The 72,089-nt window shown below is 42.2% G+C and overlaps 1 protein-coding gene and 2 non-coding genes across 4 annotated transcripts in view; all 3 read left to right on the top strand.

The window, feature by feature from the left end:
- Nucleotides 1-9,654, top strand: part of LOC104590518 (eukaryotic translation initiation factor 3 subunit C-like) — an 18,174-nt gene extending 8,520 nt beyond the window's left edge. For both annotated transcript variants that reach the window (XM_010249214.3, XM_010249215.3), the window contains one exon: nt 8,231-9,654. In XM_010249214.3, coding sequence (XP_010247516.1) covers nt 8,231-9,223 — 993 coding nt within the window. In that variant the 3' untranslated portion in view covers nt 9,224-9,654. The remainder of the gene's footprint in view (nt 1-8,230) is intronic.
- Nucleotides 9,655-55,412: 45,758 nt separating this feature from the next.
- LOC148800541 (small nucleolar RNA R71) lies at nt 55,413-55,519 on the top strand. The gene has a single exon (XR_016071029.1). It is a non-coding gene; the product is annotated as a small nucleolar RNA R71 (small nucleolar RNA).
- A 16,126-nt stretch (nt 55,520-71,645) lies between these two features.
- LOC148800540 (small nucleolar RNA R71) lies at nt 71,646-71,752 on the top strand. Its single transcript, XR_016071023.1, has one exon. It is a non-coding gene; the product is annotated as a small nucleolar RNA R71 (small nucleolar RNA).
- Nucleotides 71,753-72,089: the final 337 nt, after the last annotated feature.

Here is a 72,089-nt window from a genome sequence, read left to right as displayed (position 1 = left end):
AAGTAGTTTGAAGGAACCGTTCATACTCATCACGCGGTACACTCACCATCTCCCTCCTAGAAGTAGATGTAGATGGGAGAGGAGTGCGGTCTGCCTGTTTACTGTCACTGATGTCAACCTCACCTGCTACAACATGATTAGCCCATTTGGAGGGAAGGCCATGTAGGTCATAACAGAAATTCACTGTCCTTCCCTACCACAATGAGTACACTTCCTTGCAGAGTTATTCTTCCCTCTGCCACGGCCTCCCCCCGAGTCTCGACCACCCCGACCAATCATGGAACTGCCACGGCCACCTCGGGAGGTATGTCCTCCCCCCTTTGTACTGTGTCCACCTCCTCTAGCTGTCACAAGTGTTAATCTATCAGACTGTGTGGGATTCTCTGTTTGTCCCAAAGAAATTCTGCGAAGCCGTGAGAATACTTCCTCAAGTGTAGGAAGGGTGGAACTCCCTGATATTTGGGCTCTAACTGGTTCATACTCCGATTTCAGCCCCACCAAGAATCTTGTAGCATCTAGTTGTTCCCTTTGCTGTTGCTGAACTTTAATATCTGGATTGAGGGGATGATAGACATTGAGTTCATTCCTTATATTCTTCATGCTGGCATAGTACTCTTCTAGTGTTTTGTTTCCTTGTTGAAAATCAAAGTACTCCTGATAAAGTTGATATACTCTTGTTGTATTATCTTGTCCAGAATACAACTTCTTAGCATGTTCCCATATATCCTTAGCCGTATCAAGAAACATGAAGTTGGCACTAATTTTTGGTTCCATACTGTTCCATAGCCAAGTCATGATTTGAGCATCTTCTTGTTCCCAATCATCAAATCCTGGGGAGTCAGCTGATGGTTTCTCATCTTTTATGTGCTTCACCTTCCTCTTTGCCTTGAGGAAAACTTCCACAGATTTAGCCCATGGAACATAGTTCTCCCCATTCAGTTTAATTGAGGTCATCTGTACACCTAAGTAGTCAGGGGAAACCACCACACTAGGTTTCTGATCATTACACCCATCTCCTATTGCTGCCATGGTATCTTTCACAGTTGCCTCTAACCTGAATTCTCAGCAACAAGCCGACTGCTATTATCCAAAAATTGATGTTCTAGCACTTATAGCAACCCCTAAACACAACAGTGGATACACACACCTTATTCTTTTTCACACTACTGCTGATTTCACAACACCACGAACCACATAAGAATCAATTTAACACTCACTAATCACATTTTAGCCCTCTTACAACCACTCAACAAGGATTGTGCAACACAAGCACCACAACATAGTCAAACCTGTTACACCCAGTTCAGACTAGTTTAACACTTTTAAGAGGGCACTATACAACCACAAAAGTTTGGCTAGGTCACAGCATTACACCTTACACCACTCGGCCACTTACAGCAGCCCTAACACTACTCAACAACTTACAGCAGCCCCTATACCATTCGGCTACTGTACACACAGCCCATTCTAGGGCAACAATGAACCTAGTTCTCTAGGTTCTGAACAGTACTAACAACCTCTTGAAGGGTTTCTACCCAGAAATATCAGCAATACAAGAAGAAGAGATAACCGACCTTCCTTTGAGAGTCTCAGCCAACCATTCACTGCTGAAGTCACTTTTCTTGATGATGAAGAATATGCGCAACAGAGAGAGACAAGCTGTGAGGTTCCAGACCTAGGGCGAACCAGTTCTCTCCATTGACTGACCAGAAACGCAGGAAGAAGAGTCACGAACACTGCTGAGGTGCTTTACCAACTGAAGTAGGTCAGGAACATGGCTCTGATACCATGTTTCGAATGCTGCTACAGTAACTCGAACCAGGAAGAGAAGAAAGAAGAAGAGAAGAAGAAGAAGAGAAGAAGAAGAAAGAAAATAAGGGTTTGCCCAAATCTGATGGACCTCCCATTACAGTCGACCCCCTTAATCTTAATTAGATTCTAATAACCTTTACAAAGACTAAATTGCCCATACTTAAGTGTGGGGCAGAGTACTCTAATAAAACTGCCACATAAGCAAACTACTTAACACACATAAGATGAGTAAACTACCCCTATTCGGCTCACTTTAACAATAGTAGTATTATTTTTGAAAATAATGAAATCAATATATGTAAAAGATTTTTATCTTTTAGATGTGATAATTTTCCACATTTTTAGAGGAAGTTTAATGTTCTTAATAAAGAGAATTGCTAGTTTTTCAATTAATATTCATGCTGAATGGTATATAAAACCAGGGGACTAGACGAAAGCTCATTCTTTATGTTATAAAAATTTTATCGCCTAGGCAACTAAGCGCCCTAATGTCGCCCAGAATTTCCTATACACCTTGAAAACTATAGATTGTATATTTTTGGTTGACAACTATGTAACTTTATTGGTCAATAGAAAATAGTGTTATTTCATAGAGTTACCCTTTGTTAGGCTAGTAGCCACTACCTTACCCCTCTTTTTTACATATTTAATTACATGGAATCCACATTAATTACCCCCTAAAACATCTGTCCACGGTTGGCTCCCTATCATACAAGTGAATCAACAAAGGAGTTGGCTGGTCTTGATACCAACATTGCAGTCACTCCCAATTCTCTTATTAGGCTAATTACCTCCCTCAAGGTGTGTCTATAATGCCTAGTTTTTTTTTTTTTTTTTTTTTTTTAATAAATAATAAAGCATTTTATTAAAATTAATCAAGATGAACTAACAAAAGATACAGCAAAGAGTTCCCCAATTAGGCATGAGATGCTCCTCGATTGGACCAGAGAATAAGGCAACAATCTGAACCTCTGCATTCCTGAATACACCTCCAATACCAGAACGCCCAGGATTACCAAGGCTACTGCCGTCAAAGTTTAGCTTTATAAACCTTCTTCCTGGGGAAGGTATTGGAGGTGTAGCTAGAAATGGCCAAGATGCAGTGATGGCCTTGTATTCTGGTCCTATAGGCTTTGGAGACTCCAAAAAGCTGAATTGATGGCTGCCCTACTCCTACAAGGTCTTTAGACTGAGCAAAAGGCTAGCATGAGAAACATAGTAATAGAAGGAGATTCTAGAATTATGGTGGGCTGGTTAAAGGAAATGGTTGAGGAACAAGGCATTATAGACAAAAAGCGTTCCTTTACCTTGGTTGGAGATACTTAATGATGGAGGAAGGTTAAGTGCAGACTGCAAAGTGGAGAAGACATGTGAAGATTGAAAGCTAACAGCTCCTGTTCAATAGTTGCAAGGTGAAAAGGATTAAAAGAAACCAGCACTGAAGATTAGGGAGATGAAAAGGGTGTGGTGGTTCTGGTTGAGGAAGAGGTTATTGAGTGGTTCAAGGCCTTTGTTGAGGAAGCAACTCAGGTTAGTTGGAAGCAGGATTGCAAGGGGTTATGACAGGAAGTATGTGGCAGAGAGAAGACAGAATGCTAAGGGTATTTCTGGTGCTTGTGGAATTTTTTGGAGATGGAAAAAACAAATAGTCTGTATCCCAGAAGCAAAGGAAGCCGATTGGAAAGGAGTCTCAGGTATTATGGAGGACTTCTCTGTCTTGCTGAAAAGATTGCAAAAGACTTGGAAAGTTACAGAGATGACACAGGAGAGAGGTAAAGCTCTGCTAGAAATGGAGCAGAGACATTCCGAACAGCTTGGTGACAATTGGTCAGACTGCAATTGATGGTAAAATAATCATTTATGCTTCAAAGAAAGAATGGGAAAAGAAATCAATAGTGACTGCTAATGTGCCACCAAGAGATTGGAGAGCAGTTGCTAAGGAGGTATTAAAGGGAGCTTAAGCTGAACCATACTATTATTCTAACCCCCTTTGAGGACTGTAAGGCCCTTTTGGAGCTGGTAGGGGTGAAGGTTGGGATCGATGTTGTCTGCTTGAAGTTGGATTCAGGTACAGTTACTATCTCCAGATGGTCTTCTGAGTCTAATTCCAAGAGCTTCAGTGTGGAGGACAGAGTTCTGGTTCGGCTGCTAGGCTTGCCCTTTTATTCATGGAGGACAGAAGTGTTTTGTTCCATTGCCTCCCTTCGCAAGGCCCAATTGATTGGAGTTTTTGTGAGACTTGTGTTCAGCAGTTGTCTGTTAGAGTAGTGTTTGTCCTTAAGATGTCCCTAGAATGGTGAAGGAGTGAACACATGGCATTGATAAAAAAAAGGTGTGGACCATGTGGTCACATGGAGTTTTCTGCCCCATCTGGTTGGTGGCTGCCATTGAGGTCTCCCTGTGGCATGAATGAAGAAATGTTGAAGAAGAATGCTTACGTGGACTTCAGGGAGTGGTTAGTTCAAATTGGTTTGAAAATTTCACGAATATGGAAAGTTTAGGGGAGGGGATATTAAAAGGGAAGAAAATTGATACTGAGCTAGAAAGATTAACATCAAGGGAACACTAATAGTCTTACAAGGGTAGGCAGGTCATCTGTACAGGATAGCTTTGGGCAAACAAGTGGTAGGCAGGTTAGACTAGAAGGGAACACTAATAGTCTTACAAGGGGATGCGAACTGACTCAAAGCTCCTTTGACCAATCTGATCAGCAAGGCAAGGTATCAACTAATGCTAATTTAGTCCTGAGCCACGTAGGCACCAGCAGAGAAGGTTCTCTCTTAAACTCCTATTGTTAGTGGTGGTAGGGCAAGTAGTGGTGAGTGGAAAGCCCATTTGTTTGACATTGGGCTAGGCCTTGGTGCAAAAAAGATGGACCCAGTTGAGTTATGTAATAGGGTGGACCAGGTTGAGTTTTGTAAAAAGGATTTAAGTGGGCTGGACCCACTAAATTTAAAAGTACCTGGAATGTGTCCAAAGGAAATAAACAAAGGGGTATTGAATGGGCCAAGCCTGTTATTAATTAAGAAGGAGGAGGCATGTGACTTTTTAAGAGATCAAGTAGGTGGTATTAATGGGTCAACGGTAGATGCAATGTTGGGTCTATCGTTGTCCCTTTGTCGACTGTTGCCTTTAGTCGAGGGACTAGGGGCAGGAAAGCTCCATTCGATGGGTGCCAAAAGCAGCTAATAGGGAGCTATCATCACCCAAACGCTTCTCATCCATCTTTCCATTTCTGCAAATTGGGAGGGAGGGGGTTTTTTTGACCCTACAACCTTCAGGTGGCCTAAGAGAAGAGGGAGAGTATTGTGGAGATGTGTTAGGGTCGCCTTAGTATTGATAGTATGGGAGGAAAAAAATAACAGGATATCTGATGATAAAGAAACGGATGAGGCTACTGTGTGGGATTGTTTGATGATTAGGACTATTTATTGAGTTAAAGCGTTGGATCTTTTTTTTCACATTTCTCTTTTGTTGACATGTGGAGAAAATGGGAATTAGTTGCAAAATCTTCTTTGGTTAAGGATAAACCTGTTGTAGCCTGGAAACACCCTAAAGAAGGTTTATAAAGCTAAACTTTGATGGCAATAGCCTTGGTAATCCTAGGTGTTCTGGTATTGGAGGTGTATTCAGGAATGCAGAGGTTCAGATTGTTGCCCTATTCTCTGGTCCAATCGGGGAGCATCTCATGCCTCTTTGGGGAACTCTTTGCTGTATCTTTTGTTAGTTCATCTTGATTAATTTTAATAAAATGCTTTATTATTTATCAAAAAAAACTAGGCATTATAGACACACCTTGAGAGAGGTAATTAGCCTAATAAAAAAAAAACTAGGCCTCTGTTTCAGCTTGACATAAAAAATGCCTTCCTCCATGGTGATCTGGTGGAGGAGGTATATATGGAGCAACCACCTGGGTTTGTTGCTCAGGGGGAGGATGGCAAGGTGTGCAGACTGAAAAAGACAATTTATAGGTTGAAGCAATCACCACGTTCTTGGTTCGGGAAGTTTAGCGAAGTGGTGAAGAGTTTTGTAATGAAGCAATGCCAGGTTGATCACTCAGTGTTCAGCTATGACTCAGAAGCTAGGAAGATCTAATTAGTGGTCTATGTGGATGATATTGTCATTACTGGCAGTGATAAATTGGGGATTGGCAAACTAAAAGTATTTCTGCAAAATCATTTCCAAACAAAAGACCTTAGAACATTAAAGTATTTCTTGGGAATAGAAGTTACCAGGTCAAAACAAGGTGTAAATCTGTGCCAAAGGAAATATGTTCTTGATCTATTGGAAGAAACAGGACTGTTAGGTGCAAAACCGGCTGAGACCCTTATGGAACCAAATGTTAAGTTGAGCAGTGATACAGGAGAAGTATTTGAAGATCCTGGAAGGTATAGACGACTAGTGGGAAAGCTGAACTATCTGACTATTACGAGACCCGACATCTCCTTTGTAGTCAGTGTGGTGAGCCAATTCATGCAGAACCCTCGTATACCTCACTGGGATGCAGTTCTTAGAATTGTAACGTATCTAAAAGGAGCTCCAGGCCGTGGGCTATTGTATAAACTAGGAGGAAAACTTGAAGTAGTTGGGTATACAGATGCAGACTGGGCAGGCTCAGTGAATGACAAAAGATCTACTACAGGCTATTGCACATTTCTTGGAGGAAATCTTGTGACATGGAAGAGTAAAAAGCAGATGGTTGTGGCTAGAACCTGTTGAAGCCGAGTATAGGGCCATGGCACACACTACCTGTGAATTAGTGTGGTTGAGGAATCTCCTAAAAGAAATTGGGTTTCACATGGATAAACCTATGAGATTGTACTGTGACAATCAAGCTGCACTCCATATCTCATCCAACCCTGTCTTTCATGAGAGAACAAAGAACATAGAGGCTGATTGCCACTTTGTGAGGGAGAAGGTTCTTGCTGGAGAGATAGATACAGAACATGTGGGTTCGAATGATCAGTGGGTAGATTTGTTTACAAAAGCTCTAAGCTCAGGGAAGGTGAACTACTTATGTAACAAGCTGGGATTATATGACATATATTCTCCAGCTTGAGGGGGAGTGTTAAAGTGAGCCGAATAGGGGTAGTTTAGTCATCTTATGTGTGTTAAGTAGTTTGCTTATGTGGCAGTTTTATTAGAGTACTCTGCCCCACACTTAAGTATGGGCAATTTAGTCTTTGTAAAGGTTATTAGAATCTAATTAAGATTAAGGGGGTCAACTGTATGGGAGGTCCATCAGATTTGGACAGACCCTTATTTTCTTTCTTCTTCTTCTCTTCTTCCTCTTCTTCTTTCTTCTCTTCCTGGTTCGAGTTACTGTAGCAGCATTGAAACAACTATAATAACAATTTAATTTCATATCAATTAGAAGCTAAAGAAGGTTATTAACTTTATATGATAAATTTGCAAGATGGAAAGTAAAATAAAAAACAAGGATGGAATTTCTGTTTTATTTAATTAGAGAGGGAGAGAATATAAAGAAAAGAACCTCTTTATACTTCTATTTTTTCTTTCCTCTTTCTTTTTCTTTCTTTCTTTCTTTTTCTCTCCTCAAAACCCTTTGATCTTTTTAATTTGAATGGTAAAATATTAAAACAAAGTATAAATGATATATATAGCATATAATAAAATGTATTAACACATACATTAATAAGATACAACAATATAGCAATATAAATGATATTATACAAGGCACCTGCGTTGTCATTTTTGTCGCCTAGGTGGGCACTTAGTTGCCTAGTTGCTATAATTCAAGGCATTTGGGCAAGGTGCCAAGCAAAGGGTGCCTAGTCGCCTAGGTGATGCCTTAACAGCTATTATACAATCCTATCCAACATGACCACATGAAACATATAAAAGTAGATTGTGACTTCATGAAAGAGAAAGTTGAAGCTCATGAGATGTTTTTACACTCTAGTAACCACAAATAATTAATTAGTCATGAGGGTGTTTTTGTAATTTTCTTTTTTCATTTGTATTAGGAAGATAAATGGGATGAGTGGGTAAAACTCTATTTTCAAATTCTTTTATTCTCTTCTCTTTTTCTTTCTGGTAATTATCATTGTCACTGTCATCATTATTATCATCATCATTTTCCTCTAGCCTCAAATACTGATAAGGGATGGGTGGCTGAAAAGTGTCATTTACTGTAAACAAGGAGATACGCTACATCTGTTGCTTGTAGTTTGTTGGATTTGTTTTCTAAATGTAACTATAGTATGACTGGAATCACATAATTCGTTAACAATGTAATTATTGTATTGGAATCTTGTTAAGTGGCACATGCAAAGAAAATTAAGTAGGTGGTTTTCTCTGTATCTGCAGGTATGTTATACCATTTTGTAGTCGCTTTCTTACTCAATGATGTATGTTTGCAATTCTGAAATCTCAACCTTGTAATTTGCATTTACAGGAAAAGCTTGAAAGGAGGCGGCAAATGCCATACCACATGCATATAAATCTTGAGCTCCTAGAGGCTGTCCATTTGATAAGTGCCATGCTTTTGGAGGTCCCTAATATGGCTGCTAATACCCATGATGCCAAACGCAAGGTCATAAGTAAGGCATTTCGTAGATTGCTTGAGGTGAGTGAGAGACAGACGTTCACAGGCCCCCCTGAAAATGTTCGAGACCATGTCATGGCTGCTACCAGGGCCCTGGGCAAAGGAGACTTCCAAAAGGCATTTGATGTCGTTAGATCCCTTGATGTCTGGAAGCTCCTGAGGAACCGTGAAAATGTTTTGGAGATGCTTATGTCCAAGATAAAGGAAGAGGCCTTGAGGACCTACCTATTCACTTACGCTTCATCCTATGATTCCCTGAGCTTAGATCAGCTTACAACAATCTTTGACCTCTCGGACCACCTTGTCCACAGCATTGTGAGCAAGATGATGATCATGGAGGAGCTTCATGCAAGCTGGGACCAGCCAACTCGGTGCATTGTTTTCCACAATGTTGAGCACACAGGACTGCAGAGCCTTGTATTCCAGTTGACAGAGAAGCTTTCTGTTCTTGCTGAGAGCAATGAGAGGGCTTTGGAAGCAAGGACAGGTGGAGGGCTGGATGGGTTGCCCCCAAGGCGTAGAGAGGGCCAGGATTATGCTGGGGCTGCAGCCAGTAAGTGGCAAGAGAACTTTTCTCAGGGAAGGCAAAGTAGTGGGCGCTTAGGCTACCGACTTGGCGGGAGACCATCTACTTCCACTCAGGCTTCTGGTGGAGTGTTTTTGAAGGATAGATCAGGTCAGTCACGAGGAACAGGGGGCTATTCTGTTGGCTTCCAGAGCACACGATATCAAGATGCATATGGAGGGGTTGGTAGATCTTACCAGACAGGTGCTGCAGGAAGAGGATTGCAAATGGACACATCAGCCCGCATGGTCAGTCTCAACAGGGTCGCTCGTGCATAGTGAGAAATAAAGAAGAGAAGAAAATGATCCAAAAATTAAGAAAAGTTGAATGCAATTTTAGTTTGTAGCTTTTTGTTTCTGGAGAAGAACTTACGGGCATTTTACATATATAAAAGAACTATGTGTATTAGATATGTAGTACTTTGTTTCCTTTCTTATCCTTCTGATAGTATCTTGCTAGTAGTGAACCAAGTGTTCATGTCACCTTAGTGCCTACCTCATTCATGTTAGATTGTGTCTTTTCTTTTTTTTTCCTTACAAATGCCAAAGAAACTTATATCATCTACTTGAAAGATGTTACAGGAATTCCATTGAGGGGTATTCTGATATAGTAGCTCTAGTGCTCTACTGCCTATTTAAAATGTTCTACCGCTATCAAAATACTTTTGAGTATTGAATTAATAAAAAAAAAAGAAACTTTTGAATAGCCACTACAGTGTCTCTGTGCATCTTTTGTTACCAGTTGTATGTAATTCATGATATTCACAATAGACAAACATCAGAAAAAACAAGCTCTTTAACACTTCTCCCTGCTTTCTTGAAGACCCAAAATGACTGCCTCCCATTCGGTATCCTATGGTTGTTTGACATTAACCCTATGACCTGCTGCTGCAATTACGTTGAATCAGTACATATGAACTAGCAGCCCAATTCAGAGAGTATGTATAAGCCATCAATATACAAGCAATATTCTTCCTCTATTGCTAGCATACCCTGCACCTTCATTTGGGACAAGTGAGGTGGACATAGATAAATGCTTACTGATAACTCGGATGGGATCTGATGGGATATTCTCATGCATCTCATATTGGTCTACCAGCAATGTCAACTCTCGCATGTATGCATTATTTTCATGTTTTGATAAAAACACAGGGAAAATGAGTTGAGATCTGCCAACAAAACACGTTCCAACCCTACACAGCACATCTTATCATGAGACTGGGACTCATCATAAAAGTGGGACCTGCTATGAATGAGATGTGCAATGTAAGATTATGTTGGTAGAGGATTGGAACATGTTTGGTTGGCAGGTGATCCGGACCTAGGGAAAATTAGTATACCATTGCTGAAGCCTGAATGTACACCATGTGTTGAGGCAAGGTGTCGACCAGCTGGTTGGTAAGGTCTCCTGCAGGTCGGAGACTTGGGATTGAATCCCACCGGCACCTGGGTTGGGGGATGGGCTACTTCCTGTTGTGTAGCCCTTCAAAAGATATTAAAAAAAAAAGAATGTACACCATGCCCACCTGTAATCATTCATGAATCTCTATAATGGCTTAGTAAATGGATGATTTCATTTTAATGCTTTCTATGATTGTAGAATCTTGTCTTTGAACAATCTCTCGTCCTTTTCTTCCTATATAGACCACAATATTGTTACCCTAGGGTATCTACACATTACATTGCCTCTCTTTCAGTCTTTCTTGATGGGGTGAAGAAATTTGATTGAAAAGATTCACCACTTCCATAAGAGTCCACTTGCATCCAAGAAGTGAAAATGAAAGCTGATGGTGCGTGATCTGATGCTCCCTGTTGGCACATAGCTTAGACGTCGGGCTGAGTAGGTTGCCTAGTTGAGCTGCAAAGAAAGATGTCAATGTTTGGGTTGTTTTACCTGGGGTTGGCACTTTGATGCTTAAGTCAATGAAGAGCTTTGAGAGAGCTAAAAAGTGAGACGACTAGAAAGCTATGAGTGATAAATCATGCGTACCTTTTTTGTGAATGGGGGTGCCTTTATATAGGCTAGTTGTCGTGAGGCTCACGAAGTGCGTCTAATATCTCCGACCCATTTGGTTCGGAGGTGGTTTCACGCCCAAAGATCGAATCGCATAAGCAGGTAGTGTCTAGTCAGTCCGGAGGTGGTTTCGGAGGTGATTTCAAGTCCAAGATCTCCAGCTAGGGAGCTCGACGTGGTGGACATCGATGATGATCACGTCGGTTCAACCTCCATCAACACTGTAAACATGCCTAGTTAATTCGCTCCACCCTCAATGTACACATTTCCCGACGTCACCTACGAGGGATGTTAGACAGTGTATGCCCCTAGCTCCAATCAGATTGATGTACACATCCATTTATTGTATATGAATAAAAGTACATAATTATTTCATGTTATAATTGGTTTGTTTCTATATAATTACCCTTAAACTGGACACTTATGAAACTCGTGTTAATTTAGAATGTTCTCAACCATTGGATAGATTTGGGGAAGTTTATCCTACCAAGGCTAACACTAATGTGCTGCCAAGAAGGTTGGGGAAACTTGTCCCAACTGCTAGGGTTGGACCCGAAGCACATGTAGTGTGTATTTTTTGAAACACTGAACCCAGACCATTTTCTAATTATGCCCTAGACCTTGGAGACTGGTAGACAAAACTGTAAAGTTACACATAACCCCTAGACTCGATTATAATACTGCACTTGGTGTCGGGTTGAGCTATCTTTGATATGCTAATCAGTGAGATCCTTCGGGGGTCAAAACCTAGGTATGTTGGGGCAATCTGAGAATTCACTCGAATGGGTGATCATAGTGATAGGATCAACCCCTTTGTCGAACAAAGTGAATGATCGAGACTGCATTCTCTCTGATGGAAACCAAAACTACTGGCAATTGATTTCAATCGAGTTTGAGATTTGTTTTGCAATATATATATATATATATATATATATATATATATATATATATATATTGATCAGTCTTGATTTCTGATTTTTGCAAGAAAATATCAAAACCAATTCGTGCTCACCTCCCTTACTCGATCCAAGCTGTTGGATTACAATTTTGCTGAAAAATGTGTTGATGAACCGACTTCAATTCAAGCTGTGCCATATTCAGTGAAAGTTGGTTTTGGAACTCTCTTTGGGAATGAACTACCACTTTGGGAGCTAAATTTATGGACTCTGTATCAAGTATTATTCTTCCTTTCTTTTCATTCCAAATCTGGTCCAGTTTTGGTGCAACGATCATTGAAAAGTGCAATTTTTCTAAAACTAGGAATACGATTCCCGGAAGGGTGAAAGAAAATTTTTGAAATTTCGCCCAGCCATCTAGCATGATTCATCCATCCATATGATGGATTTCCGTTTCCTTCAGTGGTATCAAAGTTAGGTTTAATCTTGAACCGAAATAAACCATATCTGAAACTGAACCCAAATTGGCAGAATTGTCCTAGCCAATTTGCGTAGTTAACAGTTTTCTGAGAAATCAGTTCTCATATTTTGTGCGATTTGATATGAAATTAATTTTGTTATATTCTGATATAATTTTAGAATTGTTCTATTATTATTTCTTTGCTTCTTGGGCTGTCTGTGTGATGGAGATCAAATTCTTTAATTGGCGCCAAGATCTGCACACGTGAATTATTTATTTGATGATTGGTTTGTAAATAATTTTTTTTAGAAAAATGTATTAAGATTTATTCTGATGTAATTAATAGAAAATTAGGTTTTTCTATTTTTTTTACATTGGAAAACACGCTGGAACGCACAGAGAAGAAGAAGGAAGATTATTGTAAAAAATCTGCAATCTATGATTAACCAGTTTTCTTGCAGGTTTGCAGTTCATTCGGATCAGATTCAGACAATCACACTTGCAACACTAGATTATTTATTTTTTCTGTGATTGATTGTCAATATTCAGTTGTTAAAAATTTTAAATCGAATTTTCATGAATTGTTGCATGTTTTGGACACCAAACCCTACGCCGATTTGACCTAGTTTGGTCCAAACTAGTTGGACCGAACCAATGGTTTGATAGGGTCTGATCTCAACCCCATGGGTCACATTTTAGGTGGCTCAAATTCGGTTATGGGCCAAGGGTTTGATGGCCCATCACATGGACCAATTCGACCCTCACTTGAAAAACCTAATTTATGTTAAGTTAAAACAACACCAGCCCATTTTAGCATAACTGCTATATGGCCGAACTGCCTTTTGCAGTTTAGCCCATATACCTAGATGAAATTATTGGATAATTCATGGGCTTTTAATGGGCTGATTGTGTGTTAACTTAAATTAATTAGGGTTTTACAAGCTTTTAATTGATTGGATCAATTTATGTGTATGCTTGTTATGTGCTAAATGCGATTCGTTCATGGGCCATAAGTGCTTGGCCCATGTTTAATTGTATGTGGTTCTCTGCGAACATCATGGCTGAATGCACATCATTGCCATGATGTCCACAGATCATTGGATGATCTCCCTTCTCAATGGGCCCCCTGATCAGCTTCCTCATCAAGAGGAACCCCGCGGAACCCTAGCCCATTTTGGGCCCATTCAAATATAACTTTATGAAAGTAAGTGGGAGCCACTTTGGTATGACCTAAACCAGACCTAGGGAAAATCATATGATGAATTCTGTAAAGGCCTTCCGTCATTAGCATGAAAGCAGGCTGAATCGGTGGGTGGAGATGCACCATAAAATTGGGCTATCCATTTTGCTGGTCTAGTCGGTTGGATTGCTTCATGAGATGATAGGGACATCATTTTCTGAGGTGGGAGAGGCTATCCTAAAATTGAAGACTCTTTCACGGTATCTTGGGGTCCACGATATGACGAGTCAACACTTACTAGACAGAAAGGTTTAACATAAAATGGCAATGAACCTTGTCTGATGGAGGCCAAAGGGAAAGCTCATTAGATGGGTGGATACTTGATCCTTCACAGAAAGTCATGGGATTTTGTACCTGAAACAATTGGCTCCATGCACCTATGTGATTTCCAACATTTCTAGGGACATGCATCGTGTCCTCATCACTAAGATAGGAGGGAAATCTCAGAAATGAATAAATGGAGATAGAACATAGATAAAAGACCATTCTATTTAAGATAACATGAAACAATTTTAGGTTGTGGACTAATATCTGTTGCCTTTTATCAGAAATGGAACACAGACAATTCACTAAATTGTTGGATGACAACAAACTTAAGGGACCTAACTATGCTAACCGGTATTATAACCTTGGTCCTTACCTCCGACAAATTGGACAAGGTTGCCAAGAACCCAACTTCGGAACATTTGGGTGACAGGGCTTCTAAGGCACGTAGGAGGGAATATCAGGAAAGGGAAGAGAAGAATTCTCTTGCCCAGTGTTACATTTTAGCATCTTTAGACAATGCAATCCTGAGACAATTTGATAAGACCAAAGTCTGCAAAGACACTCTGGATAGTCTAAAGACTATGTATGAGAAGCAAAATCGTTCTACCCGACAGAAGGTCCTCAAACTGTTGATGACCTGAGGATGATTGAGAGACAGTCGGTTCATGACCACGTCATGCAGATGATGGGGTGCATTAACGAACTGGAGGCTCTTGGATCCTAGCTCGATGATGACACCAAGACTGATGCCGTCCTAAACTTTGCCTCCCTCCTTCAATTAGTTCGTCATGAAATATAACATGAACAAGCTAAAAGTTAGCCTTCAGGAACTCAACAATATGTTGTAGAGGGCTGAAAAACTGATCAAGAAGGATAAGCTGGTAGCCATGCTTGTTAAAGGTGGAAAATCAGGCAAAATAAAGAGGAAGGGCAAGAAGAGGCCTTAGAAGAAAGCAAGCAAGCTAAAAGGTAGAAAAAAGACAAGTCATTGGATGAATGTCACTTCTACAAACAGACTGGACACTAGAAGAGGAATTGTCCTCAATATCTAGAATCCAAGAACAAAGAAGGTAGTTTCAAATCTCTTTTTCATAGAGACCAATATATTGGTCACTTTTGCATCTTGGTGTATTGACTCTGGAGCTTCTACTCATGCATGTAATACATTGTAGGGGTTCAAAGTAATGCAGAAGGCTGAATGACGATGAGGTGGTTCTTTACTTGGGGACTTCTACAACAATTGCAACTACAACTATATGAATTGTAGATTTAATTTTCAGAGAAGGCATTGTAACGCTTAAAGATTGTCTTTATGTACCGTTACATACAAGAAATTTGATTTTAGTTTCAAAATTGTATAAGGATGGTTATTTTGTTCTTTTTACTAATAAAATTACTATTAATTTGAATAACAAATTCCTTACCTACAGAGAACTTGAGAATGTTAGACAGTTTATGTATGCCCTTAGCTTCAATCTGATTTGATGTACTTTTGTTATTTAGTGGAAATAAATAAAGTGCATGTTTGATTCATGTTGTTTGGTTTAATTCTGTGTAAAACCCTAAAACTGGACATTTATAGAGATTCATGTTAGTTTTAAATGTTCACAGCCATTGGATAAGTTTGGGGAGATTTATCCTGCCAAGGCTGATGCTGGTGTGCCACCAAGTGTTGCGATGGCCTGTCTCAGCCACCAGGGTAAGACCCGAGGCACATGCAGTATGGGATTACTTGAATCCTTGAACCGGACCAGATTTCCAGTCTTGCCCTGGACCTTGGAGATAGATGGGCAAAACTGGAAAGTTACACATGACCCCTAGACTAGATTATGACACTTCACTAGGTGCTGGATCAGGCTGCCCTTAATATGCCAATCAGTGAGATCCTTAGCGGGGATCAAAACCTGGGTATGTTGGGGCAGTTTGAGAATTCATCTGAGTGGGTGATCATAGTGACAGAATCAGCCACTTTGTCGGACAAAGGGTAATGATCGGGAATGCACTCTCTCTGATGGAAACCAAACTGCCGGCAGTTGATTTCAATCGTTGGAATTTTGTTTTGCAAAATCAACATACTTATATTTATATGTACGGTTTCAAAATGTTTGCAAATGGTTTTAATTCCCGGGATCCATGTGAGAGGGGAGTGCAGCACTGTTCCTTGCAGCCGAGGGAGAGGTCCTCTCTTGTCGGGCAGTGCTTGATCATTAAGGGCTGAGAGGTTAAGTGTAAGACCATTTAGGATAATACCTGATGGGCTAATCTTGCACCTGCCCACAGTCCCTGGGTTTTTATAAGATGGCTTGGCCCAGGGACCACTTAATGTAAGTGTTGGGCCCATAGGGTCCATATGATGGACTCAAGGGGTTCATTGAGTTTTTCAGTGAATTCGGCTGGGCCTTGTATTAAAGGCTGGGCCGAACCCATGTGGCTGGTGTGTAGATCAATGCTTGGGTCCCACGCCATACAAAGAAGCCCAACTGGGCAGCAGATTGGAAAGTAATTAGACACTGAACACTTAATGGGCCAAAAGCCCATTTCGAGGTGGGCTGATATGATCACCCATCCATGGGGCGAATTTGAGATTGAAGTTAGTAAAAGGATTAGGCCTTTAGCCTTATCCACTCTTAGAGACCAAATTCAAATTAGATTTGAATCTGGTAACCTCCTGATAAGATCAGGAGTAACCTAACTCTATCTGCAGATAGGATTAAGATAATCCCCTATCCAAATACTGATTTGGATTGGGATGACTCCTGATTTAGGAGGTTTCTTAATCAAGATGAAAGGAGGAGAAACCCTAACCAATTGAGAGAGAAATATACAACAGATTTCGAACCAAGAAATCTCAAGAAAGGTTCTTGCGGATTGAGATCAGATCTCATACTCTCCAGAAAAAGAGAAAAGCAGTTCAACCCTTTTCGTTTTTGGAGATCTCCTCCTGCTGCCGCCACCTGCCATTGCAAGATTAGATCTTTGCAGAAAATAAAGTCAAGAAATCTGTTCTTGACATCAGTCTTGCAAGAAAGACTGAAAAAGATTCAGTGTTTAGTACTTCCAGAGGATTCTTGTGAAGGATCTAGTGTGTAGGACGCACCCTACTGGTTCTGTTCCATAGACAACTGTGTCATCTTCAGTAGGAACGAATCTTGGAGCATTCTTTGGGCGTGAACACCAACTTTGGGAGATAGTGCTTCTCCGGATCAGGTATATTCCTCCCATTTGTCTTTTGGTACAGATCTGGTTTGATTATGGTTCAAGTAGGATCCTTGAATATTATATTCTAAATTTAGGGAATATGATTCCCAGTTGGGAGAAGGTAGGAAAATTTTTGAAATTCGCCCACCCATTCCGCAACCTTCATGGCATCCATTGGATGGATCCTACCATTCTTTTAGTGGTATCAGAGCCACAAGTTCGAATCTTGAACCAAAAGAAAATCAGATCTGACCCTGCGCAGATGGATAGAAGGTGTTCTTTCAAGATTTGTGCAGATTATTTTCTTTTTCAAAAAACTGTTTCTTGTTAAGGGCGATTGATCTGAAATTAATTTTTATTAAATCCAAAATCTATTTAGAATTGTTCTTTATTTATTTTTGATTTAATGGACTGTTCGAACCTGGAGATCGCAGTGCAGATTTGGCGCAGATGGTCTGCGCACCCTTTTTTCTTTTCTATTTATTTCATTTAATTCGGTCTGTAAATAATTTTTTTTTTATTTTTAGACTGAATGTATAGGATTTGATCAAGAATGTAATTAATAGAAATAGGATTTCTGTTTTTTATTTTTCTTGATTAAAGAAGAAGGAAGAAGAAGGCGACGCTGGAGATTTGCAGTTGGAGAAATCGTTTTCTGCAATTTGCAGTTTGTGAAACTGCAACCCTTGTGATGAACCTCTGTTTTGCAGGTGGTGCGAACAGTCCATAGATTGATTTGTGATTGTTTGAAATCAAAATTATTAATTTCAGATCTTTCATGAATTAATTCTTGAATTGAAAATCAGTTTTGGATCCTCTCGGACTAGATTGGACCAAAACTGTTTGGGCCGAATCTGGGATTCGAAAGGGACTGTTTTTTAGTCCATATTTCTCACACTTGTGGTTCCAAATCTGATGTTCAATTACAGGGATTAATTCGGCCCACCTGTAAAGCCCAGTTTTAAAGGGTTAAAACTGCAAAAGCCCATTATTGTGAGATGAGCTGTATGGGCTGAACTGCTATCTGCGATTCAGCCCATACACATAGTAGACATTAATTGTTAATGACTTAGATTTTAAATGGGCTATTCTGGGCTTTACAGCAGTTAATTGATTGGATCAATTCCTCCTTTACATGTGATGCTTGGATGTTTGATGTGCTGCGACCATGGGCCATAAGTACTTGGCCCATGAAGACTCGTTAGTGGCTCTTGCGCACACCATGGCTGAATGCACATCATTGCCATGGTGTCCCTCAAGGTCATTGGATGACCCCTCTTTGCTTGGTGGGCCCCACAACCCTGAAAAGGGATGCGTACGGAACCCCTAGCCGATTAAGGCCCACCACAAATCTGACTTTATGAAAGTCAGTGGGAGCCACTCTGGTTTGACCTAAATTAAAACTAGGGCGTAATTTTGTTCCCTCCTACATATTTGAATGCATGTGATAGGGAGATCCATATGATGGACTCTCTAAAGGCCTTCCGTCATTAGCACAATGATGGGTCCTTTAGTAATGAGGAAACGCACCATAAAATTGGGCCATCCATTTGCTGTTGGATCTATTAGAGTGTTTCATAAGATGATAGGGGCGTCATAGACCGATGTGGGAGGGGCTTCACCAGAAAATGGGAACTCTCTCACGGTACCTTGGCATAACCTGAATATGATGGGTAAGCACTCACTGGACAGAAAGGTTTACCTGAAAACGGATCTGAACCTTGTCTGACAGAGGCCAAAGGGAAAATCATTTGATGAGTGGATATGATCCGTCACAGAAAGGTGGTGGGGTTATGCAGCTGAAAACAGTTGGCTTCACGCACCCCATGTGATTTCCCACATTTCCAAAGACATTTCGTCGTCTCCGTCACTGAGAAAGGAGGGAAATCTCAGAGATGAACAAATGGGAATGGAACATAGATTAAAAGCCATATCTATGTAGGTAACATGAATCAAACTAAGGTTGTGGACTGATGATTTTGCTGTTTTATCAGAAAATGGCAAACGGTCAATTTGCAAAGCTTCTAGACGATAACAAGCTTAAGGGCCCAAACTATGCCGACTGGTACAGAAATCTTATGCTGGTCCTAACTTCCGAAAAGTTAGACAAGGTAGTGAAAAATCCTGCCCCGGAACATCCGGGTGATAGGGCTTCTGAGGCCCGTAGGAGGGACTACCAAGATTGGGAGGATAAGAACTCCCTAGCCCGCTGCTTTGTCATTGCCTCATTAGACAACTCAATACAGAGGCAGTTCGATCAGATCGAACTAGCCAAAGACATATTGGACAGTCTAAGAACAATGTATGAAGAGCAGAACCGTTCTACTCGACAGAAGGTCCTGAAATTTTTCATGACCGCGCAGATGAGAAAAGGGCAGAAAGTTCATGACCATTGTCTCCGCATGATGGGATACATTAATGAACTTGAAGCTCTTGGATCCGGGCTAGATCTTGGCACGCAAGTGGATGCCATCCTAAATTCTTTGCCCTCTTCCTTTAATGCGTTCACAATGAACTACAATATGAATAAGCTGAATGTCAGCGTCCAGGAACTCAGCAATATGTTGCAGAGAGCCGAGGATTTGCTCAAGAAGGATGAGCCTGTGATTATGCTTGCTGAAGCTAACAAATCGGGCAAGAAAAAGAGAAAGGCAAAGAAGCCTCAGAAGAAAGCTACCAAACCTAAGAAGCAGAAGAAGAACAAGGCATCTGATGTCTGTCACTTCTGCAAGCAGACCGGCCACTGGAAGAGGAATTGTCCTGCCTACCTGGAATCTAAGAAAGGTAACATCGAAACTTGTGTCATAAAAACTAATATGTTAGTTACTTCTGTGTCCTGGTGTGTTGACTCCGGGGCTTCAACTCATGCGTGTAACTCACTACAGGGGTTCAAAGTTAGCAGAAGGTTGAGTGAAGGTGAAGTGACACTGTTCTTGGGAACGACTGCAAGTGTTGCAGCTGCGACAATAGGAACCGTAGAATTAGTTTTTAAAGAAGGAATACTTGTAGTTAAAGATTGTCTTTATGTACAGAACTTGAGAAGAAATTTAATTTCTGTTTCAAAACTGTGTGTTGATGGATATACTGTTTATTTTAGTAATATGATTACTGTTAAATGGAATAACAAATTCATCGCATGCGGGGAACTAGATAACGGTCTCTATGTTCTACATCCTTCTCTGGAAACTAACTTAACCGAAACTACGTCAGTCGAAAATCCCAAGAAAAGGAATCGTGATACAGTAAGTCCCACGTGCCTCTGGCATTACTGACTTGGCCATATCGGTATTGACCGAATCACAAGGCTGGTAAAGGATGGTCCTTTGGATTTTCTAACCGTAGAAAATCTTCCCACTTGTGAACCTTGCCTTCAAGGTAAGATGTCTAAGCGGCCATTTGACGGTAAGCCTGAAAGATCTGAAGGCACACTTGACTTAATAAATACTGATGTATGTGGTCCCCTGAGTGTTAGGACACGGAATCAACACGAGTATTTCATCACCTTTACAGATGATTTTTCACGATATGGTTACGTGCACCTAATGAGACATAAGTCTGAATCCTTTGAAAAGTTCAAAGAGTTCAGACAGGAAGTCAAGAAACAGTTAGGGAGAGAAATTAAGGCCCTTCGATCAGATCGAGGTGGCGAGTATCTCTCTGACGAATTCAGGGACTACTTAAGGGACAATGGGATAGTGTCACAACTAGCTCCTCCTGCTACACCTCAACTCAACGGTGTTTCAGAGAGGAGGAATAGGACCTTGTTGGACATGGTCCGGTCGCTTCTCGTACGCTCACAATTACCCACATCCTTTTGGGGATACGCATTAGAGACTGCTATCTACGTGCTGAATCGGGTTCCAACCAAATCAGTTCCGAAAACTCCATATGAGCTTTGGACCGGAAGGAAGCCAAGTGTAAGACACTTAAAGATTTGGGGTTGTCCTGCACACGTTAAAAGAACAAGTGCAGACAAGTTGGAATCTAAAACCAGTCGTTGCCTGTTTATAGGCTACCCAAAGGATTCGGTGGGTTATCTATTCTATGACCCAAGTGAGCAGAAAGTGTTCTGCAGTCGAAACGCCCGATTCTTAGAATCCGATTACATCCTGGACACCCATCGTCAGGAAATAGTTCTTGATGAGGAGAGCTCAGGAGCAGTGGGAGATGTCCCACAAAATCTAGGTAATGACCAACCTAGAAGAACCACCCGGGTATCCAGACCACCAATCCGATATGGTTATAACCAGGATAGTTACCTGGTGGAAGCCTTGACTAGTGAAGAGGATCCCGTGACTTACGCGGAAGCTATGTTAGACATAGACTCCCAGAAGTGGGTGGAGGCCATGAGAGCTGAGATGGATTCAATGGAGACCAATGGAGTCTGGACTCTAGTGGATCCGCCCTCCGGGGTAAAAGCAATTGGTTGCAAATGGATCTACAAGAGGAAGAAGGGCCTCGATGGCAGGATTGTGACCTTTAAAGCTCGTTTGGTGGCGAAAGGGTATACTCAGAAAGAAGGCATCGACTATGAGGAAACCTTTTCGCCCGTGGCCATGCTTAAATCCATTAGGATCCTGCTAGCTGTAGCAGCGTACCATGACTATGAGATTTGGCAAATGGATGTCAAAATAGCGTTCCAGAATGGAGATCTTAGTGAAGATATCTACATGCAGCAGCCGCAAGGCTTCATTGCTACTGGTCAGGAACACATGGTATGTAAACTTAATAGATCCATATATGGACTTAAGCAGGCTTCTAGGAGTTGGAACATCCGTTTTGATTCTGCAGTCAAAACGTTTGACTTTGAGCAGAATCCGAATGAGCCCTGTGTTTACAGGAAATCCAGTGGGGATAAGATCACCTTTTTGGTCTTGTACGTGGACGATATCCTACTCATTGGGAATGATGTAGGAATGTTGACTTCGGTCAAGGTATGGCTATCACAACAGTTCTCCATGAAAGATCTTGGAGAAGCTTCGTACATACTGGGTCTTCGACTCTATAGAGATAGATCGAAGCGGATAATTGGATTATCCCAGGCTGCTTATATTGACAAAATTGTCAAAAGATACAGCATGGAAAACTCCAAGAAAGGAAACGTTCCTTTCAGGCACGGAGTCACTCTCTCCAAGAAGATGTCTCCCAAGACTTTTGAGGAGATTGAGAGCATGAGAGACGTTCCCTATGCCTCAGCCGTAGGGAGTATCATGTATGCCATGCTGTGCACTCGCCCGGACATAGCTCAGGCGGTGAGTGTCGTAAGCAGATTCCAGGCAAACCCAGGGCAGGAGCATTGGACTGCTGTGAAGAACATACTCAAATACCTTCGAAGGACAAAAGAGTTTTGTCTAGTATTCGATGGTAGTTCACCGCAAGTTCTAGGGTATACCGATGCCGATTTCCAGTCGGATCCAGATGATAGAAAGTCTACATCTGGGTATGTTTTCACGATAGGATCGTGTGCTGTTTGCTAGAAAAGCAGCAAACAGGGGTCCACTGCAGACTCCACAACCGAGGCCGAGTACATTGCCGCAAGTGAAGCTACCAAGGAAGCTGTTTGGATGAAGAAATTCATACACGAATTGGGAGCGATTCCATCCAGCACATCACCCATCCCGTTGTTGTGTGACAACAATGGAGCGATCGCCCAGGCTAAAGAGACTCGGGCTCACTCGAAGTCAAAGCACATCGAGAGAAAGTACCATGTACTGCGGGAGATCATTGGTAGAGGGGACGTCCTAATTCAGAAAGTAGCATCAGCGGACAATGTGGTAGACCCATTGACTAAGTCACTGACACAGAAGGTGTTTGAGAAACACGTGGAAAGTATGGGACTCCGGCTTGTACCAGATTGGACCTAAGTGCAAGTGGGAGCTGTTAGACAGTTTATGTATGCCCTTAGCTTCAATCTGATTTGATGTACTTTTATTATTTAGTGGAAATAAATAAAGTGCATGTTTGATTCATGCTGTTTGGTTTAATTCTGTGTAAAACCCTAAAACTGGACATTTATAGAGATTCATGTTAGTTTTAAATGTTCACAGCCGTTGGATAAGTCTGGGGAGATTTATCCTGCCAAGGCTGATGCTGGTGTGCCACCAAGTGTTGCGATGGCCTGTCTCAGCCACCAGGGTAAGACCCGAGGCACATGTAGTATGGGATTACTTGAAACCTTGAACCGGACCAGATTTCCAATCTTGCCCTGGACCTTGGAGATAGATGGGCAAAACTGGAAAGTTACACATGACCCCTAGACTCGATTATGACACTTCACTAGGTGCTGGATCAGGCTGCCCTTGATATGCCAATCAGTGAGATCCTTAGCGGGGATCAAAACCTGGGTATGTTGGGGCAGTTTGAGAATTCATCTGAGTGGGTGATCATAGTGACAGAATCAGCCACTTTGTCGGACAGAGGGTAATGATCGGGAATGCACTCTCTCTGATGGAAACCAAACTGCCGGCAGTTGATTTCAATCGTTGGAATTTTGTTTTGCAAAATTAACATACTTATATTTATATGTACGGTTTCAAAATGTTTGCAAATGGTTTTAATTCCCGGGATCCATGTGAGAGGGGAGTGTAGCACTGTTCCTTGCAGCCGAGGGAGAGGTCCTCTCTTGTCGGGCAGTGCTTGATCATTAAGGGCTGAGAGGTTAAGTGTAAGACCATTTAGGATAATACCTGATGGGCTAATCTTGCACCTGCCCACAGTCCCTGGGTTTTTATAAGATGGCTTGGCCCAGGGACCACTTAATGTAAGTGTTGGGCCCATAGGGTCCATACGATGGACTCAAGGGGTTCATTGAGCTTTTCAGTGAATTCGGCTGGGCCTTGTTTTAAAGGCTGGGCCGAACCCATGTGGCTGGTGTGTAGATCAATGCTTGGGTCCCACGCCATACAAAGAAGCCCAACTGGGCAGCAGATTGGAAAGTAATTAGACACTGAACACTTAATGGGCCAAAAGCCCATTTCGAGGTGGGCTGATATGATCACCCATCCATGGGGCGAATTTGAGATTGAAGTTAGTAAAAGGACAATGGGATAGTATCTCTCTGACGAATATCTCTCTGACGAATTTAGGGACTACTTAAAGGACAATGGGATAGTATCACAATTAGCTCCTCCTGCTACACCACAACTTAACGGTGTTTCAGAGAGGAGGAATAAGACCTTATTAGATATGGTCCGGTCGCTTCTCATACACTCAGAGTTACCCACATCCTTTTGGGGTTACGCATTAGAGACTGCGATTTACGTGCTGAATCGGGTTCCAACCAAATCGGTTCCGAATACTCCATATGAACTTTGGACCGGAAAGAAACCAAGTGTCAGACACTTGAAGATTTGGGGTTGTCCAGCACACGTTAAAAGAACGAGTGCAGACAAGTTGGAATCTAAGACCAGTCGTTGCCTATTTGTAGGCTACCCAAAAGGCTCTGTAGGTTACCTTTTCTATGACCTAAGTGAGCAGAAAGTGTTCTGCAGTCGAAATGCACAATTCTTGGAAACCGACTATATCCTGGACACCCATCGTCAGGAAGTTGTTCTTGATGAGGGGAGCTCAGGAGCAATGGGAGATGTCCCACAAGTTCCAGGTAGTGACCAACTTAGAAGATCCACTCGGGCATCCAGGCCACCAGTTCGTTATGGTTATGACCAGGATAGTTACCTGGTGGAAACCTTGACTAGTGAGGAGGATCCCGTGACTTACGCGGAAGCTATGTTGGACATAGATTCCCAGAAGTGGGTGGAGGCCATGAGAGCGGAGATGGACTCAATGGAGACCAATGGAGTCTGGACTCTAGTAGATCCGCCCTCCGGGGTAAAGGCAATCAGTTGCAAATGGATTTACAAGAGGAAGAAGGGCCCCGATGGTAAAGTTGAGACCTTCAAGGCTCGTCTGGTGGCGAAAGGGTACACTCAGAAAGAGGGCATCGATTATGAGGAAACCTTTTCGCCTGTGGCCATGCTTAAATCCATTAGGATCCTGCTAGCTGTAGCAGCATACCATGATTATGAGATTTGGCAGATGGATGTCAAAACTGCATTCCTGAATGGAGATCTTACTGAAGATATCTATATACAGCAGCCGCAAGGCTTCATTGCTGCAGGTCAGGAAAACATGGTATGTAAACTTAACAGATCCATTTATGGGCTTAAGCAAGCTTCTAGAAGTTGGAACATCCGTTTTAACTCTGCTGTCAAATCGTTTGACTTCGAGCAGAATCCGGATGAACCCTGTGTCTACAAAAAGTACAGTGGGGATAAGGTTACCTTCTTGGTCTGTATGTAGATGACATTCTACTCATTGGGAATGATGTGGGAATGTTAACTACGGTGAAAGTATGGCTTTCGCAACAATTCTCCATGAAAGATCTTGGAGAAGCCTCCTATATACTGGGTCTTCGACTCTATAGAGGTAGATCGAAGCGGATAATAGGATTATCCCAATCTGCTTACATTGACAAAATAGTCAAAAGATACAGCATGGAAAACTCCAAGAAAGGAAATGTTCCTTTCAGGCACGGAGTCACTCTCTCCAAGAAGATGTCTCCCAAGACTTCTGAGGAGATTAATGGCATGAAAGACGTTCCTTATGCCTCAGCCGTAGGGAGCATCATGTATGCCATGCTGTGCACTCGTCCTGACATAGCTCAGGCAGTGAGTGTAGTAAGCAGATTTCAGGCCAACCCAGGGCAGGAGCATTGGACTGCTGTGAAAAACATACTTAAGTACCTTCGAAGGACAAAAGAGTTTTGTCTGGTGTTCGACGGTAGCTCACTACAGATCCAGGGGTTTACAGATGCCGATTTCCAGTCAGACCCAGATATGTTTTCACGATAGGATCGTGTGCTGTTTGCTGAATGTCAGCAAACATGGGTCCTAAGTAGCAAATTAATAGTCCACAACAAAGCATTGCCGTAAGTGAGGCTGCCTTATGAATGAAGGTGTTCATTCCTGAATTTGGAATTCAGCACATCACCCATTCCACTGTTGTATGACAATGCTGGACCTACGGGAGGATAGTGTAAAGAGGTAGCATCAGTGGAGAATGTGGTAGACCCATTGACAAAGCCACTATCACAGAAAGTGTTTGAGAAACACGTGGAAAGCATGGGACTCCGGCTAGTACCTGATTGGACCTAAGTGCAAGTGGGAGCTGTTAGACAGTTTTGTATGCCCTTAGCTTCAATCAGAATGATGTACTTTATGAGTTTATTGTAAATGAATAAAGATACATATTTGATTCATGTTCCCTTGGTATGTTTCTGTGTAATACCCTTAAACTGGACACTTAATGAGACTCGTGTTAGTTTAGAATGTTCACAGCCAGTGGGTCGGTCTGGGGAGACCTATCCTGACAAGGCTGACACTGTAGTGCCACCAAGTCGGTTGGGGTGGCCTGTCTCAGCTGCCAGGGTGAGACCCTAGGCACATACAGTGTAGGATTAATTGAATCTTTGAACTGGACCAGATTTCCAGTATTGCCCTGGACCTTGGAGATTGATGGGCAAAACTGGAAAGTTACACCCGATCCCTAGACTCGATTATGATACTACACTAGGTGTCGGATTGGGCTGTCTTTGATCTACCAATCAGTGAGATCCTTAGCGGGGGTCAAAACCTGGGTATGTTGGGACAGTCTGAGAATTCATCTGAGTGGGTGATCATAGTGACAGGATCAGCCCCTTTGTCGGACAAAGGTAATGATCGGGGATGCACTCTCACTGATGGAAACCAAGACTGCCGGCAGCCGATTTCAACCGTTGAGATTTGTTTTGCAAAATATATTTTATATAAGATATAAAAGTATATATGTATGGTTTCTAAATTGTTTGCAAGAAGGTTTTAATTCCCGGGATCCATATAAGTGGAGAGTGCAACACTGTTCCTTGCAGCCGAGGGAGATAGTATTTCTCCGTATCAGGTATAATCCTCTCCCACTCCTTTTGGTTCAGATCTGGTTCAGTTTATGGTTCAAGATTGATCCTTGAAAATATGATTTTCTAAATAGGGAATACGATTCACAGTTGAAGGGAGAGATAAAATTTTTGAAATTCGCCCCTTATTCCGCAATCTTTGGGCGTCCATAGGATGGATCTCTCATCCCTTCAGGGAGGCCTGGTTTTTTGGGAGATTTTGGGGGGCCTCTCCTTGGCCGGAGTGCTCGCTCTGGCGGCGAGATTTGGCTTGCTGCGAAGCCAGGTGCTGAGGCTGGAGCTGAGGTTGTTGGAGCTGGGGTTGGGGCAGCTAGGGGAACTGCTACTGATACTGGTACTGGGAGACCTGGTGCAGCACGTGCTGTTGATAGAACTGAAGTTGTTGGAACTGTTGCATTTGGGCCTGCATGGCCTTCATGCGCTGCATCAGATCTTCCAGCTGGTTCGGGCTGGCCGCTGGGGGTACGACCGAGGGTTCGGTGAACATCGTTCCGACTATAGTGGGGAGTGGGGCGATGACAGGTGCCATTGTGAGAGGCACGTTCAAGCTGGGGATTCTGTTCGCTGAGAGGGGGATGGTGAACTATTCGATACAGACAGTAGGAGACTGGGGCTGTTCCCTGGAGTTATCCATTTCCGTGCTTCGTCCGACATTGCTAGAAGAAGCCATGAGCGTTGGATTGTTTCAAGGAAGAAGAAGGAACTGATAGAGTTTGGAGAGAAAGGATTTTGGAAGCGTTTCCCACAGACGACGCCAACTGATGCAGCGCGATCCGGGCACTCCTAGCTAGTGGCTGACAGGCTCCTTGCTGGCAACGAGCGGCACCTGAGAAGACGAAAGAAAGGATTCCCGGGGGTTTGCCTGGTGGGAATACTCTGATGCTTAAGTTAGTATTGTGTATGGAAGTAAAGAGGGCAAAATGAAAGCTAAGAGTGGAGGTCGCGCTTATCACTATATTCGAGAGGTTGGAGGTCTCAAGAGAGTTTCTCCTCTGCCCTAGGGGCTTTTATAGGAGTGCTCTTGCGAGATCGGGCATAATCGCCATTGGGCTCTTGCCGCAGCCGTTACCTGCCAGGTCTGCGCAGGTGATTGTTACAGTGTACTATCCGCTTGGTCAAGTGACACATCCCAAAGGGGCAGGCACGCCTCCATCTGTCGAGAGATGTGGGCACAAACTGTTGAAAGAATAAGGACTGTGCCGCCAGTCGAGAGACGTAGCGCAGTCTGTTTGGTACGGTCTTGTCAGATGGAAGCTTCCTGAGAGCGTCGCATCACTCAGTCGCAAGTTACCTCGTAGCGAGCTATCCTTGGCGTGAGCTACTTTGCAGCAAGCTCTTTGGGGTACTTTGAGGTGACCCTCATCAAGGTTGGTCTTCGAGGTAGTCTTCTGCCCAGGTGCTAGAGCGAGCTGGTTTCCCTAGCTCGCGAGCTGAAATATTCTTGGAGTATTCCCTTATTGGTAGCTCGGGGAACCTGGAGCTCGTGTTGTAGCGAGCCTCTCCTTTACCTTGCGACCGCGTAGCGGGCTGCTTTATGAGCCTATCACTTAGCCGTATCGGAATACGATGTTGAGCTGTCGCTTACGCTGAGTCAGCATCCACGTGTCACCGTTTCATAGGTCGGGTCAAATCATCCTTCATCACCTATCAAGAATTATTAGAATTCGAACCTAGGGTTTTCAGAGGCATTCTTTTGAAAGACAGAGATAGGATCGCGTTCTCTCTAAGCTGAAAACTGCTTCTACGCCAATTCAGCATTAGGGAACTCCTCCATCCGCCACCACCTGCTGCATAGTTTGATCTTCACTGAGAAGGCAATCAAGAAATCAGTTCTTGATATCAGTTTTGCTGAAAAATTGATCGAATTCGGTGCTCATTGTTTCCAGAGGATTCTTTTGTAGAATTCGGTGTATAGGACGCACTTTGCTGGTTCCGTTCCACAGTTGCTGTGTCATCTTCAGCAGGAGCGGATCTTGGTGTCTTCTCTGGGCGTGAACACCAACTTTGGGAGATATTATTTCTCTGGATCAGGTATAATCCCTCCCTTGTCTTTTGGTTCAGATCTGGTTCGGTTATGGTTCAAATAGGATCCTTGAATTTTGATTCTAAAATTAGGGAATATGATTCCCAGTTGGAAGAAAGTGGGAAATTTTTGAAATTCGCCCTACCCTATTCCGCAATCTTTGGTATCCATACGATGGATCCCACCATTCTTTCAGTGGTATCAGAGCCATAGGTTCAAATCTTGAACCAAGAAAATCAGATCTGAACCTACGCAATTGGGTAGAAGTTGTTCTACCAGGATTTGTGCAGATTGTTTTCTATAATTCAAGAAATCGTTTCTTGTTGAGTGCGATTGGTCTGAAATTAATTTTATTAAATCTGAAATTTATTTTGAATTATTCTTTATTTATTTCTTGATTTAATGGACTGTTCATACCTGGAGATCGAAGTGCAGCATTGGCGGAGATTGTCTGCGCATTCTTCTTTTAATTTCTATTCCATTTGGTCTGTAAAATAATTTTTTTATTTTTCTAGACTAAATGTATAGGATTTGATCAAGAATGTAATTAATAAATAGAAATAGGATTTCTGTAATTTCTTATTTTCATGATTGGAGAAGGCGGCGGCGCTGGAGATTAGCAGATGGAGGGATCACTTTCTGCATTTTGCAGTTTATGAAACTGCAACCCTAGTGACTAACCTCTGTTTTGCGGGTGGTGCGAACAATCCATGGCTGATTTATGATTGTCTAAAAATCAGAAATATTAATTTCAGATCTTTCTTGAATTAATTCTTGAATTGAATCAGTTTCGTACCATCTCGGACCGGATTGGACCAAATCTAGGGTTCGAAAGGGGACTATTTTCAGTCCAGTTTTCTCACACTATCAGGCCCAAATCTGATGTTCAATTGCAGGGATTAATTCGGCCCAACCTGTAAAGCCCAGTTTTAAAAGGTTAAAACTACAAAAGCCCACTCTTGTGAGAAAAGCTATATGGGCCGAACTGCCAACTGCGATTCAGCCCATATACCTATACGACATTAATTGGGCTGATTAATGGGCCTTACAGCTAGTTAATTGATTGGATCAATTCTTCCATATTATGCGATGTGTGGATGTTTGATGTGCTACGACCATGGGCCATAAGCACTTGGCCCATGATGACTCGTTAGTGGCTCCTGCGCACACCATGGCTGAATGCACATCATTGCCATGGTGTCCCATAAGGTCATTGGATGACCCCTCCTTGCTTGGTGGGCCCCACAACCCTGAAAAGGGAAGTGTGCGGAAACCCTAGCCGATTTAGGCCCACCACAAATCTGACTTTATGAAAGTCAGTGGGAGCCACTCTGGTTTGACCTAAATTAACTAGGGCATAATTTTGTTCCCTCCAGCAAATCTGAGTGCATGTGATAGGGATATCCATATGATGGACTCTCTAAAGGCCTTCCATCATTAACACAATGATGGGTCCTTCAGTAATGAGGAAACACACCATAAAATTGGGTTATCCATTTGCTGTTGGATTTGTCAGAGTGTTTTATAAGATGATAGGGGCATCATAGACCGATGTGGGAGGGGCTTCACCAGAAAATGGGAACTCTCTCACTGTACCTTGGCGTAACCTGAATATGATGGGTGAGCACTCACAGGATAGAAAGGTTTACTTGAAAATTGTTAGACAGTTTTGTATGCCCTTAGCTTCAATCCGATTTGATGTACTTTTGTTATTTAGTGTAAATAAATAAAGTACATGTTTGATTCATGTTGTTTGGTATACTTCTATGGAAGACCCTAAAATTGGACACTTATAGAGACTTGTGTTAGTTTTAAATGTTCACAGCCGATTGGATAAGTCTAGGGAGATTTATCCTGCTGAGGCTGATATTGGTGTGCCACCAAGTGTTGGGATGGCTTGTCTAGGCCACTAGGGTAAGACCCATGGCACATTCAGTATGGGATTACTCGAATCCTTGAACCGGACCAGATTTCTAGTATTGCCCTGGACCTTGGAGACAGATGGGCAAAACTGGAAAGTTACACCTGACCCCTAGACTCGATTATGACACTTCACTAGGTGTCAGATCGGGCTGTCTTTGATATGCCAATCAGTGAGATCCTTAGCGGGGATTAAAACCTGGGTATGTTGGGACAGCCTGAGAATTCATCTGAGTGGGTGATCATAGTGACAGGATCAGCCCGTTTGTCGGACAAAGGTAATGATCGGGAATGCACTCTCTCTGATGGAAACTAAACTGCCGGCAGTTGATTTCAATCATTGGAGTTTTGTTTTTGCAAAATTAATATATACATATATATATTTGTACGGTTTCAAAATGTTTGCAAATGGTTTTAATTCCCGGGATCCATGTGAGTGGAGAGTGCGGCACTGTTCCTTGCAGCCGAGGGAGAGGTTCTCTCTTGTCGGGCAGTGCTTCATCATTAAGGGCTGAGAGGTTAAGTGTAAGACCATTTAGGATAGTACCTGATGGGCTAATCTTGCACCTACCCGTAGTCCCTGGGTTTTTTATAAGATGGCTTGGCCCAGGGACCACTTAATGTAAGTGTTGGGCCCATAGGGTCCATGTGATGGGCTCAGGGGTTCACTGAGCTTTTCAGTGAATTCGGCTAGGCCTTGTAATAAAGGCTGGGCCGAACCCATGTGGCTGGTGTGTAGATCAATGCTTGGGTCCCACGCTATACAAAGAAGCCCAACTGGGTAGCAGATTGGAAACTAGTTAAGCACTGAACACTTAATGGGCCAAAAGCCCATTAAGCTAGACACTTAATGAGACTCGTGTTAGTTTAGAATGTTCACGGCCAGTGGGTCGGTCTGGGAGACCTATCCTGACAAGGTTGACACTGTGATGCCACCAAGTCAGTTGGGGTGGCCTGTCTCAGCTACCAGGGTGAGACCCTAGGCACATACAGTGTAGGATTAATTGAATCTTTGAACTGGACCAGATTTTCAGTATTGACCTTGGAGATTGATGCACAAAACTGGAAAGTTACACCCAACCCCTAGACTCGAATATGATACTGCACTAGGTGTCGGATTGGGCTGTCTTTGATATACCATTCAGTGAGATCCTTAGCGGGGGTCAAAACCTGGGTATGTTGGGGCTGTCCGAGAATTCATCTGAGTGGGTGATCATAGTGACAGGATCAGCCCCTTTATCAGACAAAGGTAATGATCGGGGATGCACTCTCACTGATGGAAACCAAGACTGCCGGTAGCCGATTTCAACCGTTGAGATTTGTTTTGCAAAGTATATTTTATATGAGATATAAAAGTATATATATTATGATTTCTAAAATGTTTGCAAGAAGGTTTTAATTCCCGGGATCCATATAAGTGGAGAGTGCAGCACTGTTCTTTGCAGCCGAGGGAGAGGTCCTCTCTTGTCAGGCAATGTATGATCATTATGGTCTGAGAGGTTAAGTGTAAGACCATTGAGGATAATACCTGATGGGCTAATCTTGCATTTGCCCACACTCCCTGGGTGTTACAAGGTGGCTTGGCCCAGGGACCACTTAGGGTAAGTGCTGGGCCCATAGAGCCCATTCGATGGGTTTTAGGGGGTGCACTGTCTTTAACAGTGTATTCGGCCAGGCCTTGTAACAAAGGTTGGGCCGAACCCATGTGGCTGATGTGTAGATCAATGCTTGGGTCGCACGTCATACAAGGAAGCCCAACTGGGCAGCAGTTAGGATGATTAAGTTAGCACATAAGCTTAATGGGCCTAAAGCCCATTTCGAACTGGGCTATTTATTTAGTTAATAATGGGGCAAATTCTGAGATGGATTAGCAGATAGCCACTCAGAGAGTCTAGATCTGAATGTGATTCAGATTTAGAAACCTCCTAATGAGATTAGGAGAAAGCTAATCTAATCTGTAGATAAGATAAGGGTTTATCCTTATCACCTGAAGAGAAGATTGATCCAAATATGATTTGGATAAGTAGCTCCTAATGAGATTCAGAGTTGATCTTTCTAGGTTAACAAAAAGATGGGGGCGGCAGCCTAATAGAAGAACACATCAGATTTCCTTTAGTGCTGAAAACAAGAAGAGAGAATTCTGCACCCTGCGAATACTCTCTTGCCGCCTTCCTATTCTTGCCGCCCTGTTTGCCAGTTCGATCTCCAGTTGTGGGAGAAGTCAAGATTCGATCTTGACATCAGTTCTTTGAGAAAGGATTGAAAGGAAGCTGTGCTCATGTACCATCCTGCTGATTCTTGCGAAGGGCAGAGTTCTTGGAGAAGAACATTGCTGATTCTGCTCCATCCTGCGCTGTGCCATCTTCAGTGGGAGCAGTCTTTGGATCCTTCCTTGGGCGTGAACACCTCCATTGGGAGATACTGCTTCTCCGTATCAGGTATAATTCTCTCCTACTCCTTTTGGTTCAAATCTGGTTCAGTTTAACATTCAAGAATGATCTTTGAAAATATGATTTTCTAAATAGGGAATGTGATTCCCAGTTGAAGGGAGAGAAAAATTTTTGAAATTCGCCCCTTATTCCGCAATCTTTGGGCGTCCATGGGATGGATCTCTCATCTCTTCACATTTTTGATATAGCAGCGGGCAAGGGAGTTTTTCTCCTCCCATTCTTGGTATTCTCTTCTCCGGGCCTCGGAAGCCCTATCTCCCTGACGATCCAGGGCAGGATTCTTGGCTACCTTATCCAACTTTTCAGAGGTTAAGACCAGCATAAGGTTCTTGTACCAGTCGGCATAGTTTGGGCCCTTCAACTTGTTGTCATCAAGCAATTTTGCAAATGATCCGTTTGCCATTTTCTGATAAAAGAGCAAACATCAGTCCACAACCTAATTTGATTCATGTTCATTTCATAGATATGGATTTTAATCTACGTTCCATTTCCATTTATTCATCTCTGAGATTTCCCTCCTTTCTCAGTGACGGAGACTACGGGTCGTCTCTGGAAATGTGGGAAATCACATAGGGTGCATGGAGCCAACTGTTTCAGCTGCATAACCCCACCACCTTTCTGTGAAGGATCATATCCACTCATCATATGAGTTTTCCCTTTGACCTCTGTCAGACAAGGTTTAGAGCCGTTTTTAGGTAAACCTTTTTGTCCAGTGAGTGCTTACCCATCATATTCGTGAACGCCAAGGTACCGTGAGAGAGTTCCCATTTCCTGGTGAAGCCCCTCCCACATCGGTCTATGACGCCCCTATCATCTTATGAAACACTTAGACAAATCCAACAGCAAATGGATAACCCATTTTCCGGTGCGTTTCCTCATTACTGAATGACCCATCCTCATGCTAATGATGGAAGGCCTTTAGAGAGTTCATCATATGAATCTCCCTGTCATATGCACTCATATTAGCTGGAGGGAACAGTTAATTATGCCCTAGTTCTTATTTTAGGTCAAACCAAAGTGGCTCCCACTGACTTTCATGAAGCCAGATTTCGGTGGGCCTAAATCGGCTAGGGTTCCGCACGTAACCTCTTGATGAGGTGTGGGGCCCACCACTCAGGGAGGTCATCCAATGACCAAAAGGGACACCATGGCAATGATGTGTATTCAGCCATGTTGTGCGCAAGAGCCACTGTCGATTGAGCATGGGCCAAGCACTTATGGCCCATGTACGTAGCACATCACACATCCATACATCACATGCAGGGATAAATTGATCCAATCAATTAATCATCTGTAAGGCCCATTTGAAGCCCATTTTAAATCCATAATATTAACCATTAATATTATCTAGGTATATGGCCCGAATGGTTCAGCCCATATAGCTTTAAATGTTAAGTGGGCTTTTAGCAGTTTTAACTATTTAAAACTGGGCCTTTACAGGTTGGGCCGAATTAACTATTTAATTAAACATCAATCCTCAGGCCCATTAGTGGGAAAATTAGGGCTGACTTTCAGCCTTGATTAAACCCTAGATTTGGTCCAAACAGTTTGAACCAATCTTGGTTCGAATGGGTCTAGGGTTTGATCATAAACTGCAAATCGCAGATTGTAGTTCTCCCATCTGCAAAATCTCCTTTTCTGCGCCGCCATCTTCGATCCAAAATAAAATAAATAGAAATCCTATTTCTATTAATGATTACATCAGATCGAATACCTAATACATTGAGTCTAGAAAATAAAAAAAATTATTTATAGACCAAATGTAATGAATAAATCAAGAAACTGCAAATCTTGCAGGTTCCCTGCACAAACCAAGAATTCGATCACCTCTTGTACGAACAGCCCATAAATCAAGAAAATCATAAAGAACAGTTCTAAATAATAATCAGATTTATATAATATTAATTTCAGATTATTCGCCCATTAATTTTGGGAACAAATTTCCCAAAACCCATATCTGCGCAAATCGGGTAGAACGCCTTCTGCCCATTTGCGCAGGTTCAGATCTGAAACAAATTGGTTCAAGATTTGAACCATGGCTCTGATACCACAGAAGGGATGAGAGATCCATCCCAAGGACGCACAAAGATTGTGGAATAAGGGGGCGAATTTCAATAATTTCTCTCCCTTCAACTGGGAATCGCATTCCTATTTAGAAAATCATATTTTCAAGGATCATTCTTGAACCATAAACTGAACTAGATCTGAACCAAAAAGAGTAGGAGAGGATTATACCTGATACGGAGAAACAATATCTCCCAATGGAGGTGTTCACGCCCAAGGAAGGATCCAAAATCTGCTCCCACTGAAGATGGCGCAGTGCAGGATGGAGCAGAATCAGCAATTTTCTTCTCCAAGAATTCTGTCCTTCGCAAGAAACAATAAAATGGCACATGAGCACAGCTTCCTATCAATTCTTCCTCCATGAACTGATGTCAAGATCAAATCTTGACTTCTCCCACTGGTGGAGATCGAACTGGCAAAATAGGGCGGCAAGAAAGAATTCGCAGGGTGCAGAATTCTCTCTTCTTGTGATTTCAGCACTGAAGAAAATCTGATTGTGTGTCTCCTAAAGGCTGCCGCCCCCTCCTTCTTTTGTTAACCTAAAAGATCAGCTCCTAATCTGCTTATCCAAATCACATTTGGATAAGACCCCTTTTAGGTGATAGGGATAAACCCTTATCTTATCTGTAGATTAGATTAGCTTTCTCCTATTCTCATTAGGAGGTTTCTAGATCGGAATCACATTCAGATCTGGACTCTATGAGTGGATAGGGTCAAGACCCTATCCTATATGCTAATCCATCTCAGAATTCGCCCAATTATTAACTAATAAAATAGCCTAGTTCAAAATGGGCTTTAGGCCCATTAAGCTTATGTGCTCACTTAACCTTCCTAACTGCTGCTCAGTTAGGCTTCCTTGTATGGCGTGAGACCCAAGCATTGATCTACACATCAGCCACATGGGTTCGGCCCAGCCTTTGTTACAAGGCCTAGCCGAATACACTGTTATGGATAGTGCACCCCTTGAAACCCATCAAATGGGCTCTATGGGCCCAACACTTACCCTAAGTGGTCCCTAGGGCAAGCCACCTTGTAACACCCAGGGACTGTGGGCAGATGCAAGATTAGCCCATCAAGTATTATTCTCAATGGTCTTACACTTAACCTCTCAACCCATAATGATCATACACTGCCCAACAAGAGAGGACCTCTCCCTCAAGTGCAAGGAACAGTGTTGCACTCTCTACTTATATGGTTCCCAGGAATTAAAACATTCTTGCAAACATTTTAGAAACCATAATATATATACTTTTATATCTCATATAAAATATACTTTGCAAAACAAATCTAAACAGTTGAAATCGGTTGCCGGCAGTCTTGGTTTCCATCAGTGAGAGTGCATCCCCGATCATTACCTTTGTCCGACAAAGGGGCTAATCCTGTCACTATGATCACCCACTCAGATGAATTCTCAGACTGTCCCAACATACCCAGGTCTTGACCCCCGCTAAGGATCTCACTGAATGGTACATCAAAGACAACCCAATCCAACACCTAGTGCAGTATCATAATCGAGTCTAGGGGTCGGGTGTAACTTTCCAGTTTTGCCCATCAATCTCCAAGGTCTAGGGCAATACTGGAAATCTGGTCCAGTTCAAAGATTCAACTAATCCTACACTGTATGTGCCTAGGGTCTCACCCTGGCAGCTGAGACAGGCCACCCCAACCGACTTGGTGGCACCACAGTGTCAACCTTGTCAGGATAGGTCTCCCCAGACCGATCCACTGGCTGTGAACATTCTAAACTAACACGAGTCTCATTAAGTGTCCAGTTTAAAGGTATTACACAGAAACATACCAAGGGAACATGAATCAAATATGCACTTTTATTCATTTACAATAAACTCATAAAGTACATCATTCTGATTGAAGCTAAGGGCATACAAAACTGTCTAACACTCTTTGGGTGTGAACACCAACTTTGGGAGATACTGCTTTTCTGGATCAGGTATAATCCTCCTTTTTCCTTTTGGTTCAGATCTAGTTCGATTATGGTTCAAATAGGATCCTTGAATATTGTATTCTAAATTTAGGGAATACGATTCCCAGTTGGAAGAAGGTAGGAAAATTTTTGAAATTCGTCCACCCATTCCGCAATCTTTTGGTGTCCATTAGATGGATCCTACCATTCTTTCAAAAATGGCTCTGAACCTTGTCTGACAGAGGTGGATATGATCCGTCACAAAAAGGTGGTGGGGTTATGCAGCTGAAACAATTGGCTCCATGCACCCTATTTGATTTCCCACATTTCCAGAGACATTTCGCCGTCTCCGTCACTGAAAGAGGAGGGAAATCTCAGAGATGAACAAATGGGAATGGAACATAAATTAAAAGCCATATCTATTTGGGTAACATGAATCAAACTAAAAGTTGTGGACTAACGTTTTGTTGTTTTACTAGAAAATGGCAAACAGACAATTTGCTAAGTTGCTTGATGACAAAGGTCCTGAAACAGTTCATGATCGCGTAGATGACTAAGGGGCAGCAAGTGCATGACCATTGTCTTCGGATGATGGGCTACATAAATGAGCTGGAGGCCCTTGGTTCCAGGCTAGATCTGGTCACATAGACCGATGCTATTCTCAACTCTCTGCCTCCGTCCTTCAACCCGTTCATTATGAATTACAATATGAACAAGCTGAATGTCAGCACCCAAGAGCTCAACAATATGTTGCAAAGAGCTAAGGAACTAATAAGAAAGGATGAGCCAATAGCCATGTTAGACAGTTTTGTATGCCCTTATCTTCAATCAGAATGATGTACTTTATGAGTTTATTGTAAATGAATAAAAGTGCATATTTGATTCATGTTCCCTTGGTATGTTTCTATGTATTACCCTTAAACTGGACACTTAATGAGACTCGTGTTAGTTTAGAATATTCACGGACAAAGGTAATGATCGGGGGTGCACTCTCACTAATGGAAACCAAGACTGCCGGCAGCCGATTTCAACCGTTGAGATTTGTTTTGCAAAGTATATTTTATATGAGATATAAAAGTATATATATTATGGTTTCTCAAATGTATGCAAAAAGGTTTTAATTCCCGGGATCCATATAAGCAGAGAGTGTAACACTGTTCCTTGCAGCCGAGGGAGAGGTCCTCTCTTGTCGGGCAGTGTATGATCATAATGGAATGAGAGGTTAAGTGTAAGACCATTGAAGATAATACCTGATGGGCTAATCTTGCATCTGCCACAGTCCCTAGGTGTTACAAGGTGGCTTGGCCCAGGGACCACTTAGGGTAAGTGTTGGGCCCATTGAGCCCATTCAATGGGTTTCAGGGGGTGCATTATCTTTAACAGTGTATTCGGCCAGGCCATGTAACAAAGGCTGGGCCGAACCCATGTGGCTGATGTGTAGATCAATGCTTGGGTCCCACGCCATACAAGGAAGCCCAACTGGGCAGCAATTAGGAGGGTTAAGTGAGCACATAAGCTTAATGGGCCTAAAGCCCATTTCGAACTAGGCTATTCATTTAGTTAATTAAAGGGGCAAATTCTGAGATGGATTAGCTGATAGGATAGGGTCTTGACCCTATCCACTTAGAGAGTCCAGATCTGAATGTGATTCAGATTTAGAAACCTCCTATTGAGATTAGGAGAAAGCTAATCTAATCTGCAGATAAGATAAGGGTTTATCCCTATCACCTAAAGAGAAGTCTTATCCAATATGATTTGGATAAGCAGCTCCTAATTGGATTAGGAGCTGATCTTTTAGGTTAACAAAAGAAGGGGGCGGCAGCCTAAGAGACAACACATCAGACTTTCTTTAGTGCTGAAATCAAGAAGAGAGAATTCTGCACCCTGCGAATACTCTCTTGCCGCCTCCCTGTTCTTGCCGCCCTGTTTGCCAGTTCGATCTCCAGTTGTGGGAGAAGTCAAGATTGGATCTTGACATCAGTTCTTTGAGAAAGGATTGAAAGGAAACTGTGCTCACATACCATTCTACTGATTCTTGTGAAGGACAAAGTTCTTGGGGAAGAACACTGCTGATTCTGCTCCATCCTGCACTGCGCCATCTTCAGTGGGAGCAGTCTTTGGATCCTTCCTTGGGCATGAACACCATCGTTGGGAGATATTACTTCTCTATATCAGGTATAATTCTCTCCTATTTCTTTTGGTTCAAATCTGGTTCAGTTTAAGGTTCAAGAATGATCATTGAAAATATGATTTTCTAAATAGGGAATGTGATTCCCAGTTGAAGGGTGAGAAAAATTTTTGAAATTTGCCCCTTATTCCGCAATCTTTGGGCGTCCATGGGATGGATCTCTCATTCCTTCAAGCCATGCTTGTTGAAGCTAGCAAATCTGGCAAGAAGAGGAAGGCAAAGAGAAAGCCTCAGAAGAAAACCACCAAATCTAAGAAACAAAAGAAAGACAAGGCATCTGATGCCTGCCACTTCTACAAGTAGGCCGACCACTGAAAGAGGAATTGTCTCGCCTACCTGGAATCTAAGAAAGGTACTTTTGAAACTTGTGTCATGGAAACTAATTTATTAGTGACTTTTGTGTCCTGGTGTGTTGACTCCAGAGCTTCAACTCATGCGTGTAATTCACTGTAGGGGTTCAAAGTAAGTAGAAGGCTGAGTGAAGGAGAAGTGACACTTTACTTGGGGACTTCTGCAAGCGTTGTAGCTACGGCGATAGGAACCGTAGAATTGAATTTTAGAGAAGGGATTCTTGTACTGAAAGATTGTCTTTATGTACAAAATCTAAGAAGAAATTTGATTTTTGTTTCTAAACTGTGTGTGGATGGATACACTGTCTCTTTTAGTAATGTGATTACTATCAAAAGGAACAACAAATTCATCGCATAAGGGGAACTGGAGAACGGTCTCTATGTTCTACATCCTTCTCTATAAGCAAATCTAACCGAAACTACATCGGAAATCCCCAAGAAAAGGACTCGTGACATGGTAAGTCCCACGTGCCTGTGGCATTACCGTCTTGGCCACATCGGTATTGACCGAATCACAAGATTGGTGAAGGATGGTCCTTTGGGTTTTCTAACTGTAGAAAACCTTCCCACTTGTGAGCATTGCCTTAGAGGCAAGATGACAAAGCGGCCATTTAACGGTAAGGCTGAAAGATGCACAAGCACACTTGACCTTATACATAGTGATGTATGTGGTCCCCTAAGTGTTAGGACACGCAATCAACACGTGTATTTCATCACCTTTACTAATGATTTCTCGCGATATGGTTACGTGTACCTAATGAGACATAAATTTGAATCCTTTGAAAAGTTCAAAGAGTTCAGACAAGAGGTCGAGAAATAGTTAGGGAGAGAAATTAAGGCCCTTCGATCAGATCGAAGTGGCGAGTATCTCTCTAACGAATTCAGGGACTACTTGAAGGTCAATGGGATTATCTCACAGTTGGCTCCTCCTACAACACCCCAGCTTAACGGTGTTTCAGAGAGGAGGAATAGGACACTGCTAGACATGGTCCGGTCACTTCTCACACACTCAGAATTGCCCACATCCTTTCGGGGATATGCGTTAGAGACCGCAATTTACGTGCTGAATAGGGTAACAACCAAATCGGTTCTAAAAACTCCATACAAACTATAGACCGGAAAGAAACCAAATCGCAACAGTTCTCCAAGAATGATCTTGGAGATGCTTCATATATACTAGGTCTTCGACTCTATAGAGATAGATCGAAGCGGATAATTGGATTATCCCAGGCTGCTTATATAGACAAAATAGTTGAAAGGTACAACATGGAGAACTCCAAGAAAGGAAATGTTCCTTTCAGGCACAGAGTCACTCTCTCCGAGAAGATGTCTCCCAAGACTTCAGAGGAGATTGAGGGCATGAAAGACGTTCCCTATGCCTCAGCCGTAGGGAGCATCATGTATGCCATGCTGTGCACGCGCCCTGACATTGCTCAGTCGGTGAGTGTTGTAAGCAGGTTCCAGGCCAACCCAGGGCAGGAGCATTGGACAACAGTGAAGAACATACTTAAATACCTTCGAAGGACAAAAGAGTTTTGTGTGGTATTCGATGGTAGTTCACTGTAAATTCTGGGGTATACGGATGCCGATTTCCAATCAGATCCAGATGATCGAAAGTCTACATCTGGGTATGTTTTCACGATAGGATCATGTGTTGTTTGCTGGAAAAGCAGCAAACAGGGGTCCACGACAGACTCCATAACCGAAGCCGAGTACATTGCCGCAAGTGAAGCTGCCAAGGAAGGTGTGTGGATGAAGAAGTTCATTCACGAATTAGGAGTGGTTCCGTCCAACACATCACCCATCCTGTTGTTGTGTGACAACAATGGAGCCATCGCCCAGGCTAAGGAGCCCCGTGCCCACTCGTAGTCAAAGCACATCGAGAGGAAGTACCATATACTACGGGAGATCATTGGTAGAGGGGATGTCCTGATTCAGAAGGTAGCATCAGCGGATATTGTGGCAGACCCATTAACTAAGCCACTCACACAGAAGGTGTTTGAGAAACACGTGGAAAGTATGGGACTCTGGCTAGTACCAGATTGAACCTAAGTGCAAGTGGGAGAGGTTGGACAGTTTTTATATGCCCTTAGCTTCAATCAATTCTTATGTACTCTTGATATTTAATGTAAATTAATGAAGTACATGTTTGATTCATGTTCAGTGGTATGCTTCTGTGTAAGACCCTTAAACTGGACACTTAATGAGGCTTGTGTTGGTTTTGAATGTTCACAGCCGCTGGATAAGTCTGGGGAGATTTATCCTGCCAAGGCTAACACTGGTGTGCTGCCAACTGTTGGGGTGGCTTGTCTCAGCCACCAGCGTGAGACCCAAGGCACATGCAGGGTAGGATTAATTGAACCCTTGAACCGGACCAGATTTCCAGTATTGCCCTGGACCTTGGAGATAGATGGGAAAAACTGGAAAGTTACACCCGACCCCTAGACCCGATTATGGTACTGCACTAGGTGTCGGATTAGGCTGTCTTTGATATGCCAATCAGTGAGATCCTTAGCGGGGTCAAAACCTGAGTATGTTGGGACAGTCTAAGAATTCATCTGAGTGGGTGATCATAGTGACGGGATCAGCCCCTTTGTCGGACAAAGGTAATGATCGAGAATGCACTCTTTCTGATGGAAACCAAACTGCCGGCAGTTGATTACTATCGTTGGAATTTTGTTTTGCAAAATTTATATATATGATATATATTTAAGTATGGTTTCAAAATGTTTGCTAATGGTTTTAATTCTCGGGATCCATGTAAGTAGAGAGTGCAGCATTGTTCCTTGCAGCCGAGGGAGAGGTCCTCTCTTGTCGGGCAGTGCTTGATCATTATGGGCTGAGAGGTTAAGTGTAAGGCCATTTGGGATAATACCTGATGGGCTAATCTAGCACCTGCCCACAGTCCCTGGGTTTTTATAAGATGGCTTGGCTCAGGGACCACTTAGTGTAAGTGTTGGGCCCATATGGTCCATATGATAGGCTTAGGGGTTCACTGGGATTTCCAGTCAATTCGGCTAGGCCTTGTAATAAAGGTTGGGCCGAACCCATGTGGCTGGTGTGTAGATCAATGCTTGGGTCCCACGCCATACAAAGAAGCCCAACTGGGTAGCAGATTGGAAACTAAATGAGCACTTGTTACTTAATGAGCCAAAAGCCCATTTCAAACTGGGCTGATATGATCACCCACTTATGGGGTGGATCTGAGAGTAGGGTTAGCTGATAGGATGGGGTTTTAACCCTATCCACTCTTAGATACCAGATTAAAATATGACTTGAATCTGGTAACCTCCTGATAAGATCAGGAGTAGGCTAACCTAATCTGCAGATAGGATTAATATTATCCACATCCAAATACGGATTTGGATTAGGATAACTCCTAATAGGATTAGGGGATTCTTAATCAACAAGAAAGGAGGAAACCCTATCAAGAATTATTAGAATTCTAACCTAGGGTTTTCAGAGGCATTCTTCTGAAAGACAGAGATAGGATCTCATTCTCTCTAAGTTGAAAACTGCTTCTACACCAATTCAACATTAGGGAACTCCTCCAGCCGCCACCACCTACTACATAGTTCGATCTTCACTAAGAAGGCAATCAAGAAATCAGTTCTTGATATCAGTTTTGCTAAAAATCTGATCGAATTCGGTGCTCATTGTTTCTAGAGGATTCTTCTGTAGAATTCGGTGTGTAGGATGCACCCTGTTGGTTCCATTCCACAGTTGCTGTGTCATCTTTAGCAGGAGCGGATCTTGGTGTCTTCTCTGGGCGTGAACACCAACTTTGGGAGATATTATTTCTCTGGATCAGGTATAATCCCTCCCTTGTCTTTTGGTTCAGATCTGGTTCGGTTATGGTTCAAATAGGATCCTTGAATTTTGATTCTAAAATTACGGAATATGATTCCCAGTTGGAAGAAAGTGGGAAATTTTTGAAATTCGCCCTACCCTATTCCGCAATCTTTGGCGTCCATAGGATGGATCCCACCATTCTTTCAATTTGTTCCTAAATGGGTCAGACCATATATCATCCAAGAAGCACACCCGACTATGTTTTATGTATTGAGAGATGTAAACACAAATGAACAAGACGAGATAGTGAATGGACATTAGTTGAAATAGTATAATGAAAAATATGTGTATCTGATTTATATATGAGATTCATTCCAAACAAATAAAGTATACTATGTTTTCTTTAGCGATTGTTTCATTTTTATTAGATTTGGCTAAAGATTATCTTAATTTAGTAATCATGCTTTGTGTGATGACATATCCCCTGGAAACCCCAAGTGCGATGACACATTCCCTGGAAACCCCAAGTGCGATGCCATATTCTCTAAAAACCCTAGGAAAGCCCTAGCAACCCCAAGTACGTTGACACATTCCTTAGCAAGCCTAGGAAGGCCTTGGCTATCCCAAGTGCAATTCTATATTCCCTAGAAACCCTAGGAAAGCCTTGAAAACCCCAAGTGCAATGCCATATTCCCTGGCAACCGTAGAAAGGCCCTAGTAACCCTAGAAGCGATGCCATATTCCCTGGCAACCCCAAGTGTAATGACACATTTCCTAGCAATCCCAGGAAGGCCCTGGAAACCCCAACTACAATGCCATATTCCTTGTCAACCCCAGGTGCCATGACACATTTCGTGGCAACCCTAGGAAGGCCTTGGCAACCCCAAGTGTGATGTCATATTCCCTACCAACCCCAGGTGCGATGACACATTCCCTGGCAACCCCAAGAAGGCCTTGGCAATTCAAAGTGCAATGCCATATTCATTGACAACCCCAAGAAGGCCATGGAAACCCCAAGAGTAGTGCCATTATCCCTAACAACCCCAAGTGCAATGACATATTCCCTAGAAACCCCAGGAAGGCCTTAGCAACCCCAAGTGCAATGCCATATTCCCTACTAATCCCAAGAAGGCCCTGAAAACCTAAAGTTCTATGACACATTCCCTGGCAACCCTAAGAAGGCCTTGGCAATCCCAAGTGCAATACCATATTCCTTGACAACCCCAAGAAGGCTTTGGAAACCACAAGAGCGATGCCATATTCCCAAAAAAACCCCAAGAAGGCATTACCAACCCCAAGTGCGATAACACATTCCATGGCAACCCCAGGAAGGCCTTGGCAACCCCAAGTGCAATGCCATATTCCCTAGTAATCCCAAGAAGGCCCTAGAAACCCCATGTGCTATGACACATTCCCTAGCAACCCCAGGAAGGCCATGGTAATCCCAAGTGCAATTCCATATTCCCTAGCAACCCTAGAAAGGCCTTGGCAACCCCAGGAGCGATGTTATATTCCTTGGCAACCCCAAGAAGGCCTCGGAAACCCAGGTGTAATGAAATTCCTTGGCAACCACAAGAAGGCCTTAGCAAACCCAAGTGTGATGTCATATTCCCTGGCAACCCTAGGAAGGCCCTAGCAACCCCAGGTGTGATTGACGCATTCTCTGGTAACCCCAGGAAGGCCTTGGCAATCCCAAGTGTAATGTCATATTCCCTGGCAACCCCAAGTGTGAAGGCCCTGGTAACCCCAGGTGCGATGTCATATTCCCTAGCAACCCTAGGAAGGCCCTGGCACTCCCAGGTGCAACGCCATACTCCCTGGAAATCCCATGGAGACCTAGGAGACACCAAGTGCAACTCCCTTACTATACTAATGACAACGCAGGGAATAAGATGAAAACCTTGACAACCTAGATATGGTTTCCTACCTACCTAAACCCGCACAATCAATCCTAAGAACTAGTATGTTATTACATATACATCACCAACATATAATCAAATGTGAGTTATAACATCACACGGGCCAAGAGCAGATCAACAAAAAGGCTCGGTCACCATTAGAGAGTAAGAACACTCTTCCACTCATTAAACGGGCACAGATGCATAACAAAATAACAAAATGGAATAAAAATTACACATAAGAAAAAAATCATTCTATTGAATGATATAAACACTCGATGTCACAAAACGATAGGAGCATTACAAAATATAATTTCCTTTTCACTAAACCACACGTCTTGCTTCTTGGTAACCTTCTTTAGACTAGCCTTCTATTCCTGAATAGCTACAATTTCTTTGTGCTCCTCTCGTAATTGTGGTAGCACCTTTTGTTGGCAAGCGGCTTCGTTGAGAAGAGCTGCTATATTCTCCTCAGTCTATGATATGCAAGCTTCCATGACATTCAATCGCCTATGAAGCTCGTCCAAGCACTTGGAAGAAATGGGGTTCAACTCCTTATAACTGGTCTTCCAAAACACATTAAACATATGAACCACCCACTCTTTAAGCTATTCCATCTTGAAGCCCATTACAGTACACGAAATGCACGTCTTCAACCATCGAGTAAACAAAGACAATGACAATTCGTCTACCGACTGAGACATAATTGAGTTCATCAGACTTGCCACCATGTTCAAGGAGGCACTCATAACTATGGGCATAAACTCAGCAGATGGCAACCACTCCTTGTGAATAATCAATGGTATCATATCAGCAACACTACACGACATGATGAACTGCTCCCACCTACAAATCCCTTGAACCACTACAGGGTCAAATACCGCAAACCCAATAGGCACAATCTCTTCTCTCACATAATGATCTTTCAACTCCTAGTGCACTGTCACAAGCTCACTGGTAAGATCCAATTCCTTGGTCTATGAATCTAGATCATCAACTTCCACATGAGTTAGCTCAGTCGTAACTCCAGGATATTTAGGACACTCCACTTGAACTTCAGATGACAAGAGCTAAACGACCAAGACATCCTCATGGACAGCAGACTCCATATGTTCAGAGGGGGAAGGCTCCCGCTCAGGCCCTAATTCGCCCATCACAAGTGTATCTACACTCTCACCAGTTACAAGACCCGTGGGGTGCAGCTTTAATTCCGTGACAGGAGCATCAACAGCCACACCAGCGTTAATAGGCACAACATCCCCATCATGAACGTTACTCCCCTACGAACACCCAAACCAACAACTAGAACACCCACGTCATAGGGCCTCCTCCCTTGGCGAGTCTCCCTCTCTGACACCCAGCTGAAGAGACATTAAGTCTTCCACTAAATTCTTAATAACAAATTTTGCAGGCACACTAATCCAATTGACACACTCCATGTGGCAAAATGAATGGAGCATCATGAATACAAACAAAAAACTACCACAAAAAGACTAAACAAACAACATATTTACATACACCTCTTCATTCATAGCGCTTTCAGATGGCGCTTGTGTGGTGACAAGCTCGAGGAAATTTTCCCTGACCCCTACCTATTTCAAAACAAACGATTACAAATATACATTTAGTCCTAGCAGGAAAGAAAATAACAATTGTAAAGCAAACTGAGTCAATTGTTAGTACACTTACTAGTTCAAATGTCCTCAACTCCTTTCCCCAAACATGAGGAGCCATTTTCTTAACCCACCCACCTATGATGGGGATGGTAACAATATTAGCTGACAGAACATGCATCCCCGATTGCACATATTAAATAGTGTATGCCCTTAGCTCCAATTAGAATGATGTATATTATGACATTTAATTAAAATGAATAAAGTAGATATTTGATTCATGTTATCATGGTGTGTTTCTGTGTAACACCCTTAAACAAGACACATATGAGACTAATGTTAGTTTAGAATCTTCACAGTCGTTGGATAGATCTGGGGAGATTTATCCTGCCAAGGCTGACACTGATGTGCCGTCAAGTTGGTTGGGGTGGCTTGTCACAGCAGCCAGGGTGAGACCTGAAGTACATACAATGTGGGATTTCTTAAAACCCTAAACCATACCAGAATTCCACTATTGCCCTGGACCTTGGAGATAGAAGGGAAAAACTGGAATGTTACACCTGACCCCTAGACTCGATTATGATACTTCACTAGGTGTTGCATTGGGCTGTCTTTGATATGCCAATCAGTGAGATCCTTAGAGGGGGTCAAAACCTGGGTATGTTGGGACAGTCCAAAAATTCATCTGAGTGGGTGATCATAGTGACAAGATCAGCCCCTTTGTTGGACAAAGTGAATGATCGGGAATGCACTCTCTCTGATGGAAACCAAAACTACCGGCAGTCGATTTCAACCGTTGAATCTTGTTTTGCAAAATAAATTTATATACAGAGATATACATATATATATATATATATATATATATATATATATATATATATTATGGTTTCAAAAGGTTTGTAAAAGGTTTTAATTCCTGGGATCCATGTGAGTAGAGAGTGCAACATTGTACCTTGCAGCCGAGGGAGAGGTTCTCTCTTGTCGGGTAGTGTTTGATCATTAAGGGCTGAGAGGTTAAGTGTAAGACCATTGAGGGTAATACCTCGTGGGCTAATCTTACATCTGCCCACAGTCCTTGGGTTTTTATAAGGTGGCTTGACCCAAGGACCATTTATTGTAAATGTTGGGCCCATTAAGAGCCCATGGTGATGGACTCAGGGGTTCACTGTCTCCTACAGTGAATTCGGCCAGGCCATGTAACAGAGGCTGGGCTGAATCCATGTGGCTGATGTGTACATCAATGTTTGGGTCCCACACCATACAAGGATATTCAACTGGACAACAGTTTGGAGGGTAAGTGAGCTGATGGACTTAATGGGTCTAAAGCCCAATTCGAACTGGCTTAATGAGATTAATTAAAGGAGGGCGGTTCTGGGATTTAGAACAATAGATAGGATAAGGAATTGTCCCTATCCACTTAGAGAGTCCAGATCCAAATAAAGATTTGGATCAAGAAACTCCTAATTAGATTAGGAGGGTTGATCTTTATTGTAGATAAGATAAAGGATTATCCTTATATCTTAAAGAGAGTCCAGATCCAAATACAAGATTTGGATTAGGAAACTCCTAATGGGATTAGGAGAACCTCTCTTTAAGGATATAAATAGGAGAGCAGGGTGAACCCTCAGTACACAACAGAAACCAATCTAACTGTTGAATTCAGAGAAAGACAACACAATTAGACTGCACTATCTCCTTCTCTCCTGCTCTTTCTGCCATACCAGTTTGATCTCCACCTGTGGGAGCGATCAAGAAGTGTTCTTGATATTACCTTTGGCAAAAAAGGTAATCAAAAGTCGTGCTCACTAGCCCTCCATCAGATTATTGCCGAAGAATCAGGTTCTTGCTGAAGAGCCATCCTGTTGACTCTGCTTCATCCTGCACCGTGTCATCTTCGGTGGAAGCAGTCTTTGGATCTTTCCTTGGGCGTGAACACCTTCATTGGAGGTAGGGCGTGAACACCTTCATCCTTGAAAATGTTTTCTAAAATAGGGAATGTGATTCCCACATGGGAGAGAGAAATTTTTGAAATTCTGCCCAACCTTTCTTCAAGGTTCGGCCATCCATATAATGGATCTCTCATCCCCTCAGTGGTATCAGAGCCAGGTTCAAATCTTGAACCAAAATTAACCAGATCTGGAACTGCGCAAATGGGCAGGGCGTTCTACTCGATTTGCGTAGATTAGCGATTTCTGGGAAATTTGTTCCCAAATTTTGGGTGATTGATCTGAAATTAAATATTTATGAATCTGAATTATATTTAGAATTGTTCTGCATATTTTTCTTGATTTTTGGGTTGTTTGTACGGGGGAGATCGAAATCTTTAATGGCACAAGAAATCTGCGCCCCTGTTGTTCTTTTTCATTCTTGGTCTATAATTAATTATTTTTTAATTTTTAGACGGAATGTATAGGAATACAATTTTAATGTAATATTAATAGAAATTAGGTTTTCTATTTCATTTCATTCAAAGTTGAAGCAGATTGCATAGAGGAGAGATTTTCGCAGATATGGGTTCGACCATCTGCGATTTGCAGTTTTGGAAACTGCATACTGCAAACTAATTTTTGTTTTGCAGGGTAGCAGTCCTACGAACAGCCCTCCTACTGATTCTTGAATGTCTTGTTTTAGTTATTTAATTTTAGATCAATTTTTCTTGAATTAAATCTTGAATTAAAAATCAAACCCTAGACCAATTCGAACCAGATTGGACCAAACTGGTTGGACCAAACTGGTTGGACCAAATCTGTGGTTCGATGGGGGCAGTTCTCAGCCCTATTTTTTCATATATGGGTCCAGGAGTTGATTGTTAATTGGAAGATGCAATTCTGCCCATACCTGTAAAACCCAGTGTTAAAACTGCTTTAGCCCATTTTCAGCATAAAAACTATATGGGCCGAACTGCTCTTTGCAATTCAGCCCATATACCTAGATAATATTAATCAGTAATATTGTGGATAATTATGGGCTTTAATTATGGGTTTTACAATTATTAATTGATTGAATCAATTATGTTGTTCCTGCATGTGATGTATCGATGTGTGATGTGCAACGTTCATGGGCCATAAGTGCTTGGCCCATGCTGAAATGATAGTGGCTCTTGCGCACATCATGACTGAATGCACATCATTTCCATGGTGTCCTTAAGATCATTGGATGATCTTCCTTTCTAGTGGGCCCCACACCAGCTTCCTCCCCAAGAGGAACCATGCGGAACCCTAGCCGTTTAGGGCCCATCTAAATCTGGCTTTATGAAAGTCAGTGGGAGCCACTTTGGTTTGACCTAAATTAAACTAGGGCGTAGTATTTCATTCCCTCCATAGAACTATGAGTGCATGTGATAGGGAGATTCATATGATGAACTCTCTAAATGCCTTCCACCATTAACATGAAGATGGGTCCTTCAGTAATAAGGAAAGGCACCATAAAATTGGGCTATTCATTTTTTGTTGGATCTGTTGGATTGTTTCATGAAATGATAGGGGCATCATAGACCGATGTGGGAGGGGCCTATCCTAAAATGGAAGACTCTCTCATGATACCTTGGTGTTCATGAACATGATGGGTGAGCACTCACTAGACATAAAGGTTTAACCTAAAATGGCAATGAACCTTGTCTGACAGAGGCCAAAGGGAAAGCTCATAAGATGAGTGGATATGATCCTTCACAGAAAGGTGATGGGGTTATGCAGCTGAAACAGTTGGCACCATGCACCCTATGTGATTTCCCATATTTCTAGAGACATAGTTTGTAGTCTCCATCACAGAGATAGGAGGGAAATCTCGGAGATGAATAAATGGAAATGGAACATAGATTAAAATCCATATCTATGTAGATAACATGAATCAAATAAGGTTGTGAACTAATATTTGCTTTTTATCAGAAATCGCAAACGGACAATTCGCTAAATTGTTGGATGACAACAAACTTAAGGGCCCAATCTACGCTGACTGGTATCGTAACCTTATGCTGGTCCTGACATCTAAAAAATTAGACAAAGTAGCTAAAAACCCTGCTCTGGAACGTCCGGGTGATAGGGCTTCTGAGGCCCGTAGGAGGGACTATCAAGAATGGAAAGAGAAAAATTCCCTTGCCCGCTGCTACATCATAGCATCCTTAGACAATTCGATACAACAACAGTTCAATCAGATCGAATTGTCCAAGGATATCTTGGAAAGTCTGAGGGCGATGTATGAGGAGCAGAATCATTCTACTCGTCAAAAGGTCTTGAAACAGTTCATGACCGCATAGATGTCCAAGAACCAGCAAGTTCATGACCATTGTCTTAAGATGATGGGATACATCAATGAACTTGAGGCTCTTGGATCCGGGCTTGATCATGTCACTAAGGTTGACGCCATTCTAAATTCTTTGCCTCCTTCCTTCAATCAGTTCATCATGAACTACAACATGAATAAGCTAAATGTTAGCATCCAAGAACTCAGCAATATGTTGCAGAGAGACGAAGAACTAATAAAGAAGGATGAGTCCATTGCCATGCTTGTTGAAATCGGCAAATCGGGCAAGAAGAAGAGGAAGGCAAAGAAAAAGCCTCAGAAGAAAGCTACCAAGTTCAAAACGCAAAGGAAGGACAAAGCATCAGATACTTGTCACTTCTACAAACAGGCCGACCATTGGAAGAGGAATTGTCCTCAGTACTTGGAGACCAAGAAACAAGGCAATTTTGAATCCTTTGTCATAGAAACCAATTTGTTGGTAACTTCTGTTTCCTGGTGTATTGACATCGGGGCTTCCACTCATGTGTGTAACTCACTGCAGGGGTTCAAAACAAGCAGAAGACTAAGTGACGGAGAGGTGACTCTTTACTTGGGAACTTCTGCAAGTGTTGTAGCTACAGCTATAGGAACTGTAGAGTTAGTTTTTAGAGGAGGAATTATTGTAGTGAAAGATTGTCTTTATGTACCCAATTTGAGAAGATATTTGATTTTCGTTTCAAAACTGTGTGTAGATGGATATTTTGTTCTCTTTAGTAATATGATTACTATCAAAAAAATAACAAATTCCTCGCATACGGAGAACTTGAGAATAGTCTCTATGTTCTCCATCCTTCTTTGGAAACTAGCATAACCAAAACTACGTCGGACGATATCCCCAAGAAAAGAGCCCGTGATACAGTTACTCCCATGTGCCCGTGACATTACTGACTTGGTACATCAACATAGATCATATCACAAGGTTGGTAAAGGATGGTCCTTTGGATTTTCTAACTATAGAAGATCTTCCAACCTGTGAACCTTGCCTTCAGGGTAAGATGATGAAACGACCATTTAATGGTAAGCCTGAAAGATGTACAGGCATGCTTGACCTTTTACATACTGATGTATGTGGTCCCATGAGTATTAGGACACGTAACCAACATGTTTATTTCATAACATTTACCAATGATTACTCACAGTATGATTATGTGTACTTAATGAGGCACAAGTCTAATTCCTTTGAAAAGTTCAGAGAATTCAGGCAAGAGGTCGAGAAGCAGTTATGGAGAGAAATTAAGACCCTTCGAATGGATTGAGGTGGGTATCTCTCTAACGAATTCAGGGACTACTTAAAGGACAATGGGATAGTATCACAAATAGCTCCTCCAACTACACCATAGCTAAACGGTGTGTTAGAGAGGAGGAACCAGACTTTATTGGATATGGTCTGATCACTTCTCGTACACACAGAGTTACCCACATCCTTTTGGATTTACGCATTAGAGACTAAGATATACGTGCTGAACCGGGTTCCAACCAAATCAGTTCCGAAGACTCCCTATGAGCTTTGGACCGTTAAGAAACCAAGTGTGAGACACTTGAAGATTTGGGGTTGTTCGGCACATGTTAAAAGAACGAGTGCAGACAAATTGGAATCCAAGATCAGTCATTGCCAATTCATAGGCTACCCCAAAGGCTCCATGGGTTACTTATTCTATGACCCAGGAGAATAGAAGGTGTTTTATAGTCGAAATGCCCATTTCTTGGAAGATGATTACATCCTGAACAACCATCGTCAAGAAGTTGTTCTTGATGAGGAGAGCTCAGGGGTAGTGGGAGATGTCCCACAAGCTCCAGTTAATAACCAACCTAGGAGATCTACCCAGGTTTCTAGGCCTCCATTTCGTTTTGGCTATGACCAAGAAAGTTACTTGGTGGAAGCCATGACAAGTGAGGAGGATCCCGTGACTTATACGGAAGCTATGTTGGACATAGATTCCTTGAAGTGGGTAGATCCATGAGTGTTGAGATGGACTCAATGGAGACCAATGGAGTATGGACTCTGGTAGATCCACCCCCTGGGGTAAAAGCAATTGGTTGCAAATGGATCTATAAGAGGAAGAAGGGCCCTGATGGTAAGGTTGAGACCTACAAGGCTCGTCTTATGGCATAAGGATACACTTAGAAAGAAGGAATCGATTATGAGGAAACCTTTTCGTTGGTGGTCATGCTTAAATCCATTAAGATCCTGCTAGTTGTAGCAACATACCATGATTATGAGATTTGGCAAATGGATGTCAAAACTGTGTTCCTGAATGGAGATCTTAGTGAAGATATCTATATGCAGCAACCGTAAGGTTTTATAGCTGCGGGTCAGGAACACATGGTATGTAAACTAAACCGATCCATATATGGACTTAAGCAAGCTTCTAGGAGTTGGAACATCCAGTTTATCTCTACCGTCAAACAATTTGACTTTGAGCAAAATCCAGATGAGCCCTGTGTTTATAGGAAATCTAGTGGGGATAAGGTTACGTTCCTGGTTCTGTATGTAGATGACATTTTACGCATTGGGAATGATGTAGGAATGTTGACTATGGTGAAAGTATGGCTTTCACAGCAATTCTCCATGAAAGATCTTGGAGAAGCCTCCTACATACTAGGTCTTCGACTCTATAGAGATAGATCGAAGAGGATAATAGGATTATCCCAATCTGCTTACATTGACAAGATAGTCAAGAGATACAGCGTGGAGAACTCTAAGAAAGGAAATGTTCATTTTAGGCATGGAGTCAGTCTCTCCAAGGGTATGTCTCCCAAGACTCCCGAGGAGATTGAGGGCATGAAGGACATTCCCTATGCCTCAGCTGTAGGGAGCATCATGTATGCCATGTTGTGCACTCGCTCTGATATCTCTCAAGCAGTGACCGTGGTACGCAAATTCCAGGCAAACCCAAGGCAGGAGCATTGGACAACTGTAAAAAACATACTAAAGTACCTTTGAAGGACAAAAGAGTTTTGTCTGATATTCGATGGTAGTTCACTATAGATCTAGGGGTATACTGATGCCGACTTACAGTCAGATCTAGATGATAGAAAGTCTACATCAAGTTATATTTTCACGATAGGATCATGTGTTGTTTGCCGGAAAAGCAGCAAATAGGGGTCCACGACGGATTCCACAACCGAAGCCGAATACATTGCCGCAAGTGAAGCTGCCAAAGAAGCCGTATGGATGAAGTTCATTCACAAATTGGGAGTAGTTTCATCCAGCACATCACCCATTCCATTGTTGTGTGACAAAACTAGACCCATTCCATTCTCATGGATTCACCTCTGTATTGCTTGGTAGAGTGCCCAGTATTCTCGCTGAGATCAATTGCGCCAACTACCCAACCTAATTTTCCAAGTTCTTTATTGAAAACTCTTGGTTCTGAAACTTGATTTCAGCACTGGCTACGAACTTTGTCATCAGCTCCTCTAGGTTAGATTTTTGTTCCAGCTGATGAAAACTTTGGTGGAAGGGCTTCAGTGCATGCTGATTTTGCCATGATGGGTTCGGGTGTCCTCTCCATCCCGGGTGAAAGGCATGATGGCACTGATATCCTTGCTGCCTTGGAAGATCGCCGACAAAGTCAACCTATTCTGTAGACTGCTTAAACTGATTGCCAACTTGGCATTCAGTGCTGATGTTGCCTCCCGCACACAAACCACATGTCACGGGCTGCACATGCATGGCTGCCATCTGCATTTCGTCTAATTTCTTGCTGAGTGCACCTATTTGAGTAGATAGAGTTGTGTATGTGTCTACATTGTGGAGACCATGCTGCTTTCTCACTTGAGCTCTCTCTAAATGCCCCTAGTAATTATTGGCTGCCATCTCCTCTATGAGTGCATGGGCCACCTCAGGGGTCTTATTGTTGATGGAGCCCCCGGCTGCCGCATCTAGGATGGTCTTGTTGGAAGCGGTTAGACCATTGTAAAAGGTCCGCACTTGCAGCCATATAGGAAGGCCATGATGAGGGACCTTTCTTAGCAGCTCCTTATAACGTTCCCATGACTCATATAGAGATTCTCCCTCTTTTTGGAAGAAAGTGGTGATGTCATTTCTCATTTTTTCTTTTTTAGATGGAGGGAAGTATTTGGAGAGGAATCGGCCAGCCATCTCATCCCTATGGCTATAGATCCGGCTGGTAATGAATTCAGACAAGCCTTGGCCTTGTCTTTTAATGAAAATGAGCATAACCTCAGCCTAACAGCATCATCAATTACCCCATTATGCTTGAAGGTGTCACAAATTTCCAAGAAATTGACTATATGGGAATTTGGATCTTCATGAGCCATGCCACAAAACTGCACTATGTTTTGGATCATTTGAATTATGGCTGGTTTGATTTCAAAATTGTTAGCAGCAATGGCCGGTCTTATAATGCTTGAAGCAGCCCCAGTTATGGTTGGTTTAGCATAGTCCATCATAGTTCTGGGTTCAGCCATCTCTTCAATTTCAATTCTGGCTTGTCTAGCAGCTCTCAGGTGAATACGGAGAGTTCTTTCAATCTCTGTATCATAAAGGATTTCCTCCAGTTCAGGTATGTTTGTCATAAACTGTAGAAGTCAAAGCAATAAAAAGACTACTATACACAATTCAAAAATGTAAATAATTTAACCAATCAGTAATCCTAATCTAGCTGTAATTTACAAGGAAAATACTGAATGCTATCTGAGAATACAAAATTCCAAGCTCAATAGCAATCCGTAGATCTGAAATCAATTGCAGACAGATCTAAAACAAGACTGAAATCAAGAACTTTAGGCTGCTCTTCAAGTTCCAATCTATATATACCTTGGGTTGTATGCAATCTTCTTGATTTCAGCAATGAAAATTAATTACAGATCTGAACTGCTGAAACTATACTACTGAAGGTCAATATACAGATCTGAAATCAGTAGCTATTGAGAGTAGAACAGTTGTGTTCAGGTCTGAGTTCCATATTGAAAGGCTACTAAATATCATATCTGACCCCACTATTTTTATGAGTTGTGCATCACCAAACACCAACTAAAGTGGCCATACTAAAAACTGAGCAAATCAACAAGACAAACCACTGATATCAGCAATGAAGCATGCTGTATACAGATCTGTACAAAACCAAAATCAATCAGCAGTAAAAAGACATTCTGTGTGCTCAGATATGGTATGTGATTTCAGCAGTAAGAGTTAGTGTTTATAGATCTGAATCTTGCTACCATGACTAGTATAGCCACTAAACAGATCAATAATACAGATCTGAACTACATCACAAATATAGATATGAAACCTACTTTAATTCAGAGATTTAACAGATCTTATTAAATCAGAATTGAAAGCAAGTTATGACAGATCTGATTTTGGTATGTGTTCAGATCTGATTGCAGAAGTGATAGGAAAGGTAATCAGATATGAACCACATTGTTTTCATAAAATATGCAGACGAAAAAGAGCAGCTACACTAATGAAACTATAGCAACGAAAATGAGTTTAGATCTGATTTCCGATTTCAGAAATCACAACTAAGTTAATCAGATCTGAACTGCACTAGCCGCCTATGAGGTGAAACAATTCAGCAATTCAACTTTTATCTTTTTTTTTCTTTTGAGATAAACAAAACTAGAAATCAACTAAACTACCTAAACTAAAACAAAAACCAAAGATGAAGCAATTCAGATATAGGAAAGAAGACCAGCTTCATCAGTAATGAAAGCTACTGCATTCAAATCTGAATTCTAAGATGCAGAATTAAAAATCAGCAATGTATGCAGAGTTAAAAATCAGATTAACAGTGGCCAATAGTTCCTAATATTGCTACAATAAGTCCCCAGCAACGGCACCAAAAACTTGGTGTGTCTTGGTGACACAAGTAAGTGCACTAGCCACTTAAGTAATAGAGTGATGAATAGAGTATCGTTCCCACAAGGACTTATGTAGCAACTACTAGTATTATATCAGACTGCTCTTATTTGATTAGCCAAATTCTAAATCTAATTCAAATATGAAAATCTAGCTAACAAACTATCTACTAGGAGTTGGATCAAACACCTTGTATTCAAGTTGAGAGGATAAGCTAAAAATACCCAGAAATGATTCAGCAATTAGCTCTCTAAATCATTCGAATAGAATTTGATTCAGCCTTGGTTTGGTGAAACCCCAAGTCAATGAACAGTCTCTTTCAAGCGCATGTTCATCCTATGCATGAATGATGATTCTTATATCTCTATCAAGAATCTAATCATTCATGCATGCATTAGATCAAACATTTCAAGGGCATCAATTCAGATTGAATGATCACCAACTGAATTGTGCAAATTATCTCTAATCTTGCATTCAATTCAGTTCTTGAGTAGCAGATATGAAATTCTAGAGTCTTTCTCAAGCACTCTAGAATTTCCAAGAGTCCAGAACAGATCAGCCAATACTGGATGATGAATGTCTGAATTCTCTCTCAAGCAATTCAGACATTACAAATTACAGATCTGAAATTTCAGATCTGAATTTGTAAGATAGCAGTTTGGCTTATCAGTTCTACAATTAATATTCTAATCAAGAAACTCAAAGTTGGATCTAATCTATTCGAATGATGCAAGAAAACTAATTACAGAATTGAATTTACAACAATCAAACTTCCATTATAGCAAGAAAGAAAGATAGATGGAGAAATTACATAATCTCTAGCTGAATTTGAATACAAAGTATGCAAAAATTAAGTAAGAGTGTGACCTAGATCTCTCAAAAGCTTCTCCTCCTTCGAATATACCTTTTTCTCTTCTTCGAATGCTTGGATCTCCTCAGCTCCTTCTCTCTTGTGGCTAGCTATCTCTCTTCTCCTCTCCTTGAAGTTCGAACCCAAGAGACCAAGGAGACTTGAATTTAGGCAATTGAACACTATTCCCCACCAAGAGACCTCCTTAAATAGGCTTTCAAGGAGTCTAGAAGCTGCCACCTCTAGCCTCTCTTGAAACTTCTAGAATTTGCTGCCCTTTTCTCCTCTTGAACCATCTAGAAAATGCTGCCCCTTCCTCTTGAATGTTAGACAGTTTTGTATGCCCTTAGCTCCAATCAGTTTGATGTACTTATGACATTTATTGTAAATGAATAAAATACATATTTGATTCATGTTATGTGGTGTGTTTCTGTGTAATACACTTAAAACCAGAAACTTATGAGACTTGTGTTGGTTTAGAACATTCACAGCCAGTGGGTCGGTCTAGGGAGACCTACCCTGATAAGGCTGACACTGATGTGCCACCAAGTCAGTTGGGGTGGCCTGTCTCTGCCACCAGGGTGAGACCCGAGGTACATGCAGTGTGGGATCAGCTTGAGACCTTGAATCGGACCAAAATTCCAGTATTGCCCTGAACCTTGGCGATTACTGGGCAAAACTGGAATGTTACAACTGACCCCTAGACTCGATTATGGTACCGCACTAGGTGGCGGATTGGACCATCTTTGATATGCCAATCAGTGAGACCCTTAGAGAGGGTCAAAACCTGGGTATGTTGAGATGGTTCATGAACCCATCTAAGTGGGTGATCATAGTGACAGGATCAGCCCCTTTGTCGGACAAAGGTAATGATCGGGGAAATGCACTCTCTCTGATGAAAACCAAAATTGCCAGTAGTTGATTTCAATCGTTGAAATTTTGTTTTGCAAAATATATTTATATAATATATATATATAGGTTTCCAAAATTGTTTGCAAAAGGTTTTAATCCCCGGGTCCATGTACGAGGAGAGTGCAGCACTGTACCTTGTAGTCGGGGGAGAGGTCCTCCCTTGTCGGGCAGTGTTTGATCATTATGGGCTGAGAGGTTAAGTATAAGGCCATTGAGGGCTAAACCTGATGGGTTATCTTGCATCTGCCCACAGTCCTTGGGTGTTACAAGGTGGCTTGGCCCAAGGACCACTTAGTGTAAGTGTTGGGCCCATAGAGTCCATATGAAGGGCTCAAGGGGTTCACTGGGTTTTCCAATGAACTCAGCTAAGTCTTGTGACAGAGGCTGGGCCGAACCCTTGTGGCTGATGTGTAGATCAACGTTTGAGTCCCAAGCCATACAGAGAAAGCCCAACTAGGCAGCAATTTGGAAGGCTTAAGTGAGCACATACACTTAATGGGCCAAAAGCCCAATACGAGCTGGGCTAATTAGATTAGCTTGAATGGGAAGAATCTGAGATATGGACCAGCCTTAAAGGATAAGGGAAAATCCCTATCCACTCAGTAAGAGTCCAGATTTGAATATGATTCAAAACTGGAAACTCCTAATCAAATTAGGAGGGTGATCATGATCTGCAGATTAGATAAGGACTTTACCTTATCACTTAAGGGGATCAAAATCTCCTAATAGGATTAGGATCTGATCCCATTAGGATTATAAAAGGAGGAGGGGGTGGCAGCCTCTAAACACATTCACACTCATCTGAGATACAGATACAACAAAGAAGAGAGAAATCAGCATACAGTGAGACTGTGCCAATTTCTCCCTGCCGCCGCCGCCATTAGCAGTTCGTCTCCACTCACATGGGAGTCATCAAGAAGCGTTCTTGATTTCAATTCTTTGTGAAAGAATTGAAAAGAAGTTGTGCTCACCTGCCGTCCAGTGGGTTCTTGCGAAGGATCCAATTCTTGTGAATAACGTTGTTGATTCTGCTCCATCCTACACTGTGCCATCTTCAGTGGGATCAGCCTTTGGTGACTTTTCTGGGCGTGAACACCTTCATTGGGGGATACTAATTCTCCATATCAGGTATTTCCCTCTCCTACTGTTTTGTTCAGATCTGGTTCGGTTCTTGATTCAAGATTGATCCTTGAAAATTAGTTTTCTAAAATAGGGAATGCGATTCCCAGTTGTAGGAAGGAAAGAAATTTTTGAAATTTTCCCATTCTATTCTGCATTATTTGGGCATCCATACGATGGATCTTTCCATTGCTTCATTGAACTCTCTAGAGGTTGCCGCCCCTAGCTCTTCTTGGGCTGCACTTTGGGCTGCACCTTGGCTGAAATTTGGGTTGTTTATGGCTGCAATTTAGGCTGCTTTTGAGCTGAAATGGGCCTCCTCTTTGCTGGGCCAAATTGGCTTTCTTGCTAGGCTCTCTCTTTGGGTTCTCTTAAAGAGTATAGCATGGGCTGCATGGGCCGAGTGAACCTTTTTTTTTCTCTCGGCTGGGCCATGGTTCTAGTTGGGCTAAATTACCTTAAATTTGGCTCTTTTCTTTTTGTTTTATGCCTTATTTCTCCTGAGTTGGTTTCCCCTGAATTATTTCCTAAAATTAAGCTGAAATGGGGTGAAACTCAAACAAACTGTCAGAAAAATCATGCATAAATCCTTATAAATTGTATGTAAATTATGTACTCATCAAATACCCCCACACTTAAGCTTTTGCTTGTCCTCAAGCAAAGACATTAGCCATAAATTGATCATCCCCCATTTTATTCTCACCATTTACTGGATGAATTTTTAGGAGGGGAATGCATTGAGTGGTCGGGAAACTTTTTGCAAGTATTCTTCCTATAAACTACCATTTTACCAAATGCATAAGAGCCAACGAAAGGGAGAATATGAGATCCTTCAAGTTCCAGCTTTCACTTCCGTTCAATATGTAGATCAACTCCTTGACCGCCAGAATTAACTATCACTTTGAACTAGGTTTCAAATCTGTAACTGTACCTCATGACCGATTAACTGCATTTTGTCCCCTTGAACCTCAGCCGTCACCAAATTTTCTTTCTTTCTTCAATTTTTTTGGGTGTGAATGCATTTTATGCTCCATCTCACACTTTTTCTTTTTTTCTTTTGGTGTGAGTGCATTTTATGCTCCATCTCACACTTTTTTTTTTGTGTGTGAGTGCATTTTATGCTCCATCTCACACTGGTCACAGGCTTGAGGCAGATAACAAGACTCATATTCCAAATTGCTAGTTTTACTATTCAGCTCGGAATAGTGGAGTCAATTGGACTTTGTCCTTTTGCAGTTGTTGAATCTCATGCATTAACAGTTCAGATGTAAACTAGCTCGACTGACCATTAATAATAAAATCAAGTGCTTTCATACACATGAAGGTAGTTAGGGCTGGTCATGATGAAAGACATATTCAGCCCCCTTTACCTCATGCATGTTCTAAGTTGGATCTTTCACAAGAATAAAAAAGTGATACATATGTTGGTCTCCCTCAACTCTTTATACTCCCTCTTTAGATTCACCTAATAAATAGCAATGATCTTGGGGGATTTCAGTCTAATTGGTCATGTCATTGCCTGCATGTGTGTGTGGGGATGATTGAGGTGCATGGCTCCAGCCCCACACCCTAGCTTCAGCCTAACTCCTCCACACTTAAGATGAACATTGTCCTCAATGTTCCTAGTGTTAGGGAGTAATAATAAATCTAGCAAGAGCATCATCAAGTAAGGAGAGGGGTATAGAGGACTCCCTGAAGTTTATTTTCAAATTCTGCAATGGCTCTGCTGATGAGGGGTCTCGTTGTGGAAAAATCACCAAGTACTAGAAGGAGAGATTAGAAGCTTTATTCAAACTAACATCCTAAAAATAATCTAAACTGAAATGCTATAGATGAGAAAAGTAGTACGCAAGTCAGACAGTTTATGACTAAGTATCTGAATTTTAATAGTCTAGAGGGTCACTGGTTGTCTAGATAAATAGTGGATGGAGGGGGCATTGTTCCACCCACCAAATATGGTTTCAGGCACTGACCATTCACTATAAATGTGCCTTGAGTCGGGTGGGTGACCTCTACGGCCCCATGGGGAAAAACCTGTGTAATTGTGAAAGGTCTAGACCACCTGGATCTCAGCTTGCCTGGGAACAGGTGGAGACGGGAATTATATAACAATACTTGTTGGCCCACATGAAAATCCCGTCTCAGCAAGTTCTTATCATGCCACCTTTTAATTCTGTCCTTATAAAGCCTGGCATTCTCATAGGTGGCAAGCCTGAATTCATCCATCTCATTCAATTGCAACCGCCTCTTAGCGTCCGTAGCCTGTAAGTCAAAGTTTAAGAATTTTAGTGCCCAATAGGCCTTATGTTCTAACTCAACCGGTAGATGACATGCTTTGCCAAAGACTAGCCTGTATGGGGAGATGCCGAGGGGTGTTTTATATGCAATTCTATATGCCCATAATGCATCATCTAACTTGATGGCCCAATCTGTCCTGGCAGATGCTACGGTCTTCTCTAAAATTCTTTTGAGCTCCCTGTTAGCCAACTCGACTTGGCCACTGGTTTGAGGGTGATAAGGGGTAGCCAATTTTTGTTTAATTCTATATTTCTGCATCATCTGCGCAAATTGGGTATTGCAGAAATGAGTTCCCCTATCACTAATTATAGCTCGAGGAGTGCCAAATCGGATGAAAAGCTTTTTCAGGAACTGTACTACCCTCCTAGAGTCATTTGTGGTTAAAGCCATAGCTTCCACCCACTTAGACACATAATCAACAGCAACGAGGATATACTTATTCCCAAAAGAATTCGGGAAGGGCCCCATGAAGTCTATACCCCATACATCAAAAATTTCACAGATCAAGATATTAGAAAGGGGCATTTCATTCTGTCGGGAAATGTTACCCGTTCTTTGACATTTGTCGCAGGTGGACACAAACCTATTGGCATCCTTGAATAATGTTGGCCAATAAAAACCTGATTGCAAGACCTTGGCTGTTGTGCGGCTGGCTCCGAAATGGCCTCCTGCTTCTCTATCATGGCAAAATTGGAGTACCGACTCCATCTCCTCCTTGGGGACACATCTCCTTACGATTTGATCTACACATAATTTGTACAAAAAGGGTTCCTCCCACAAATAGTATTTTACATAAGAAAAGAATTTCTTCTTCTGTTGATATGAAAGGTTAGGAGGGATAACTTGTGCAGCAAGATAATTTGCAAAATCAGCATACCAAGGAGATGAATATTCCTGAATGGAGTAAAGTTGTTCATCCGAAAATTCTTCTCGGATGTTGCTGATTATCTCCTCTTTTGAGTCTACCTTGTCTAACCAGGAGAAATGATCAGCAGCCAGGTTTGCGGCACCCTTTGTGTCACCGATCTCAATATCAAATTCTTGCAGAAGTAGGATCCACCTTATCAGTCTTGGTTTTTAATTTGTCTTGGTAAACAAGTGTCTCAATGTCGAGTGGTCTGTATACACAATAACTTTGGACAAAATTAGATATGAACAAAACTTATCAAGTGCAAAGATTACCGCTAGTAGTTCCTTTTCTGTGGTGGTGTAATTTAGTTGAGCTCCACTCAAGGTTCTGCTAGCATAGTAAATCGGCTGAAAGTGTTTGTTCACTCTTTGTCCTAAAACACCTCCTACGGCTGAATCACTCGCATCACACATCAGCTCAAATGGAAGTGTCCAATCTGGTGCTATCATGATGGGTGCATTGATCAACTTGTCTTTCAAGGTGTTGAATGCATGTAGGCATTCAGCTGAGAATTCAAAACCTACTTCTTTCTGAAGCAGAGTAGACAATGGCTTGGCTATCTTGGAGAAGTCCTTAATAAATCTTCTATAGAATCCAGCATGTCCTAAGAAGCTTCTTACAAAACGGATGGATGATGGTGGTGGCAACTTTTCAATTGCCTCCACCTTAGCTTTGTCAACTTCTATACCTTTCTGTGAAATCTTATGTCCAAACACTATGCCTTCTTGCACCATAAAATGACACTTTTCCCAGTTCAGCACTAGATGTGTCTCTTTGCATCTCCTAAGCACCTGCTCCAAATTATTCAAGCATGCATCAAATGAAGAACCAAAAAATGAAAAATCATCCATGAAAACCTCAATAAATTTTTCAACCATATCAGAAAATATGGACATCATACACCTCTGAAAGGTTGTTGGGGCATTGCACAACCCGAATGGCATTCTCCTGTATGCAAAGGTACCGTAAGGGCAAGTGAAGGTGGTCTTCTCTTGGTCTTCTGGGGCAATTGGAATCTGATTGTACCCTGAATATCCATCCAAGAAACAGTAATACTCATGCCCAGCTAGCCTCTCTAACATTTGGTCCATGAACGGGAGAGGAAAGTGATCCTTACGGGTGGTTTCATTCAACTTCCTATAGTCAATACATACTCACCACCTGGTGACGGTTCTAGTCAGGATGAGTTCATTTTTTTCATTTGGGACAATGGTCATCACAACTTTCTTGGGTATGACTTGTACAGGGCTCACCCAAGAACTGTCAGAGATAGGATAAATGATCCCGGCATCTAAGAGCTTAATGACTTCAGCCATCACCACCTCCTTCATGTTCGGGTTTAGGCGTCTTTGGGGCTGAACTGAGGGCTTGCTGTCCTCTTCCAACAAAATTCTATGCGTGCATATTGATGGGTTAATGCCTTTGATGTCTGCTACCTTCCAAGCCAATGCAGTTTTGTGTTCCCGTAACATTCTTAGCAATGGGCTCAAGGCTGCTGATATAATTACAAGTAGAGCTGATGGTGCCTCTAAGAAAGCATATTCCAAGTGGGGTGGTAATTGCTTCAGTTCAAGGGTGGGGGGTTCTTGAGATGACGGCTTACCTGTTGGTACAGGTGTCTTGCCTAAGTTTTCTAACTTAAGAAATCCCTTCCTCTTGAACTGAGGCTTAGCATTCAGGTATGCTATCATGAGGTTTATTTCTTCATTTTCTCCCTTTTCAACTTCTCCCTGTTGTAGGCAGAGTTCAAGAGGGTCAATTGATCTATTCACCTGGAAGAAATCATCAACTTCATCATCAATAGCATCAATCATGTAACAAGAATCATCACTAGAGGGTGCATGTTTCATGGCATCAGACATTTTAAAAATCATTTCCTCATCTTGTATCCTAAGGCTGAGTTTGCCTTCCCGGTAGCCAGGAAAGGTCTCCCTAGGATGAGAGGGACATCCACATCTTCTTGCATGTCTAATACAATGAAATCAACTGGGAAGATTAATTTATCTACTTTAACCAACACATCTTCTATAATCCCCCTAGGATGCTTAATGTGTTAGACAGTTTGGTATGCCCTTAGCTTCAATCAGAATGATGTACTTTATGAGTTTATTATAAATGAATAAATGTGCATATTTGATTCATGTTCCCTTGGTATGTTTCTGTGTAATACCCTTAAACTGGAAACTTAATGAGACTCGTGTTAGTTTAGAATGTTCACAGCCAGTGGGTCGGTCTGGGGAGACCTATCCTGACAAGGCTGACACTGTGGTGCCACCAAGTCGGTTGGGGTGGCCTGTCTCAGCTGCCAGGGTGAGACCCTAGGCACATACAGTGTAGGATTAATTGAATCTTTGAACTGGACCAGATTTCCAGTATTGCCCTGGACCTTGGAGATTGATGGGCAAAACTGGAAAGTTACACCCGACCCCTAGACTCGATTATGATACTACACTAGGTGTCAGATTGGGCTATCTTAGATGTACCAATCAGTGAGATCCTTAGCGGGGGTCAAAACCTAGGTATGTTGGGACAGTCCGAGAATTCATCTGAGTGGGTGATCATAGTGACAGGACCAACCCCTTTGTCGGACAAAGGTAATGATCGGGGATGCACTCTCACTGATGGAAACCAAGACTGCCGACAGCCGATTTCAACCATTGAGATTTGTTTTGCAAAATATATTTTATATAAGATATAAAAGTATATATATTATGGTTTCTAAAATGTTTGCAAGAAGGTTTTAATTCCCGGGATCCATATGAGTGGAGAGTGCAACACTGTTCCTTGCAGCCGAGGGAGAGGTCATCTCTTGTCGGGCAGTGTATGATCATTATGGGCTGAGAGGTTAAGTGTAAGACCATTGAGGATAATACCTGATGGGCTAATCTTGCATCTGCCCACAGTCCCTGGGTGTTACAAGGTGGCTTGGCCCAGGGACCACTTAGGGTAAGTGTTGGGCCCGTAGAGCCCATTTGATGGGTTTCAGGGGGTGCACTGTCTTTAACAGTGTATTCGGCCAGGCCTTGTAACAAAGGCTAGGCCGAACCCATGTGGCTGATGTGTAGATCAATGCTTGGGTCCCACGCCATACAAGGAAGCCCAACTAGGCAGCAGTTAAGAGGGTTAAGTGAGCACATAAGCTTAATGGGCCTAAAGCCCAATTCGAACTGGGTTGTTTATTTAGTTAATAAAGGGGCGAACTCTGAAGTGGATCAGCTAATAGGATTGGGCTTAGGCCCTATCCACTTAGAGAGTCCAAGATCTGGATAAGATTTAGATCTGGAAACCTCCTAATTAGATTAGGAGATGACTGATCTGATCTCCAGATAAGATAAGGATTATCCCTTATCACTTAAAGGGACTTCTAACCCAAATGTGATTTGGATTAGCAACTCCTAATCTGATTAGGAGCTTATCCCTTTAAGATTATAAAAGAAGAAGGGGGCGACAGCCTTTAGACACAGATTATCAGGTTTTCTTTAGTGCTGAAAAAAAGAGAGAATTCTGCTCCCTGCAAATCCTCTCTTGCCGCCTCCCTGTTCTTGCTGCCCTGTTTGCCAGTTCGATCTCCAGTTGTGGGAGAAGTCAAGATTGGATCTTGACATCAGTCCTTTGAGAAAGGATTGAAAGGAAGCTGTGCTCACGTACCATCTTGCTGATTCTTGCGAAGGACAGAGTTCTTGGAGAAGAACACTTGCTGATTCTGCTCCACCTGCACTGTGCCATCTTCAGTGGGAGCAGTCTTTGGATCCTTCCTTGGGCGTGAACACCTTCGTTGGGAGATTCTACTTCTCCGTATCAGGTATAATTCTCTCCTACTCCTTTTGGTTCAGATCTGGTTCAGTTTAAGGTTCAAGAATGATCATTGAAAATATGATTTTCTAAATAGGGAATATGATTCCTAGTTGAAGGGAGAGAAAATTTTTGAAATTCGCCCCTTATTCCGCAATCTTTGGGCATCCATGGGATGGATCTCTCATCCCTTCAGTGGTATCAGAGCCATGGTGCAAATCTTGAACCATCTTGTTTCAGATCTGAACCTGCGCAAATGGGCAGAAGGTGTTCTACCCGATTTGCAGAGATATGGGTTTTGGGAAATTTGTTCCCAAAATTAATGGGCGAATAATCTGAAATTAATTTTATATAAATCTGATTATTATTTAGAATTGTTCTTTATGTTTTTCTTGATTTTTGGGCTGTTCGTACAAGAGGAGATCGAAATCTTGGTTTGCGCAGGGAACCTGCAAGATTTGCAGTTTCTTGATTTATTTATTACATTTGGTCTGTAAATAATTTTTTTTTATTTTCTAGACTCAATGTATAGGTATTCGATCTGATCTAATTATCAATAGAAATAGGATTTCTATTTATTTTAATTTTGGATCGAAGATGGCGGCGCAGAAAGGGAGATTTCGCAGAGAAGAAGATTTCGCATATGGGAGAATCGCTATCTGCGATTTGCAGTTTGTGAAATTGCATTCTGTGATCTAACCTCTGTTTTGCATGATGGATTGTGCGAACAGCCCTGTTTGACTGATTCTTGATTTTCTTTTATCAGTAATTAATTTCAGATTATTTTCTTGAATTAAAGATTTAATTAAAGATCAAACCCTAGACCCATTCGAACCAAGATTGGTTCAAACTGTTTGGACCGAATCTAGGGTTTAAATCAAGGCTGAAAGTCAGCCCTATTTTTCCCACTAATGGGCCTAAGGATTGATATTTAATTAAATGGTTAATTCGGCCCAACCTATAAAGGCCCAGTTTTAAATAGTTAAAACTGCTAAAAGCCCACTTAACACATAAAGTTGTATGGGTTGAACCGTTCAGCCCATATACCTGAATAATATTAATGGTTAATATTATGGATTTAAAATGGGCTGCAAATGGGCTTTACAGATAATTAATTGATTGGATCAATTTATCCCTACATAAGATGTGTGGATGTGTGATGTGCTACGTACATGGGCCATAAGTGCTTGGCCCATGTTCAATCGACAGTGGCTCTTGCGCACACCATGGCTGAATGCACATCATTGCCATGGTGTCCCTTTTGGTCATTGGATGACCTCCCTCAGTGGTGGGCCCCACACCTCATCATGAGGTCTCGTGCGGAACCCTAGCCGATTTAGGCCCACCAAAATCTGGCTTTATAAAAGTCAGTGGGAGCCACTTTGGTTTGACCTAAAGATAGAACTAGGGCGTAATTATCCGTTCCCTCCAACTAATATTCATGTTCCCTTGGTATGTTTCTGTGTAATACCCTTAAACTGGAAACTTAATGAGACTCGTGTTAGTTTAGAATGTTCACAGCCAGTGGGTCGGTCTGGGGAGACCTATCCTGACAAGGCTGACACTGTGGTGCCACCAAGTCGGTTGGGGTGGCCTGTCTCAGCTGCCAGGGTGAGACCCTAGGCACATACAGTGTAGGATTAATTGAATCTTTGAACTGGACCAGATTTCCAGTATTGCCCTGGACCTTGGAGATTGATGGGAAAAACTGGAAAGTTACACCCGACCCCTAGACTTGATTATGATACTACACTAGGTGTCAGATTGGGCTATCTTTGATGTACTAATCAGTGAGATCCTTAGCGGGGGTCAAAACCTGGGTATGTTGGGATAGTCCAAGAATTCATCTGAGTGGGTGATCATAGTGATAGGACCAGCCCCTTTGTCGGACAAAGGTAATGATCGGGGATGCACTCTCACTGATGGAAACCAAGACTGCCGGCAGCCGATTTCAACCGTTGAGATTTGTTTTGCAAAATATATTTTATATAAGATATAAAAGTATATATATTATGGTTTCTAAAATGTTTGCAAGAAGGTTTTAATTCCCGGGATCCATATGAGTGGAGAGAGCAACAATGTTCCTTGCAGCCGAGGAAGAGGTCATCTCTTGTCGGGCAGTGTATGATCATTATGGGCTAAGAAGTTAAGTGTAAGACCATTGAGGATAATACCTGATGGGCTAATCTTGCATCTGCCCACAGTCCCTGGGTGTTACAAGGTGGCTTGGCCCAGGGACCTCTTAGGGTAAGTGTTGGGCCCATAGAGCCCATTTGATGGGTTTCAGGGGGTGCACTGTCTTTAACAGTGTATTCGGCCAGGCCTTGTAACAAAGGCTAGGCCGAACCCATGCGGCTGATGTGTAGATCAATGCTTGGGTCCCACGCCATACAAGGAAGCCCAACTGGGCAGCAGTTAAGAGGGTTAAGTGAGCACATAAGCTTAATGGGCCTAAAGCCCAATTCGAATTGGGCTGTTTATTTAGTTAATAAAGGGGCGAACTCTGAAGTGGATCAGCTAATAGGATTGGGCTTAGACCCTATCCACTTAGAGAATCCAAGATCTGAATAAGATTTAGATCTGGAAACCTCCTAATTAGATTAGGAGATGACTGATCTGATCTCCAGATAAGATAAGGATTATCCCTTATCACTTAAAGGGACTTCTAACCCAAATGTGATTTGGATTAGCAACTCCTAATCTGATTAGGAGCTGATCCCTTTAAGATTATAAAAGAAGAAGGGGGCGGCAGCCTTTAGACACAGATTATCAGGTTTTCTTTAGTGCTGAAAAAAAGAGAGAATTCTGCTCCCTGCAAATACTCTCTTGCCGCCGCCCTGTTCTTGCTGCCCTGTTTGCCAGTTCAATCTCCAGTTGTGGGAGAAGTCAAGATTGGATCTTGACATCAGTCCTTTGAGAAAGGATTGAAAGGAAGCTGTGCTCACGTACCATCTTGCTGATTCTTGCGAAGGACAGAGTTCTTGGAGAAGAACACTGCTGATTCTGCTCCACCTGCACTGCGCCATCTTCAGTGGGAGCAGTCTTTGGATCCTTCCTTGGGCGTGAACACCTTCGTTGGGAGATTCTACTTCTCCGTATCAGGTATAATTCTCTCCTACTCCTTTTGGTTCAGATCTGGTTCAGTTTAAGGTTCAAGAATGATCATTGAAAATATGATTTTCTAAATAGGGAATATGATTCCTAGTTGAAGGGAGAGAAAAATTTTTGAAATTCGCTCCTTATTCCGCAATTTTTGGGCGTCCATGGGATGGATCTCTTATCCCTTCATAATGTACCTATCTGTCAATTGCCATGCAACTCTAGTGGGTCGGGGCTCTCCCAATCCCAATTTCTTGAAAACCAAATATGGCATTAAATTTATAATAGCTCCCATGTCACATAATGCTTTTTCAATTTTTAAACTACCTATAGTACAAGGGATAGTGAAACTCCCTGGATCTTTAAGCTTTTGAGACAGCTTGTTAAGAAGGATTGCTGAGCATTCTTCATTTAGAGCAACCATAGCCACCTCTCTCAATTTCTTTTTGTTTGCCAATAACTCCTTCAAAAATTTTGCATAGTGTGGCATCTGGGCTAAATCATCAACAAAAGGAATATTTCTTGTGTTGCTTCAGCCTACTAGGAAAGGGAACTTGTGGTTGCTGGTGTATTTCTTGCTGCGGTTCAGATTGCCCCTTCTTCTGGGTTCCGGCTTCAACGGTTGCATCTGCCTTGGTTTCAACCCTTGCTTTCTTCTCTACCTCTGGCAACTCCTTACCACTTCTTAAAGTGATAGCCTGCACTTGTTCTCGTGGATTCACCTCTGTATTGCTTGTTAGAGTGCCCAGTATTATCGCTGAGATCAATTGTGCCAACTGCCCAACCTGATTTTCCAAGTTCTTTATTGAAGCCTCTTGGTTCTGAAACTTGGTTTCAACACCGGCTATGAACTTTGTCATCAGCTCCGCTAGGTTAGATTTTTGTTCTGGCTAATGAAAACTTTGGTGGAAGGGCTTCGGTGCATGTTGATTCTACCATGATTGGTTCGGGTGTCCTCTCCATCCCAGGTGAAAGGCATGATGGCACTGATATCCTTGCTACCTTGGAAGGTTGCCGACAAAGTCAACCTGTTTTGTAGACTGCCTAAACTGATTGCCAACTTGGCATTCAGTGTTGATGTGGCCTCCCCCACACAAATCACATGTCACAGGCTGCACATGCATGGCTGCCATCTGCATTTCGTCTAATTTCTTGTTGAATGCACCTATTTGAGCAGATAGAGTTGTGTATGTGTCTACATTATGGAGACCATGCTGCTTTCTCACTTGAGCTCTCTCTGCATGCCACTGGTAATTATCGGCTTCCATCTCCTCTATGAGTGCATGGGCCACCTCAGGGGTCTTATTGTTGATGGAGCCCCCGACTGCCGATCGGTTAGACCATTGTAAAAGGTCTGCACTTGCAGCCATATAGGAAGGCCATGATGAGGGACCTTTCTTAGCAGCTCCTTATAACGTTCCCATGACTCATATAGAGATTCTCCTTCTTGTTGGAAGAAAGTGGTGATGTCATTTCTCATTTTTGCTATTTTAGATGGAGGGAAGTATTTGGAGAGGAATCGGCTAGCCATCTCATCCCAAGTGGCTATAGATCCAGCTAGTAATGAATTCAGCCAAGCCTTGGCCTTGTCTTTTAATGAAAATGGACATAACCTCAACCTAACAGCATCATCAATTACCCCATTATGCTTGAAGGTGTCACAAATTTCCAAGAAATTGGCTATATGGGAATTTGGATCTTCATGAGCCATGCCACAAAATTGCATTGTGTTTTGAATCATTTGAATTATGGCTGGTTTGATTTCAAAATTTTTAGCAGCAATGGCCGGTCTTATAATGCTTGAAGCAGCCCCAGTTATG

Source organism: Nelumbo nucifera, chromosome 4, assembly GCF_055504915.1.
Source record: "Nelumbo nucifera cultivar China Antique chromosome 4, China Antique-T2T, whole genome shotgun sequence".
Lineage (NCBI taxonomy): Eukaryota > Viridiplantae > Streptophyta > Magnoliopsida > Proteales > Nelumbonaceae > Nelumbo > Nelumbo nucifera.
This window is presented reverse-complemented; position numbering and strand designations above follow the sequence as displayed.